Here is a 72,089-nt window from a genome sequence, read left to right as displayed (position 1 = left end):
TTTATAATTTATTATATGATGGATCATCCTAGGTCAGTCATAGATGATGGATTATAGTTGTGACCTGTCACTTATTACGACTCATAAGTAACGGGTTATTCTAACCAGTCATTAGTGACGGGTCACAACTTCACCCGTCATCAATGAATAACTCATCAGTAACGGGTTATTCTAACCAGTCATTAGTGGCAGGTCAAGTTGTGATCCGTCATCAATGACTTGATCAATATATAGAGCTATCATTTCATGTTATACTTAGGTTTATACCATATGTGTGTATATATGTATAGTAGTACAAACATATACTCATATATATATATATATATATGTATTCTATGTTATTTTTCTCTATCAAGGGTGTATATATATAATATACAACCTTGGGAATATATATGTATATGATGCTAAAAATTTTTATTTTTCTTTTATTTTTCTCATATCGGCAGCTCTAGAAAAGGAATTATTGTACAATTTTGCTCAAGTTTGATGTAAGAGGTGGCAGCTATGTACACAAATGTGCGTTTCGAAAATAGTGCAGAAACTTCAAGGGCGAGAACTCAATCTTCCAAGCCATTTTTCGCCTCTAAAAATTCTTTGAACCCAATGAAGTGGGGGAGAAATAGATGTAACTTTTTCTGTAGATATCCGTAGAGTAAAAAAAAACGTCGAAATTGGAATCCGTATGCAAAAATTATGTCCTTTTTACTAAAAGCACTCTGGGTCAACATTTCGAAAATAACGTTATCGGTGATAGGTCATGGTTATGATCTGTCACCTATGACTTTCAACAACGTGATTGTTGAGCTGGTAAGGGAGTCACGCACGAGTCTCTAGGTGCGGGTTCGAGTCCCACGAAATGCAAAGACTAAAATATGTTTGAAAATGATGTGGATTGTGCATATGCGATGGGTCCTGTATTAGGTGGATCTTAGGTGAAATTTGCTTTTTATACTTTTTTGTGTCTAAAAATACGAAACACGTTCATCAGACATAAATGATAGGCCACTGTTAGAACCTGTCACTTATATTCAGTTATAGGTGACGGGTCAAAGAGATGACCCATCATATATAATATTCATTGGTGATGAATTAAGTTACAATCCGTCACCTATAATCATATTGGTGATGGATCTATACCCATCACCTATGATGACTCATAGTGACATGTTCGGTGATAGATACAGAGCCCATCACCTATAAAGATTATCACCCGTCACATATGTCCTTTTTTCATAGTGAATGTAACTCCCACTAACACGGTGTGCTTACCGTGATAATGTTGTTAAAACCTTATTCTATTGCATTCGCAAGGAAATCACACGCTTGAATACGAAAATAAAGCAAACAAGTAGACAAAAGTTGAATGCTCAAATTTAAATATAAAAGTTTTGAGCCACCAACTGGCTGCTGCAGATCCTACAACCGACACTAAGGTTTCTCCATTTCTTAGATATTTATTAGGTGTCTAGCTAGGCGCTGATGTGATAAGTAAGTTAAAGATGAGAGAGAAATATAAAAAAACTAACTCTTTGAATAATCGACGATTGTGAGAATTGCTATAGAAGATCTCAACGGAAACTAGTGGCACACATGCATGTTTGAAAGAGTTTTTCAAAAGCAATTTTTTACTCTCTCTTTGCTCCTAGACATCTAAAAAAAAATAAAGCATTACGAGTGGCATTAATCAATCTAATAACTCAATGAATTAGTATGCTTTCTGGACAGTAATTTAGGTTTAGATCACATGTTTATCCTTCTACATGCTCGTCTGCAGAATGCACATCTCAATTCGGCCAGAAAATCTGAATATTTTTATATATTCAGATATGCCTCGGTGTAGTTGTACAACCTCATTTTTTTAATAGCACATGATGTAAATGTCTTGATTAGCGTTGTTTTATGAGATTTGACGGGTCTCAAAGCATATATCTTCATCAATTATAAGAGAAATTATTGAGCAGTGACGAGGCAACAAGTGATTGGGAAGGAAACTAATTAGACGAATCATTCGTTGAGTAGGCCATCTGAATAGCATTCCTGGCAATAGTTTACTTTACATCCGCAGGTGCGAATTATTATTATTATTATTATTGAGTTAGAGATGGTTCTATATGAAAATTGATATTGGACCAGTCACAATGAAATGATATGCAGCAATGTTGACTCTCTGAATGTGATATGCGAGTATTTTCAAACTATAGTATTAACGGCAACTTGTCAATACAGTTTCTTCAAACCCTAGGAAACATAGTTCTATCACAGTGATTAAGGGTGTGTTTAGTTATCTATATGAGTTTTTTAAGCTGCAGCGTATATTCTAGATGAGTAGGAGCAAGCTGAGCGGATACAATAACTTTGAAAAGAATAGCGTTTGGTTGTGCATGAGCAGATACAATGACCTTGCACTTGAAACTAACGAGTGAGACCGTTGCAGCACTGTAGAAGATGCAATACATCCACCGGGCCAGGCTCCATAGAAGCTCGATTCGATATTAATAAAAACCGTATGTGATGTGTAAAACACAGATAGATATTAACAAAAACTGTATGTTAAGAAAAATCATTTGTGATATGTCGTAAGACACAAACGGGTATTAATAAAAATAGTATGTGATGTGTAAAATATAGATAAACATTAACAAAAACCGTTTGTGATGTGTTATAAGACATAGACCAACATTAACAAAAATCGTCTGTATGTAGCTATGTTACAGACAGAGTCTTACTCGTATGTGATAAGCTCGATATAACATAAACTTTTGTAGAGACGAAAATCAAACCCATCTGTGATAGGCTTAACAACCGTCTATGATAGCCCATTATGAGGTAGTGAAAGAAAATTAATTTTTTTCTTCTATTTATTAGACTTGATTGTTTGCAATATGAGAAACTTGAGTATGTGAGAATAATATATCAATTCACAATGTTTGTGTCACCCACGACATCAAAATAGGTCATCCGCGCTGGTCATCTGTGCCGGCTAGGACAAAATCAGCACTGATGAAGTATCAGTGCCGATTCATAACATCCCACGCTCGATGAATGATTGAGCCAGGTTGAACCAGCACTGATACACAATATTAGTGTCAACTCATAGTTACTAGTTGGCACTGAAGTATTAGTGTCGGTTTGTGCTAAGAGCCGGCTCGTGTTACATGCCGGTACTAATAAATGTACAATATATAAGAGATGTCTTCTTCTCCCCCAAGCTCGAATAGAACAGAGAGGAGCTTTGTTCTGCTCGGCTCCCGCCATTTGTGCCCAACCTTGCGCTTAGAGATTAAAAAATTTGGAGGACTCTACGTGCCCAAGGTGCTCCAAGGCTAGTAAGATGATCTACATTTGATTTTTACTTAGATTTACTTGCTAGATTGCTCTAGGTTTGAAAGTATATGATTGCTCCATGATGATGAATTTTGGTAGGAGCTAGAGCTCCAATTGAGCTCTAATTGAGTAAAAATTACAATTTTCTCATTATATGGCACATAGAGATGATCTACATTTTATTTATGGTTAGATTTATTTGCTTGATTACTCTAGATTTGAAAGTATGTGATTATGCATTTAAGAAAAAATAGGGTTAAAATCACCTCTAAATAGATTAAAACCTAGCTCCAATTTTCTAGTAGTGAATTAGAAAAAAGATTAAAATCACCTCTAAATAGATCAACATATTGAATTTGAATATTGTGTTGTAGATATGGCACGTGCACCCGCTAGTCGCAAGTGGATGTGGCAGCATTTAGAGGGTGTGTACTCTGACCCAGGGCAAGTACCGGAAGGTGATGGGTCATCTAACATGGAGCTATCAAGATACGAGGTAATTCAATAAATTAGATTGTGCATTTTGAAATATTGCATGGTTATCAGTTCAATGATTTTTTAATGATTGCTAAAATGTAATGATAAAAATAAATTTGCAAATAGATCGAACATGGATGTACAAGGCTGACCGTCATGGTCCAGAGTTTTTTCATGGTGTGGAGGTATTTTTGAGGGCTACCGCGGCGTACGGGAAGCAAAAAACAAGCGTGATGATCACTATATATGTTGTCTATGCGTTGATTGCAAGAATGAGAAGCAGTTCTTAGGCATGGAGTAGATCCGTGCACACTTGTTTCGTAGGGGTTTCAAGTCTGGCTATATCTATTACACTGAGCACAATGAACATGAGGAGGTTGTGCATGAAGAGCAACCCACAGTTAAAGAAGACGGAGGTAACGATATGACTGCTGACAAAGACATCAACATGTTGGTGTTCAAAGATACCTTTTTCGGCAATGATGATAATAACCTAGACAAAATGTTGCGCAATGCAGAGGGAGACTTCACTAATGGTAGGCAACATGAAAAGTTCTAGCGCATGGTAGAGGACTATAAAACACCGCATTCCCGAGCTATAAGAAAGAGCACAACAAGTTGCATATTGTGCTAACATTGCTGCAAATGAAGTTTAGCAATGGTTGGTCTGATAAGGGCTTTAACGAGTTGTTACGATTCTTGAGGGACGTGCTTTCAGAGGGTAATGAGTTGCCTAAAAACATGTACCATGCCAAGCAGATTGTCCGCCTATTGGCATTGGAAGTAGAGAAAATATATGCATGTCGAAATGACTACATGCTATATCACAACAGGCATGCAGACTTGAAAGTGTGTTGCGTTTGTGGTGCATCATAGTACAAGCGCAATGTTGACAATATCAATAGCGATGAAGTAAGGGAGACGAGTAAGGATAAAAGATCCCTGCTAAGATGGTTTGGTATTTCCCTATAATCTCCTATTTGAAGTGATTGCTTGCTAATAGAGTGAATGCCGAGTTGATCCGATGGCACACCGAAGGGTACAAGAAAGACAGAATGCTTAGATACCCTGTTGATGGAATGCAATGGAGGAACTTTGATACAAAATACAAGAAAGATTGTTGGTGTTGAGGATGTCGTCGACGAGGAAGACTACAATCAATTCGACAACCTGCCTCCTTTCAGAGAGAATCTCGACCTACCTCTCATTGATGACACTGAGGAATCTACCTATATACACCGCGATCATAAAGAAGATATAATCATTAAATGAAAGCAACTTTGATGTAATAATTAATTCATAATTCTCTATAATTTGTACTAAGGACATGTATTAAGTAAGAATATACTTTAATTTGTATTAAGTAAAAAATTCACAGCTATCATTTATGCTTTAATTAGTATAAAGAATATGCCTTAATTTCTATTAAGTAAAAAGCTTTAATTTTTATAAAACATATACATTGCCTTATGTAACGAAGATGTACTACAGAAATTATAAACCTAATATATAACAAATTACTTAATATACAATAAATTACAAACCTACATATATAATAAAATAATTCTTGCAAAAAAATAATGATTAAGTACTATACATATTATAGATCTAATATAAACCCTAATATACAACAAAATGTTTTGTAAAAAAAAGGGAAAACAATATCAATGTCGGCTCAAGGAACAAGGAGCACTGATAGTCCAACAATCACTACCGGTTGGGTTATAATTAGTGCCGGTTGTAAACCACATCCAGCACTGATGCTCTTTCCCTATATATTTGAGGACTTAGTTGTAGCCTCCTCCATTCATCTCCCAATGCCGCCGCCACCACCCCTCCCATCTTCTTGGTGCCTCTCCACCATGCTGATGCCACCATTGCCCCTCGCATCTCCCTGATGCCCCCCCCCAGCCGCGGGCCTCCTCGACACCCTCCCCAACCGTGGGCCTCCTCGATGCCCTCCCTCACCGTCGGCCTCCTCGACACCCTCCCCAGCCACTGGCCACCTCGACACCCTCCCCTGTTGTTGGCCTCCTCAACCCCCTCCCTAACCGTGGACCTCCTGAATGCCACGTTGCGTCGAGGGACGCCGCTGATTGCCAAGTCGATCCCTGTTGCCTCGTAGTCCAAGATCCGCTGGCCGTCCTCCTCAACAGCCGACTCCTCGATGCCCTAGCTCCACGAGGTGCGCCGATCTCGTCCACCCATAGCCCCGGCTCCTCGATGCCCCACCTTCCCGACAACCAGGCTGCATCTCTCATGACACCAACACCTCGACTACCCCTCTCATGACAACGATGCCCCGTTGCCTCTCCTGCAACACCGATGATCCATGGTGTGCCCCTGTCCCTGCTCCTCTTCTATGAACTTAGCTAAGATTGTGTGGTCTAGTCTAGTTAGCTGCGATGCGACAGTTGATGTGGTAGCTCTAATCGGACATCTGTAAATAATGAGCCTGATATGTTGAAATTTTGTAGCGATCTTAATATGTTCAAGACATCTGTAAATAATGAGCCTGATATGTTGAAATTTTGTAGCAATCTTAAGGTAATATGCGCCCTTAAGGTACAAATTCACTTTTCTTTAATCATAATATGTTCCGGACAATGTACAAATTTATCGAATTAGATTACTTATGTAAAAAGGCACAGTGGTTCTACTGATGCTGCAACCTACTTGAAAACAATCATCCTCTGAACAATGCAGAAAAGGCTACATAACACTTCAATTTTTATTGAAGCTTACGTTGTCTATTACAACCAAGTAACAATGGATTCAGTTTGTGGTTGTTGTTATCATGCATGTGTTTGTGCTGCATATTCTAATTGGTTATATGATTGTCTATTACAACCAAGTAACTCCAAAGACATTGTGGTGTACAACTCCAAAGAAAAATGATTTCACCAAACTGCACTATCCGAAGAAAGAAAAGAAAAGGATTGTTTTGAAAGGTCACCACAACATCAAACAGAGACTTAAGTAAAGATTTTATGAGGTATTTCATGTCCTACTTTAACACTAGTATGTTTCAAAGAAAACCAAACCCCGATAATCTTTTTTACGACAAATAAGCGCCTTGGAAAACTCTTCGGGTGTGTTTAGACCCTCACAATTGTGAATTGAATTCGTATATCTTATTCTTCTCATCATGCAATCTTTCAAATCTGAGTTCTACTCTTTTTGGTTCAAATCATCATTCTATTCTCAGCTAGCCATTCAGTAACCTTGGTTATCTATCAACATTATCAAGGTAGATGTAACAAATATTGCATTATATATGTCCCCCTCGGCCCTTTTTCCTTTCTACTAAATATAATATCTGCATCTTTACTCATATCTACTCCTCATAGGTATATTTTACATGAACTATAAAGAAACTCAACCACACCCGGCCATGAATAATCTATGTTGTCCAACATGTACATCACAACAAAATTTAAGAAAGAGTGAGTAATTAATATTATATTACAAGTTCTTAAGCATGCAACAAGTTATCATAATTTATAGCAAAATAGAGCTAGGAGGAGACTAAAACCTGCTTAACTCCTAACCAGCAAAAGAACTAAGCAGTGAAAGACTAAAAGCTATACAACAAAAAGGGGATGGAGCCATATGCCCTTAGGCTCCATCACAAAAGCACGACCACCCAGAGTAGGATGCACTACTCTTGCCCACCACCTGCATCAGCGGGCATAAAGTAGCCAAACACCGTTTCTTCCTTACAGACCTGTGAACCTGCATCAACTTAAGGGTAGCACCCTGAGTACGAAGGTACTCGCAAGTCTTACACAATATAGAGCATATATACATAGCTCGACTCCAAGGATCATGCATTAGGTAGTAGCAAGGATTAAACATGCGGTTAAGTTAATTAAGCGGTAAGCATCCTAGACGTAGGTGTGAGCAACTAACTTAACCAACTTATATGAAACTAACCTGTCATAACTAACAACTGAGCATATGTGAATGTAACAACAAGTATATCAATGTAAACAAGTGCCAACTCGAACCACCAACCACCAACCACCATACCCAGACCATAATCACATGCCCAACCATCAACCTCATGCCATCATCCACAAACCACAACGAGAACTCTATGACCGGGTGCAGATGAAATAATAGCATGCTCATGACTGAGAGAGCGGCAGTTCAAACTGTTTATACACCCTGTAGGGGGATACTCCTGGACCCACACGACACGAGGACCATTCGGCTTGTGCCACCGGCCAAAGTGCACACAAGGGGGTACTCGTGACAACATTTCCCAACCAGCCCCAACCATGTGGGGCATGCATCGCTCAGCGCGGCGATACTAGAACTACTTCTGGAGCAAACTAGTACCGCTTACAAGCCCACCCGCTCATACCATCGATGTTCACGCCCACAAAGCCACAACTGTGAAGGTATTCGGCTCGCCTTACCATTAGATCGGCATGTGGTGAGTAAGGTAAGTGCTAAAGCCAACAACCCCGATGATCGGCCTTAAACGATGCAAGCGGTCTATGGTGCTCGGGTTTCCTCTCCCGACCTACCCCCTGGACTTTCTACCGAGGCAGACGACACCCCTAACACTACCCACATCTCGTCTCATACTCACCACTCACCAACCATCTCTCCATCAGCATGTATTTGTAATCGATAGTAATCCATATACTCGCGAACATCGGGACCTCTGGGATCGGTGGATCGGCGTTCTCTAAAAAGAATAACGCGTGCAATGCCATGAGTATGGATGAAATGCAACAATGCATGCCATAAGATGTGCAAAACATGCTAAAAGTGCAAACATGCGAGCTAGAACAAAATTGGGACTCAAACCAATTTGAAAAGTTACCGAATGTGCGGAACCTCTAGAGAATTCTCCGGAACATCCGGACATATACGGACTATCCGCAAAATTATATAGAACATCCTGATATTGCGCAACTCAAGCAAACTCCGGACTATCCGGAGAATTCTCTGGATACTCTGGACATATGCGGACCCTCCGGACTTCTGTTCGGACACTCCAGACCTGGCTGAAAATGTGTTTTTCAACAATTCGTCGATCGATTTAACTCCAAACCTAAATCTATGCTACATACACCTGCACATATACCATACCAAGGGTTCTAGACTAACTTTGTAGCTTAACCCTTAAGAAAATCTTGAATATAACTCAATTTCCATTTTCCCAGAAAGTGCGGACCCTCCGCACTTTGATGCGGAACCTCCGCATTTGTGCGGACTATCCGCACTTTTATGCGGATACTCCGCACTGCCCTGAACTTATCTGATTTTGGGGAAAATTTTGGCAAATCGAATTGCTATCTTTTCCAACTAAAGAGGAACATGTTTGAGATGGTTTATGGAGTCTATAATTCACTCATCAACCTAACAACTCGATTTCTAACTCAAATATCATCTAAATCCTCATTTTGGTCCAAAACCTCAAAAACTCATGAACTTTGTTAAAACTCGAAATCGATCAACCAAATCACGAATTCTTGCCATGGGGAGCCTAAGAGACTTACTCAAGATTCTTGTGGAGTTGGGTGACCGTCGGGAAGTGGAGGAAATGGAGGGAAATCGAAGAACTCCGGTGTTCCTTGTGCTTCAACCAAGAACACCAAAAGACATCAAATCTGGTTCAAATCTTTCGAGAAAATGAAAATGAATTGGATTGATGAGTAGCTTATGAGCTCCAGAATGCAATGGTACCACATGCATACCTCCAATCCTTCACTTGAGCTCGGATTTTGGAAGAAAATGGAAACAGGGAGTGAGAGCTTGAGTGGGAGGGGGAGCTGCAGCTCCTACTGCACGTGTGGGAGTGCGGGAGGAGCGAGAGGGAGCAGGTGAGCTGCTTCCCACTTGAGAGAGGAAGTGGGTGAGGAGTGGGGCCACATGTGGGGCCCACATGTTAGAGAGAATAGGCATTTCTACTGCATTTTCCATTATTTTCTCCCCCAACTTTCTCTCTTATTTAAATGATTACTAATGAAGTGCATTAGCGCTTCGGATTACCATTACGCAAAATTTAAGCATAATGCTTAAAAAGAATAATTTTGCTTAAATACATGATTAAGAAATTGGGACGTGACAACTTCGCTCTGTTTAGTGACACTTACAAAAAAGGCTTGGCATTGGAAAAATTAGTCGAGCGATGCATAGTGGCCAGATGCAGGCATGGTATCATTTACTTACAAACTCGCACATATTGGGATACAATTTGATCAAACGGATTATATCATTGAAATTCTGTCTATTGAAATGGTGGTGGTGGATCTACTTAAGCAAGGCACAGTAAGAATAGAAAGATGCTGCTATGTTTATGAGTCATGTCTCGTCTGGTCACTTTTTCTGCAAAGCTTTATTTTTTTAATTGCTTATGCTGTTTGGTACAAAACATGTGCATTTTATTTATCCAGGACAAAATAAATGCATTTTCCTACTGCTAGTAAAAATTTGTTCAATCATGACAATTTGTTAATTGACTTTGTAAATGACAATATGTTAATGTTATCTTTAATTCATCTATTGTATCTGCAGGGAAACAAACCAACCTAATTGTTTCTCTTAATTCAAATATATAGAAGTGCTGTCAAACATTATATGTTATAGTTGTTGGATATCAGTAGTATTATGTTAGTTCCTACAAGAAATTTGAATAGATGGAATTTTTATGTAGAAATGGCATGTATAAAATTAAGTCACGGCCCACGGATGTGCCCCCCGATACAAGGCCCCTTCTCTAACCCGGATCCAACCTCGAATGATACTCTGGAGCAAAGCGGTAGCCCAAGTGTATACCTCAACTTGATTCAACCTGACTATGATGCTTTGGAGTGAAGCGGTAGCCCGACCGTTGATGCTGCATCGGTGGGTCAGTCGTCCAAAGAACTGAGGTGTGGCCGAGGTCCCAGCAAGATGCCTAAGGGACGTTTTGTCATCATAGAGGTTGATTCAGCCGGAGAGCCCATAAAACCTTTAGATGTACTCGAACCATTCAAGACAGCATGCGGTTGTCTCATAAGGGACCACGTCTGGGTCTAGTTGGGAGTCATCGGACCCACCCAGAAGATCTTCACCTCGTTTGTCGTTGCCTCCATAGCAACCCAGAAGATCTCCACCTCCTTTGTCATCGCCTCCACAGCCACCAAGAAGATCCCCAACCCCTTTGCCGCCACCGCCTATCCCGCTTTAGAAACCGATAGCACCTGCACAATCTCAGAAGTCGATGCCATCTCAAAAATCGACTTCGTCACATCATCGAGCACCATCTAAGAAGCGGCAGACAACATCTAAGAAGCAAACATCTCCTTTGTCTTATGATAAAACTAATGAGGAAATTAGAAGGGAAGTGAACGCCAGCGTCACTGCACATCTCAAATGTACTGAGCCTGAGAAGAGTGTTATCGATCAAGCAATGGCCGCCAAGTTCCTGGTGAGACTTGTGGACCCACCGTCGAAATCTAACTATGTGCACGTCATAGGTAAAAAATAGTTGAGGGTAGCATCGTGAGAGAAGGTAAAAAAACAAAGAGCACTAGAACCACAGGAAGAATTAGAAAGAAACATTCTTCATGATGCCAGAATCATAAAAGAAGCACTTGATAACAAGTCCAAGGTTGAAAAAGCAAAAACTAGATGACAATTTAAGCTTGGCGAACCACTAGTCGAGTGCCTGTCGGAGCTAACAACCCATATGCAGAGATCCCATGCGTGGTACATGAAACAGTCGAAGGCTGGTAGAGAAATGTTCGTGTCCAAATACAATCATAGTGATTTCTTCCACGATGACGGTGAAGTCTGGATTCATTTAAATGAAATGTGTCAAATGTACCAACAAGACGCCATCAGCGTTCAATTCATAAGTTTATGGACTCTGTAAGTATCTTATATGTATAATCCACAGTATATATTCTTGTACCACTAGACTGAATATTTTAACTTCTTGTGTATGTAGAATGGAGATATATACATGCTGTCAAAAGGGCATCACTGAAGTAGGATTCCTCGACCAACTGAAGTAGGACTATGCAATTGATTTTATTCTTACCTACCAATTAAAGAGATACATACTTTTACATTATAACTTTGGGTATATGTTTCCCTCTATGTTTGTTCTACTTTTTTTAAGCATCACGACGTTAGGACTTAGGACTAATTACCTATGGTAACATATGTGTAGTTTTCGCTGGACCCTCTTTGTCATTCAGACTGATCTTAATAGTATTGTTGTCTTCGATGTGAGAAAAAATCCAGTATACGAATACCAATCCATCATAGACTTGCTATAAAGATAAACTAATCGTTTTATTAATGCTTTAGGAAACTTCGAATTGATTGAATCTAAGTCTAGTTACGGTCAATAATCACACATGTATAAGGTGTATGTGCGCTACGTCAAGAGAAATAGACGCCACTTTCCGTACCGGAAGGAATGAAAAGTCGTAACTAATTTTTCTTGTAGGATTCAGATCAGGGCAACAATGAATCCAGACTTAGGGTCTGGTTTGTGCTTGTTGTTCGTCAAGTCGTGTTCTTGTTCATTCACCATAGCAGTTTGTTGTCTCCCTGGTTGTGTAAGTTTGTGTTCCAATCCCGAGTTGATTGTTGCAGTCGTGAGTTTCCCATCTGGTCGGAGGGAGTTGTCAGTTTTATTTTGTTCTGCGCTGAGTTTACCTACAGATTGGATTAGGCACCGAGGAACGAAATAGAGCTAGGCAACCGAGTCTGTTGTGTGGCCTGCACTTGTTTTCAGGATCGTTCCTCCTTTTCCGCAGCCAGAGAAAGAAATCAAGTCGGTTGATCCTTTTGCCATTAGAGAGTCCGTTTTAGAAGAATGCAATCTTTTTAAAATTTAGTGAGATTCTATCTATAATTGGCCCGCTTTGTTTCCTTGTGCGCCAAGAAGAATATCTACTGCAGCTTGTCCCACAAAAACAAATCTAATCCTTGTTATAGGCAGGATTATCTTGCACCTGCACTGTGCTTTGCGCCATAAAAATTTAGGCTGAATCCTATGAAGCTGCATCGATATCTTCCTGGCCAAGCATAATTCTTGCAGTACGTGCTTTTTCCATCATTGACCCAGTTCAGCTTTTCCGTATTGTGCCAGTGTACTGATCCCCGCACAATCATTGCGCAGGATTTGTTCCAAGTCTTAGCGATTTGTCTATTTTGCTAGTTTGGACCAGAAGCTTCGCTGTGCAGCTGAGAGAGCAGTGTTTTTAACCAGAATAGTAAACCTTGTGATCTTGATCTTGTAATCACCTTTTTGCGGCACTTCTGAGATAAAAAAAAAAGAAAGGAGAAAGAAAAAGGCAAAGAGGTGCAAAAATAGGAATAAAAAGCCGCACCTAATAAAAAAAAAGCAAGGAAAAGAAAGAACAACAGAAAATTCAGAAGTGCTTGCATCCTTTGTCCTTTGTTGAGTCATTTTGCTTGCTTGCTTAAACTAGATTCGAGACAAGTTTAGACCGACGATATATGGACTAACTTGGGACTCCTTTTCAGTCTTGCAATTTCTGAATTGAACTATTGTTATTTCTTGCTACTATATATTACCTTCCGAGCTCCACATACTTCTAACTAGTTTAGAATCCACCTTGCATTGCTCATGCTCGTCATGGTATCATGAACCAATCACCGGTTGTACCACCCACTATTTGTAAGAATGCTTATAAGAGCGTGGTAAGACACTTGAGAGTGTGTGACTTTATTCCTTGACCACATCCTAGTCGATGATAGAGAAATATACACTTGTGTGTTTTCTTGTTTGCTACTAACAATGGCAAGATGCACCACTCATGGCAATGACACAAAGAAGTCGCATGAAAGTCACACCACCATTGTTGCATCTCCTCTCATAGGTCGTAATATCCTTTAGTCCCCTCCTTCTTATGATGGATTTCGTGCTGATAAGTACATTGATTGGGAACTAGTGATAAATCAAGTTTTTACACAATGTTGTATGTGTGAAAACCGAGAGATTAGGAATGCCGCTAGTGTTTTAACTAATTGTACATTAATTTAGTAGAAGGATTTATGTGTATCTAATGAGATACCTTGAACTTGGAAAGACATGAAAACACTTATGCGAGAAAGATTTGTTACTCAATCTCATGCATCTATTTCTAAAGAATAAGTGCATCCTTTGGAGGAGCAACCCCTCATTGTACCTCCACCTATGCCTAACGTTTTACAAGAAAATAGAGATGGAAAATTAGAAGAAGAGCAAGTGAAAGAGGAGAATGTTGTTGGCCCTTGCATGTTTCAAGAATGTACCGATAGTAATGCTCCTATATTAAATAAAAAAGAGAACAAAGTAATGAAAAAGGTGCTACACTCACGCAAGGTGAGAATTATATTTTTGATGTGCTGAAATTGGCCACCACTCATGCTATTGTAAAGAAACAATTAGTGAAACATATTATTGATTTACTTTTATCACAAGATGATTTTCTTGATGTTCCTTATGATAAAGAAGAGTTGTGTGATAATGCTTCACTTATATCTATACTACAACTAGTGAATGAATATGAGCATGTTACTTTTATTTTGGAACCAAATACTTGTGCTGAAAATAGACATGTTCTTTATATTTCTAGTGAAAAAGATAAGCGAAAATTATTGTCTTCTTTAAATACTTTGGGTTATATTGAATTTGATGTTTTTTCTGATCTCACTAGTTTAGAGGAGGCAATTTTTGCCCGTTCTGACTTGCCATGGTTAACTAGAAATACTTTACATATTATAGGCAAACATAATGATAAAGGAGAGTATATGGTTCATCAAGTATATATTTGTTTCAATCTGAAACCTCACTTTATTGTGCAACAATGTGATCAAGTAGAGGGATGCAATAGAACTAATTATGTCATGTCAAGTTCCCCTAGTTTGGTTTTAAAGCAACATGATCAGTCACAGGAAGATGAGTATTGTTGGTTATCATCGTACACTAAAACCGTTCCATGTGTCTTGAAAAAGAATATCAAATTGCCATCTTATAAATATCGGTTCAAATCGAGGATAGTTTGATGTAAAGAAGGGGAGGATGATGAGATCATATTCATCATGGATGCAACCATAGCTGGGTAATCCAAACAACCCATGCAGCAGATATATTTTTTGTGTGCATGATTTTTCAGGTTTCTATGACAACAAGCTTATTGCAAGGATGAACAATAGCACACCACTACTTCCCCTACTTCATGGTGATCATGATATGGTGCTCCACGGCCACAACTATGACTACTCCAACATGTACAACTACTTCCACTACATGGCACCTATACTTCCCCTACATCGATATGACTACAACCAGTTCGGGACAGACTGAGCATCGCCTTCTGAATGTCATAATTATTTCATTCGGAGTCCTATGGAAGTGTATGAGTACTTGATGGAAAGATTATTTCCTTACCTTTCCAATAGATCTAGTCCCACATCGAAATTCATAAAGGAAGGCCTTCAAAACACCACAACAAGTCATTGTTGTTTCTGTTGGGTGTTGTATCACCTTTTATCGGGCCTTGGGCCTTGTAATTTCATTTGGGACCTAAGCCCAAGTTGGCATGTGCCCCCACCACCAGGAGCATGCCCAAGGGGAGCTCTAGGACGTCCACCCCATCGGCTGCCTCCTCCATGGCTTTTACCACCCATTTCCTTATATAGTTTGTTGCCGCCACCTTATACTTGGGTTTTGCTTACATTACATGGACACACATTGCTTGTGAGATATTCACTTCTGTACTAGACCGACTAGGCCACTACATTGGTTTGTGGAGCCCCACTTGATTATGTGTTTAATATTATTTGCAATTTTAGATTGCATCTTCTACGTTCTTACTTGTGTTCTTGATTCGCTTCCAGGGATTAGCCTTATTGGCAAGGTCAGCTGTGTTTGTGCGTGATTGATAACCGACAGAGTTGTGGTGTAGCGATTGCGAGGGTTGCGTTCAGTTCTGATCGGAAGCCTTGGATCGTCAATGTCAAGTCTCTATAAATCGACTTATCATTACTTGTCGAAAGATAGGGACAAATCCTCTAACACCTATATCGGTGTCTACCCGAGGGCCTATTGGCACATGCCATGTAGGATGTCGGTACACGGAGTGTCGACAGATCCCTAGTTCGTACTCCGTATGCCGACATGTACCTATTCTTGCAATTTCGTGAATTTTACTATTATTTTTATAATTTTCCTATAAAATAATATTGTTAAAAAATTTCTGATAGTCTGAGTATTAGTGCCAGTTCATTGTTATGGAACGGCACTGATACTCGTTATCAATGTCAGTTCATAAACCGGCACTGAAAGTCACGGACTATCAATATCGAGTAATCAATGTCGGTTCAAAAACCATCATTGATAGTGTTTTTTAGCCGCCACTAATGACACTTTTTTAGTAGTGACCAAATAATAAAACGTGGCATATGTGATAAGGAGTAAAGCCAAATTGGGCATTAGGCCATTGGTGCATAAATTAAATATAATTGTCGTCATTTGTCAAATGGAACATGACATATACGTAACATGTGGCTTAAAAGGACAAGGACAAAAAGACTAATTGTGTGCACAAACTTGATCATTTTGAACAATTTATTTATTTTTCAAATGCCTATGGAAAATGGTGGGAATAACCTAAATATTGAAACATAGATGAAATATAATGGATATTTTGACTTCAAATATGATATGATCATGATTTTTGTAGCTTTCGTTTCTGTGGTGTGGCATGAGAGAAGGAAGATTTGGTGCAAGGAAGAAGAGGAAGGAAGGGAACTGTTGAGCTGGGCATTACCGTTTGCAGTGATGTGATATGATAAAAAAGGGAGGAACCATGAGAAGGAGGCAGCAATTTGGGAAAGGGCAACCGGTTGGGGTCAGTGTTCCTCGCTAAGTTTTTATGAGCATTTGGTCACTACATTGATACTAGTAACTGCATACATTTTGGTTGTTCGTAGCAATGCTATAAGGAGGATCAAGATGGTAACCAATATGTGACAACTATTCTCGCATAGTACCTTGGTATAAAGATAGCGTGACGGAGGCTACCTCCATGGTAGATGGTGGTGGAGGTGACGTGTGGGTGGCGACACACCCTCTATAGAAACCCGGCAATGTAGGCGAAGTGCGGGAGGTGGCGCATCCTCTAGAGAAACCCAACACTGTAGGCGAAGTGTGGAGGTGGCACACCCTCTGGAGAAACCCGATGGTGAATGTATGGAAGGCAAATATTAGACATCTAGATATGGAAGTCAAATAATGGGAGATTAAATGTATTTTTCAAATGTATGGATGCAAATATTGGACGTCTAGGTATGGAAGACAAAATTGAAGATCGAATGTATTTTTGAAAGGAGAAATAGGGTCCAATTTTGCATAGTGACTGTTTCATCAGCTCAGATGGATGGTGGAGATCAATTGGATCTGTCACAACTCATGTATTTTATAGGAGTATAGATATTGCAAAGAGGCAGTTAAAAGTGGATGATATTCTTGCATTGTTGTTTGCTCATGATCAAAGGAGGAAGAACAATGCAGGTGAGGGTTCATCAAGAGATGCTTTGATGGTCAAGGCTGATCGAGGCAGAGAGGCTGACAAGAAAAAGGAAGAAGACAGGGCCACAATGCTATAAGTGCAAACATTGGGGAAATGTAAGGAAAGATTATCCAGAACTGAAGAATAGTGTGGAAAATATTGTGGTTTCCAAGATAAATGACTCGGAGAGTGATAGTGATATTCTTGTATTATCGAGTGATAAGTCTTATGTGAAGCATGGCTGTTAGATTCTGTAAGTTCACATTATGCAACATCTAAGAATTAGAGGTTCTCTTCGTACACTAAGGGTGATCTGGGTCTTGCTCACTTAGGAGATGACACGAGGTACCATGTCATAGGAGTTGGTAGAATTAGGTTGAAGATGTATGGTGGAAAGGAGGTGCTACTCGAGGGTGTGTGTCATGTGCTGGGACTTAGGAGGAATATTATCTTGCTTAGAATTTTGCATGAAGAAGGTTGATTGTATCAAGCGTTGCTAGATAAGAAGATGTTGAAGGTAATGCAGGATGGCAAGACTATGATGATAGACAAGAAGAAGGGAGCTGATCAGTACAAACTAAAAGATGAAGTCGTGAAGGAGGGAGCTGCAAACTTTGTGGTATTCAGTCCTGATGGCGAGGCATCCTTGCTGAGCTGTTCGAGGTGAGCAATAAAGCTGGATGACTTAAGTCTGCGTACACGAAGGTTCGTATATGACAGCTTCAAGGTGGTAGCATATTCGCCAAGGTGAATTTTGTTGGAATATATGTCGAATATGTGTGCTTAGGTTACGTATTGGACTTGAGTTGTATTAGCTAGTTAGGGATAAAGTTCGTGTTGGACTTGTATTCATGGATCTATAAATATTAAGCACCACCGTTGTAACTGTTGGGAGACGACAGATAACATTGGGGAGGAACGTCCATAGTCATACCATGAGGATATAGACAGATGACTGAACCTCATTAAAAAAACATTGTGTCTTGATGTCGTTGATCTTGCGTTTGGCTTTGCGATTTTGTTTGGCTTTGAGGTATTAGAGCCATGTTAGCAAATTCGAAACATCTATAGGATCACAAGGTTACAGGTGAGCCCAAAACATCTCCAGGGTCACACATGTTGTGAGTGACGAGGGAGATTGTTGGGACCCGATGCGTTATGGGGGAGATTATTGGATTTAGCTCACATCAGAAATAGATGACGGAGGAGCACGACTTAAAAAGGTGGAGGGTCCCTCACCTATTTGGCTAGTCTTTTGAGTTGAGTTGGCCTAGTACCTTGGTTGTGGCTTCGATTGGGCTTGTGCGTGTAGCAGGCCTATTGATACTCAGGTTGGAGGCGTCAGCTCTTGGGTATAGTGAACTGGGCCAAACTACTGCATACTCTAACAAGGTTTATATTTTTGACGCAGTGTTGATTCTCGTATTCTTGGGGTCAATTTATTTAAAATGATTGTAGTACCCTTACAATATCTTAGGCTTGTTGTGAGAACCTTTCAAATTGCATTCAAAATAATCAAATCAGCAATTCGTCCAATAAGATGAGAGCTAGCACTTGTCTATCTCTCGACCGTGCCACGTGCTAACCCACACCTCAAAGCCATAATCGCAGAATGATTAAAGCGAATACAACCCCGATAGTCTCGGTATGTGTTTTATGTCCAAGATCAGAACACATACCTTTACAACAAGCTTCATCATAACAAGACATAAGAAAGAGCGAGTAATTTAAACATATTACACATTTTTAGAATAAATACAAGTTCCATAATTTAAAGTACTACATGCTACATGTTCCTAGGACAATGCCAGCGCGAGCTTTTCCACTCCAAGTACAATCCGAACATCCGACGCTCAAGTGAGATAACTGAAGCCATCTTTATATTTTAAATTACGTAAGTATTATTGCTAGTAAAGTTGCATCATGTTGCTAAATAGAATTGCTGCAAATTTTTCGATATTTTCTATGCTATTGTTCAAATTTTACTGAATTTAAACGCTTAACAGGTAATTTAAACAGTAAAAATAACATAGAAATAAATATTGCATAATTGCAAAACAGATGCAGAGTTTTACAAAACCTCCGGCAAAAATGGAGAGTTTTACCAAGCCTCCGCCAAAACGGAGAGACTTCCAAAAACCCCCGCAAATGGGGATGTTTTCCGAAAACTCCGCCGGGCGGAAAGGTCCTGAAAGGACCTAACGGGAAGAGTACCCTGGCATCTTGAAGGCAAAAGCCTCCGTGTCGAAGGGGTATGAAACCCGCTAGTCTCCAAAAGGCACAGCAAACAGATCAAAGGGGTATTAAAATTCCCCTCCCTACAGAGAAAGGTATGACCCGCGTGAATCAAACATGCATGGTAAAGGGTAAAATCATTACCCTACCATCTCCTTTAAAGACACATTTCATACGTCATTTTGTGAAAATTATACTGACATTTAATAAAAGCCCACGCTGTGTGGCACAGGAAATAGAGTGGAACCCTCGACTGTCCATTGCCGAGGCCGCGAATTCATTACAGCGGCTAAGGGCCGAGGGGGTCAAGGACCACCTCTCCCGCCTGGCCCTCGGCTTCGCCTCTAACATGCCGTCGCCAGGCACCGGACGGAGTACCTTCGAAGCCGGGCAGTGGCTAAGGGTCGAGGGGGTCGCGGACCACCTCTCCTGAATGGCCCTTGGCTTTGCCTCCGACACGCTGTCGCCAGGCTCCGGACAGAGTACCTCTGGAGCCAGCAGCGGCTAAGGGCTGAGGGTGTCACGGACCACCTCTCCTATCTAGCCTTCGGCTTCGCCTCCAACAACGCTATTGCCATGCTTTAAACAGATCGCCTCCAAAGCCGGACAGTGGCTAAGGACCCGAAGGGTTGACAACGACCTCCGGAGCTTGTCTCTGAAGGTTCCAGATGGACTTCACTGGGTCGGAAATTTGGAAGAAGGCCCTACCAGTGCCGAGCCCGAGGAGTACGCAATAACTAGGAACGACGAGGTCGCCACTGCTTCACCCGACCCTCCTTAGTTACCCTACATATCTACCACCACCAGATTCCCGAGGCCACCTCTCCCCAGAAGGAATAAAACCAGCGATGATCTATGTGAAGGCTCGGTACCTCAGTCATCCGAAAAACTAGCCATCGCCTACAAAGGGGATGAAGAAGTACGGCTCGAAGGCACAAAGGCACACATACATACGGTCACCCATTCAAAAGATCCCCTTGCACTTCGATACAGAAAGAGACACGACCGTCCCCGAAGGTCCAAATTATATTATTAAACCACTAGTACATCCGGAGGACACATACAAAGAGCGAGAGTACAAAGATTGCTACGAAGGAGGTAGACCCCGACAGAGCAAACCAGGGGGACAAAGAGTACAAGGTGACTAGGTCAAGCCATGGGCCCGCAGTAAGGCCAAAGTCGACCATGAGACACGAATGTCTCACGACTTCACCAAGAGCTCCCTCCAGAAGACCGCCTTCACCTCCTACGGGTCCCAGCAAAAGCAACGCATGGGGCGGCGTACGCGCCTCATCTGCGGCTTGCCGCTGCGGAGGCCGATACAGTAGCTGGCTCCCGAGCTGTCGGAGGACGAAGAAAAGTCCGAGGAGGTCACCAGCGGAGCCATCTCTCTCACCTTCCAAGCCTCCTCCTTCGCCTTCAAAGTCGCCATCGTCTCCGCAGACATCTGCTTCTCCTCATCGCTCTCCCCCCCGCAGGAGATCCTAGTCAGTCTCCTCATCATCGTCGAAGATATCAATGATCCCGACGGGCGTGGTCGCCTGAGCCAAGGGTCAGGTCTGAGCGGCAGGCAGCCACCTCCCTTGCAGAGATGGAAGCAGCATGGCCACCGGTGCCTCTACTAACGATCGAAATGGTCTGGCTCCCGAAGAAGCTGTCGAGATCATCGACATCTCCGAAGAGGATAAGGAGGAAGACAATGCCATACTCAAGTCAAGGTTAACTACTCACTCGTAGGGCTGTGGAGAATCCAGCCGAGTGACCCCAGCTTTATACCCAGGCCAAACAACCACGTAAGTTCGGAAGATGAAGCGGAACCAAAGCGGTGTCCCCCATTGAATGCTTGAGGGGACCATGGCCATACCCCGGTCGTTTCGCCAACACGTGGCAGCGTTCCATGACGAACTCCTCGTTTTCTCGCATGGACGTTCCGTCACATTAATAACCCAGACTCCTTTCGACGCGTGACAGGGTCGTGGGGACAAGACCCTAAATGACCACTCGCATTGTCCAGTCAGAACGTGGTAGTAGCACGTCTCATCCTACCAGGCAAGTGCATGGGGTCCCCCAATCCTACACGTAATCTATACTTTGGCGACCTCAAAAGGAATAAAGAACCATTATTGAAGAAATCCAGATAGCCTGTGTCGGCCTCGGCACGGACCTCGGAGTCCACCACCTCCATTGACACCCCTTTGGCCCGGGGTCCCAACACCGTGCATGCCAGGTCCAACAGGCTCTGGAGCATATTACCACCGCCAGTACACCATCAGCCTTGGGCCTCGCCATTGATGCCAACGATTCCCGACGAAAAAACTTCTTAAGGACAGGGAATTGCCATCGGGCATCCTTGATACTATACCAGGCTGGAGTTGGTTTTCCTCTACATCCTCTCCCCCCTCTGAAACATCGGAGCCTAAGAATGAGGGGGTACTGTTGGGGGAAAATAAACCAGCCTGAGGATAATGGTCGAAGATTACTATCCAAGTTCCTCCGGAGCCTTGACCTGCGGACCCTCAACTAAAAGCTCAACCTCTGAAGGCATCGGGCTCCTTCGTGCCACCTCTTCATACCTACGAAGCCTTTCCACGAGTCGAAACTAGTCCGGCCTCCCGAAGCCTGGCTCCCCGAAGCCTCAGTCCCCAGAAGCCTCGGCCTCCCAAAGTCCCGGCCTTCCGGAGTCTAGCCTCTCGAAGCCTTCACCTCCTAGAGCCATGCCTCCCGAGGCCCTCGTCTCCAGCTACTCGGGCTGGCTTCTCGGAGGCTACAGGGTGAGTTATCGAGCCTCAGGAAAGATCTACCAGAAGGGGAGCACCGGTCATACTTCACCTGCAAGGAAGTGACTGACATTAAATGCCTAGGCTGGTGGATGCCGCTCTGACACCCTGGTGTAATGGAGGCTATCCTGACACCCCTGACAGTGCGGCACTGAGCCGCAATTGGCGACCGACTCCCAGATAGGGTAGAAAGTAGTTATCCGGGATAAGGCTCAGTACTTCGGTCAGATCCCAGATATTTGTACATTGTGATAACTTGTACGCCAAGCTACACACGACCCTATAACTAGGAGCCATGGTCGCCTGGGCTAGGGTAGGCAAGACGGCAGAAAGACACAGAGGTGGAAAAACACCAAGTCACGCTCTGATACTCCCCCCAGATCGACCCATTTTTTCTACCATCAATATATTCGTGGTGTTCCTTCCTCTTAAACTTCGTCTCCAAGCTTGAGTCTCCTCCTTAGAAGAAACTCTCATTGTACTTGCTGGGGCAAGACGAACTCTTGCTCCAACACTCATACAAACCAAACTTGGTTTTAAATGCATTTTTTCATTCATCTCCAAGTTTCATCCTAATATTGTAGTATTCACTTCGCAAGTCAATTTTAGTGAAAATTATAGAATCACTCAACTCATCAAGCATATCATCTAGCCTAGGAATTGGATGATGATATCTTGTAGTAATATTATTGATGTCTCTACAATCAACACACATACGCCAACTACCATCTTTCGTGGGAACCAAAAGAATGGGAACAACATAAGGACTAAGCCTTTCTCGTACGTACCCGCAATCCAAAAGGTCTTGGACTTGTCACTGAATTTCCTTAGTTGCTTCTGGGTTGGTCCTATATGCAGCATGGTTTGGCAAAGTTGATCCCAGAATCAAATTAATATGATGTTCTATCCCTTGAATATGTGGTAATCCCGGGGGTACCTCATTTGGAAATACATCCACAAACTCCTGTAAAAGGTTAGCAATAGTAGGAAGCAAAGAGCTAGGTATATCCTCAAGTGAAACTAAAGCCTATTTGCATATCTAGGCATAGCATGGCAGCTCATTAGCATAAATTTCAGCCAGATCTGATTTAGTAGCAAGCGTAACATACCCTTTCAACTTAATTCCATTGGACTTAGAATGTGTCTTTGCTTTATCCTTTTTTAGGTGGGTAAACATGTTTTACTACTTGCTGATTTTCATATTCATGTTCACACTCTTTTCTCTTATTTTCAGCTATCTCTTTTTCACATTTAATAATTTCAGCAGGGGTTAAAGGTAGAAAAGTTATTTTCTTTCCTTTATGCATAAGTGTGTAGTTATTATTTCTACCATGATGTGTTGCATCAGTATCAAATGCTCATGGTCGACCTAACAAAAGTGAGCATGCTAGCATGGGCACTACATCAAAATCAGCACAATCATGGTATGAACCAATAGAAAAATGCACCCTAGTTGTTTACATTACCTTCACCTTACCGTTATTATTGAACTACTGAAAGTGGTATGGGTGACGATGTGTTCTTGTCTGCAAATCAAGCTTCTTGATCAAATCTGAACCTACCAAGTTATTGCAGCTCCCTCCATCAATAATAACACGAACATAATAATCCTTGACTATGAGGAATATCTAAAATAAATCATGGTGTTGTAACTATTCTGCTTGCTCTATTTGAGTGCTTAACACACGTTGCACAATGAGGGTCCTATAGTCCTCCGTGGCAGTGGCACCCAATTCTTCCCCATGTTTGCTATCCGTCTCATGCTCATCCTCATCACTAGCATGGTTAGCTGCAAGAGCATAATCATCCTCAACATCACTAGTACTTACATAGCCACCGTCTTCTGCTGCAATGTACATTCGCTGACTTAGGCAATCCTTCATGACATGGGCTATTCCCTTGCAACGACAGCATACAACCCCCGTTGTATTACCCGTAGAAACTAATGAAGAAGAACTCTTTGTCACACCCGATTTTACAAGGCCAAACCGAATGTAAGCTACATGTATGCCAGGATCAATTTCATCATACATGCAGTGACGTCATCAATGATAGACAGTACTATATCGAATAAAAATAACTTTATTGAAATAAATACCAGAGTTTTAAACAACAGCAGAAGAACAAGAGGAAACTCCAACAAAACTTCAGGGCACACCACAGGCAATCGACTGGAGGCAACGCGACCTCGGACGCTCCATCTTCATTTTAGCCTTCAGCTTCCTTGATCTCCACGTAGTCTTTTCCAACTGAGCCACATGTATGATTGAAAATAGCAAGTGTGAGTACATAATGTACTCCGCAAGTATAGGAAAGCATGACATGGGGCTTAAGTCAAGAAAAAGTTAGACACTGATTTACTGCATTAAGCAACTTAACCTATAACTCCAACAACAGGCATCCTAATTACTAAGTGTGAAGATACCACTTAAACAAGAAGAATAGCTCATCGGATTCCATCCGACTACCAAAACTCATCTGGTAATCCCATTACCTGGCTATTCGACCAACCATACCAAAATCCTGATCCGACTAATCAAGAAGAAGTCCAAGCCGCTCTTAACTGTGAGCATGGCTGATCAATCAGTTTTATACTCTGCAGAGTTTGCCCATCTTTCCCCACGGGTCATGATTTCATCACCCGCATTACCAGGTGACAGTCTCCATGTTGTTGTGCTGATCAGGCACTTACACACTTCCTATGGTGTGTTGCTAGGAGATCACTACAAGGCCTTTACAAAGCTCCCACCAACTCATAAGCACCCACTATGGTTTCACTGTTAACAGTGATTCTATCACTGCATAAGCCCCCTCTTGTGCCACTCAACCGTCCACTGGTGCTCATAGAATCGGAGGGGTGGCTAATTAATTGGCCAGGCTGTACGCATATAGGCCCCGTGGATGGCTGCAGTTTAGCTTAGTTACAGGCTTCAAGAACTGGTCCTTAGGATCCCACATAGGAACAGACATATTTCCACTGTGCAGCACAACACATGCGCCTTCTTGCACCATCCTCAAACCAACCATCCTATTAGGATACCTATACCATGTTGCTACAAAAGATTACCATTCCCGGTTTATGTTGCATAACCATTAGTCAAGTTTAACTCATAACCCAACCATGACAGCGACTAGCATATCTACCCTTCATTTCCCATGACTCATTCAATGGCAACAAGGATAATCATACAAATGCTAGTAAACCCTAATCATAGGTTCCAATTTAGACAAGCATGCATGAAGGATAAACAACTAACATATAAATTCTAAAATAGGTGCAAGATGTTCAAGGACACTTGCCTTCATCGAAGGGTTGCTCAAAATCTTCGAATTCTTGGTCCTGCAGATTCCCGCACTGCTCTTCAGCTAATCAAACAAACACCAGAAAAGCACACAAAGAAAACTACAAAGAACAATACATCAAATAGAGGCATCACATCATAAAAACTCTATGGTTGGATAGGTCAAGAGATTAGATTAACAATGAGTGCTGCTTGGATTTTAATGAAATTCATTGAACAAGGTTTGAAAATATGAATTCTATTTGAATTATTAGGGCTGGAATAGAATTAACTATAGAAGGCAGGAGCTAACGTGTAAACATCCTAAACAGGAAAGTAAAGATAGAAATAAAGGATCTTTGGAGGGGTTATTTGGGATTCTCACCAAGAGAGAGAGATCAGAGAGCAGAGCAGGGGAGTTTGGCAAGGAGGAGTCGACCAACGGTGGGCTCTTGGCGTCGCCGGTGAGGGAAAGGCCTGGGGTTAATGGAGATGGAGCAGACGAGGTCGCTACACAGCCATGAACTCGTGGAGGGCTCAGCTTGACCTGGGGTACAGAAGGACACGCACATGGGCGAGCTGAAGATGGTGAAGTGCACGATTAGATGGCGATGGCGATGACGATCACTGATGTTGACATTGGGCAGCAATTGTGTTTCAACAAATCAAGGAGAGCACGGTGTAGAACACGGGAAGACAAGCTCAATTTTATGGTTTGTCTTGTCAGAGAAGTTCCGAGGTAGCGGCAAAACAGAGATGAACATTCTTAGCTTTGATGGTGGCCGCACACAGATGTAGCAAAGAAGACGTGCGTGTTCCTGGAGATTGGTTGCGAACTTTGAGAAAACAAATAAATAGAAATGCTCACATTTCTTGGGAACACAATGATATCACACAGATTTGGACAGAACATCTCCTGAGAAGGAGATCGGTCAGTGGAGATGAGATAGATGATGGATGCGGCATGTTGCGGTTAGCAACCATGTTTTGGCTGCCTTGCTGCACGAATGGAGAAGTGGCCCTAGGCTAGATAGGGGGATTTATGGGACACACCATAACATGGTTGGTGCACCTATACGGTCAATAGATCAACGGGGAGCGCGGACTAAACCCGCAGTGCACGCGCAAAACTCATCGAGATAGGGGTAGTGGCAACGCCAACGAGGACTCTGGTGGCGTCGGGGCTCTAATAGACGATCTGGTTAGTGAGGGCATGGGAAACATCTTGGGACACATGCTGGTCAAAGGGCATGGCGATCCGACCTCTGATTGATCGGGGAACGCCGATGCCATTCTCGACGGTGCACCTATCCGCGTCGGCGAAGACTGAGATGGCGCGACGATGGATCCGTGGGGATGAGGGTTTGGCTAGGGATCACATGGGATGACAACACAGGGGAAAGGAGGAGGGAAGGGGCTGGTCCTCACCTTGCTGCGATGGTCGGGGAGGTGGTCGTCGAGGTGCCGAACGGCAGCATCGACGGCAACTGCAGTGTTGGAGGTCCAGCTCGTGTTCCCATTGCATCGCTTCCAATTCGAACGAGCCATCCTATGGTTGCATAGAATAGATGATGGGACACACCGTGACGTGGGTGGCATGGCTGGATCTTTGATGAATCATTAGGAATGCTGATGGATTCTTTGGTTCGCGCTTTAGATGCGAGCAGACAGAGAGCAGGAGAGACGACGACGTAGATCCTGGCGTCATCTGTCCTCCTATGGACAAACTGTCTTGGGACATGGTGGGGGACAACCTGGGGTGCATCTTGGCAAAAGATCAAGGTATTTGGCTGGACGGATCACCGGGAACGCGGGTGCCAACCGGCGATGACATGGCTGCCCGTGACGACGAACAGCGCCCAACAGGTCAGCAACGGCCACTAATGTGCAGAGGAGCATGAAAATGAGGTAGGGAGGGTGTGCTGGTCCTTTTATAGGGCTAGGGGTGGTTGGCCACGAAGTGAGGAGAGGAAATGGCCGGAGTTGGAAGACGAAACAAACAACTCAGGTTCGAGGATGATATCTTCACTGTCTGGACTCCAAATTGGACGTTGTTTGACTCTATCTTGTAGTACTCGAAAAGATCTACAACATTTGTATTCATTGGAACTTCTGAAAATGCCATCTTAATTTATAAAAATGCGTTACAATATAAATTATTTGAATTCTACCTTATCTGCGCAACACTGATCTCGGGGTCAACTCCTAGAGCCATTATCCAAATGCGGAGTTCAACAGGTGCAAGTCAAAGCTCTCGACAAGACCTACAACTTTGGTGTTGTCAGGATTTGCATTTGAGGCCATCTTGAACACCGATAATGTGTGGGAAGATGAGGCTGAGAGATGGCACCGATTGGGCACTGCTAACTGCGCTGACACATAAGCTAAATGGGTGATGTGGCGGCCACGTGGAGAGAGAGAGAGAGAGGAGAAGGGAATTGGCACTGATGGCTCGGGTTCATGGCAGGGCATCTTGGAAGGAGAAGGCAGGCATGGCTTTAGAGCGGCGGTTTCCACTCTGAATTGCTGGAAATTGAAAGAGTATGGAGTAGCCACCAGTTTTGCTTACTTGATGGATGTCAAAGTGTTTTGATTGTGCACTTACTCAAGCTTAGTTGGCCGGCCAAATGTGATCAAAAAGAATAGAGAGGAATTGGAGCCACAGGCTAGAGAGAAAAATAATGAGGAAAGGCAGTGCACGTTGGGTTGGATCAAAAGGACGTGAGATGAGATTGTCCATGGAGGATTTTTTTTGGATGATACAGAGAAAAAGGAACAAGGATTTATCCAACCTTGAAATTCCTTAACCTATTCTAATATTTAATAAATACATTTTTCAACAAGGTTATTTTATTGTTTTAAAATGCTCACAACCCAAAATCAAAATTTGCTTACCTTGGGTGCTTTTCATAGCGTCAGAGGTGCTGTTGAACGCGCCCAACTCAATTAAGGGGCAACAAACTGTGTAGCGGAAGGCGGGTCTATTTTAACTTGTCTTGGTGTTGATCTTGATGTAGTTGTGCTTCCAAAATTATTCCTTGGTTTCTGTTATCGCCCCTGTAATTCTTCTTCTGCCAAACATACAAGTTGGAACAATCTACGAACACTATTATATTCTTTATAATCAACTATGTCCTGAACTTCATGTCTTAACCCTCCATAAAATCGTATCATTGCAGGCTCTTCGTCCTCAATAATATCACAACGCAAGATACTAATTTGTAGCTCCTGATAATACTCTTCTACATATCTATTACCTTAGTTTAAGCGCTGCAATTTCTTATGCAAATCCCATTTAAAAGTGGGTGGAACAAATCTGTTACATATAGCAACCTTCAAAGCATCCAACATAGTAGGCGCTAACCCATCGTTGCATACCCTATTCCACCAGATGATGGTAAAATCTTTTAATCCACTAGTAGCTTTCTTAACTCGATGCACCTGAGGAACTAAGTGAGCATTAAATTTCTATTCTACCATCATCTCCCAATCTAAATACATTTCAGCATCATAAACACTCGCAAAAGATGGTATGGTAAACTTAACTTTAGCAAATGGATCATCATTAACACGTGCATTATGTTGCTGAAAATTATTACCTCTCATACCTTGACGGTTGAAGTTCAATCGGTTCCGCTGTTGTGCATCAAAGGCGTCGTGTTCTTGCCTCAAAATGTCAGCATTTGCGACGGACTCCTCATGTTCATGGGCTGCACCGTGAGGATCCACTTGACCATTGTTTTGTGGCTGATTGACCAACCGATCAAAGCATGTATTGAGCATTGCAATACTATCGTTAAGTCATTGCAATGCAATATTTGTTTCCGCAAGATTCTTATCAAGGTCGTCATTAATGGCTTGTCAGTGCTCATCCAACACCATTATGAGTTCTTTCCTCAAAACACACTCTTTCGTATCCAATGTTTCACTTGCCATGGTTAGTAACAAACAAGAGACAACAAAAACTTATTATACCTATCGACTATTAGGTGGAGGAGATTGAAGTCGATTCACACACTCCCAAGCATCTTACCACGCTCTTGCAAGTGTTCTTACAAATCACAATAGGTGGCACAATAGGTGATACCTTATCGAGTGCGAGTGAGGCGGTTGCAAGGGAAGAACCGGTTTTGATCAAGAAAAGATGGAGCTTAGACATGCAAAATTTAGTAGCAAGGAATAACAATGATGAAATTAGATTAGCAAAGCTGAATAAAAATCCATAGTTCTCATCACAATTACTAGCCCAAATGTGTTCCTAGAACTAGCTCAAGCAAGACGAAAAAATAGGATAGATATAAGCACAATGGAACAAAATTCACAATGCAAACTGAATTTTCTTTCTTCTTCCTTTTCTAATTTTTTTACTCTCTTTTTTTTGGCACTCTTTGCTTCCTCTTTTTTGGGCACTCTTTGCTTCTTGCTTTCTTTTCTCCTCTTTTTTTTCTGCAAATGTGACACAAACTCAAAACTCTTCTACTACCTTTTCTAGGTCCAATAAGGTGTGTCAGACACAAACTTTTTCTGGAGAGCATGCGTATAAAGGTAATAAAAAGATACTCTCTCTCTAAACTTTGGCTTGCTCTATTTTGGCTACGGAATTGCTACTCGAACTTGGTCGGACAATGCTCGATATGAAGGGTGTGTGGGGATGTCCGAGAGCAACCAGAAACAGAAAAACTCTGACTAGATTGGCGAAACCGAGTGGGTGGTCGAATCTGACTAGGTGGTCGAACCCGAGTAGGTGGTCGAAGCAACTAGTTTCGAACCCAAGTTGGTGGTCGAAGCGACTAGTGTTTGAACCCGAGTTAGTGGTCGAAACAACTAGTGTCCAAACCTGAGTTGATGGTCGAATCGACTAGTGTTCAAACCCGAGTTGATGGTCGAATTCGAGTAGGAGTCGAATCCGAGTAGGTGGTTGAATTCGAGTAGGTGGTCGTGGGTGGCTATGGACTCAATCTCGGCTGTTGGAGATGAAACCCTAGTTGCAATGGAGATAGCCAAGGGTAAGCCAAGATACACGATAACTAAATCAGCAAAGACTTGATGCTAGAAACTAGAACATGATGACTCGACCAGCAACAAAGACATCAACCATGGACTCGAACTCAACAACGCGAAAATTGAAAACAAAATTGCAAAAGGCACAAAGTGGTTTGGACAGCGAAAAAACTAAGATCTAAATTTTTTTTGTGGGGCAATTTTTTGGACTCTAGGTAATGGAACACAACCAAACAAAGAGGATGACTGAAATTACCTAACGGGCAACCGAAGCTCTAATACCACTTGATGGGAGTATGCCCAATCTTTTGAAGGTAATATGATAAGTCGATTAGTAGAGTTTCGATGTTGATGACCCAAAGGCTCTGACCAGAACAAATCAAGAACCCTCGCAAACACTACAGCACTACTCCGTGGTTCCATCGTGCCAAGATGTTGCTGACCTCCGAAAGAATACTTTTCCTACAAACGAATTGAGAACATAAGAAAGATCACGTAGATGCAATCTGAATATTGCTAATTACCAATGAAGTGCTCGAGTTGGGGTTCCACAAACCGATATACGACAAAATTATATAAAACAGAATAATCTAAGCAACACCCGAGTCTAAACTACGACAACTATTGTATATATATAAAGGGGATGTGAGGAGGTTGACCTAAGGTTGTGTGGACCTGGGAAGATGCGTACACAACCTGGACTCTGATCCCGATACGCTTACAAGACCCGATAAGGCCCAAAACGGTGACGCATCACATTATTTCATGACCATGATGTAGAGATTAGTGACATCCTAAGAGGGGGTGAATTAAGACATCTAAAACTAATAGGATAGAAAATCTTCACAAGATAAACCTATATCAATTTCTATCTAAATGTGGTCTAGACTTATCTAGTGTGTTAACTCTACTGTTCAAAAAAGTTTTACAACCTATAGCCAATCCTAGCAAACTAATCTAAGAAGGTAAATTGTAAGTATGTATATGCGGAAATGTAAATAAGGTAGAGAGAGAAAACTCAGCACAAAGGATTTGTATCACGTGGTATCGATGGCATAAACGTCAACCCTAGTCCACGTTAGAGCTCCACCAAGGATATGCTCCCGATCACCAAGACTCTTTCGGTCATGGCTCTTGAGCCACCAAGGCCTCAAGCAAGATGAGCCACCGATCCACCAAGGCAAGACCTCACCACAAGCCTCCCTTCTTGTCACTTATCGCCATCTTCACTTCAGAGCTTGAGCCACCAAGGCAAGGGTCTCCGTGTCTCCATACAAGCGTCTTGCCGCCGCTCGACACCAAGTCTGAGGGTCAACAAGCTTGAGCCACCAAGGTCCAATGTGCTGGTGAGTCACCAAGAATCTAAGATGGTGGCATACCTCTTGGTATAAGGTAGGATCACTTCTTGGTCCACTCTATAGGCAGCAACACCTAGCAACAACTCTCTCTAGGCCTATTAGTACTAATCTCTCACTAATCTTATGTTTAATTGCCTTGGATGATAACTTTAAGCACTTTGGTGGCTTGGATGTCTTCTCAAGTGTCTATGAGCTTCCCTGGACAACCACACCTTCAAATGACCAAGTGGAGGGGTATTTATAGCCTTAACCCCGTAGACTAGCCGTTGCCCCAACGGCTCAATATTTCTATATACGCCAGATGATCCGGTGTAAACAAATTGTACTCACCGGACCATCCGGCGTGTACATCTTCCACAAACTAACCATTAGAACCCCACTCAAAACGAATCTAAACACCGGATATTTCAGTGTGTTCACCAGCTTCATCGCAGGACCATCCGGCGTGTACACTCGAGCCAAACCGCCCCACTTCTCTTTGTGCAAAATACTCTAGCGTAGCCAATTTGCATCACTGGATCATTCGGCGTGTTCAACCATGCCAAACAAGCCGTTGACACCTTCTCTGGAACAAATGCTCCAGAGCAACAATCTGGCATGTTCAAGTCCGAACACCGGACGTTCCGGTGTGTACCATCTTCGATTCCTTCCTCAGGAAATGCTCCGGCGTGCACCATCTTCAAGCATCGGACCATCCGGCGTGTACAAGTTCCATGAGATGAAAAGCTCTGGCGTGTACAACACCTCTTTCATCAAACCATCCGGCATGTATATATTTTCCTAGAACTTCTCCAATTCGATCAATCTTTGTTCCGACTGCGGTGGCTTCTTCATGTATTGCATGCAGGAGACCTACTAAGGCATATACTTGATAAACATGTTAGTCCCATTGACTATATTATCATTAATCACCAAAATCACATATATGCCCTAATTAGTCGCTACAATCCCCCCAAGGGCATGTTTGCTACAATCTTCTCCTTTTTTGTGATTGATGACAACACAACTAAAGCAAGTGGCAATAAATGCTACCAAATATAAAATGCACAAAGCGTTACCACTTTGCTTGGATGCATGATAAGAACAACCAATTGTGAGGGAAAGATCCCATCTCTATCATACCTTATTCTTACCTTCACTCTATCTCTTGTCCCCGTTATTGTTGTGGCTGCCATGGAGATAATTTTCCCCCTTTCTTTATCGCCACTTTCCCCCTTGATTGACCCATGCAAGAGTTTCTTCTTCTCCTCCTTTGTCAACTTTGGCATCCCTAGACATCTTGTTTCCTTGCTTGTTCTCCCCTAGTCATGCCATCTTGCAACTTGCATCTTGTATCTTAGTTTGGTCATCAAAATTCTCCCCCTTTGTCAAGAATCTTCAGAAAGACTACAAACACATGTTGAACTTAAGGGAAAACGTTAGAGCACATAGGAGAGACCTTCATGAACCATGAACCAATAAGATGATACCAATTGTAGGAATCCAATTCAAATGGTTATGTGGATATCAATTGAAATGAAAAGAGCATGGATCACAATTCATGAAAATCACGTAATATAGTCTAAACTCCCCCTATATGTGTGCATACACATGATGAGACCTATTTGTGATGAACCACTTGTAGATATGTAACAATATATGCACAATTAGATAATTTTAGAGATAGGAAGTTTATGCATAGAGGTAGCTTAAATGATCAAATGAATTAATAATAATATAATATACCTCTGGGGATTTATAGATTACTCCATGAGACTACAAAAGATATCACTTAAAACACATGTTAGTCTCAAAATCACAACCCATAGGATATGCTCTCCGTAAATATGTGCATACAAGTGTTGAATACTTGTGAGAGACATCCACTTGTCATTGATAACAATGGGGAGGATACCCTATAGATTGGACTCATGGCACATAAAGTATAACTATTGAAGAAATATGTCATGTAAAGAACCCACAACTAATAAACCATATAGGTTGCTCATGGGTTAGGGAGAAACACAAGCAACCTACCATATGATAAACCTACACTAGGCAATGAAATAGATTGATATATGCACATGCAATCCTAGACAAGGCAAAGGTACTAGATGCAAAACAAAATGTATGAACATAAATCTAGCTACCATTACCTCTTTTGACCTTTGGATGGGGATTTTGATATATGATGATCATAATCTTCATCAATATGCCCAATCTTGTATACTTGTCTTCTTTGCTTGAACCTTCATTCATTTTGTTCACCAAGTCTCCAAATCCCCAACGACCCGTGGACTTCAAGTCTTCTTTGGAACCCAAACCGATTGGGGCCCCTTTATGTCGGTGATAACTTCCTTAGGCACCCAAATGGGTTGGTTTTACATCCGATCCTTTCTCCCAACCATGTGTGCAACCACTTTGCCATTGTCCTTCTTCTTGAGTTTGTAGTGGTTGCTCTTTATCTTGATCTTGTAGTTGGGCTTGGTGTAAGTGTAACGGTGGACCCCCTCTGCAAGCATGTAACAGTGGACCCCCTCTGCAAGCATGTTCACCATATTATCATAGTTATCTTGAGGACATTGGACATGACTCTTGCCCTTTAACCTTGCCAAGTCCTTTTTGAGTTTTTCCACTTCTTACTTGAGCTCATCATTTTTTTGTGTAATGAGTTCATTAGATGGTTCTACAACAACATTCTCAATTCATGTCTCATTGCAAATGGGTGAGCTAGATAAGTCAATTAAATCATCACAAGAAGTGGAAGCATCTACCTTAGGATTGAAATTAAAGAGAGAGGTAGATTGTTTCAAAGGGGCCTTAGGTTGAGATTCAATGCACTCAAATTTTGCCTTAAGCTCTTCATGCTCCTTGTTTAGAAATTTGAATTTGCTCAATAATTATTTATAATTAGAAACAAAGGTAGTATGAATATTATTAAGGGCATCACATTTCTTTAGTTCTTTGGATTGTTTCTTTAAGGCCCTTTGTTGCATATTGATCAAATCAAGGAGTTCTTCTTGAGAGGATGAATCCTCATCCGATTCATTATCATCTACATCTCTTTCCATACCTTTGGCCATAAAGCACTTGTATGATGATGACTTGCGTGATAATGACTTTGAGTAAGAGCTTTTTTCGGAGGAGTCGGTAGTGAAGCTGTCATCACTTGAGCTTGAATCTTTATCTTCACTCACCCCTCTTTCTACGCTTGCAAATGCATTGCTTCTTCCTTTTGTCTCCCTCTTCTTGATCTTGGTCTTCTTCTCCTTCTTGATATGATTAGTTGTGTTGATCAAGTTCTTCATAGAGATTGGATGATCAATCTTGGCATTGATCCTCTTGAGGTTCTTCTCCACTTGTGAGATGAGCTTTGCAATCTTGGAATCCATCTCTTTGTCACTTGAGATGCTTTCCTCATCTTCTTCATTGCTCTCTTTATCTTTATCATCATCATCTTCACTTGAGCTTGACTCTTGCTCTTGCCTTCATGTGTGGGCAATGACCTTTCTTGCTTGTGAGGGAAAAGCCCTTGGCGTTGGATGAGGAAGGAGCTTTAACCCTCATGTTCATGGTCATCTCATGGGTGGTGATCTTGCCGAACACATGACTTGGAGTTATCTTCTTGATGCCATTGTTTCCGTAGATGATGGAGACTATTAATTTGTACTTTGGAAGGAGAGCTTGAAGTATTCTTCTCACCACTTGATCGTCTCCAATTGGTGTCAAACCTAGCCCATCGACCTCATTAACAAGAATATTCAAACGTGAGTATATGTCATTAGCACTTTCATGGGCAAGTTATTTAATGCTATTGAGCTTAGAGACTAGCACATGATATTTCTCATTGTGCACATTCATTGTGCCTTTATGTATTTCAATGAGGTTAGTCCAAATATAATGTACATTGGTGAGAGAATATACACGATTGAAAGATTCAGTGCATAGAGATGATAAAAGGATACTCTTCGCCATAGCATCGCATTGCCTCTCTTTGTTTGTGAGGCGTTGCCTCATTCCTTCATCGGTAACTCTCCAAACATCCAAACCTTTGGCTTGCAAGAAACAAGTCATTAAAATTTTCTAACAGGGGAAGTTTGTGCCATCAAAGTGTGGAGCACTACCGGTATTCATCCCGTCCCTGGACATCATAACTCACTAGGCGGTGAAGTCTAACCGATCAAAATGAGACTACAGCTCAAATGTCACTTGAATTGGCAAAACCTTGTGAAAGGTGTGAGGCCCTAACAAAATTGTAGAGCCGAAATGAGCCCTAGCTCTGATAACACTTATAGGGAACAATGACGTCCTAAGAGGGGGGGGGGTGAAATAGGACATCTAAAACTAATAGGCTCCAAAAACTTCACACGATAAACCTATATCAATTTCTATCTAATATGCTCTAGGCTTATCTAGTGTGTCTACTCTACTGTTCAAAAGAGTTTTGTAACCTATAGCCAATTACTAATCTATGAAGGTAAATTTCAAGTATGTAAATAGGAAAATATAAATAAGGTAGAGAGAGCAAACTCGGCACAAATGATTTTTATCCCGTGGTATCGATGGTATAAACGCCACCCCTAGTCCACGTTGAAGCTCTACCATGGATATGCTCCCGGTCGCCAAGACTCTTCCGGTCACGGCTCTTGAGCCACCAAGGCCTCAAGCAAGATGAGCCACCGAGCCGGGGGGTTATTTATAGCCTCAACCCCGCGGACTACCCGTTGCCCCAATGGCTCAACTTTTCTATATACGCCGGATGATCCAGTGTAAACAAATCATACTCACCGGACTATCCGACGTGTACATCCTCCACAAACTAGCCATTGGAACCCCACTTAAAACGAATATAAACACTGGATATTCTTGTGTGTTCACCAGCTTCATCACCGAACCATCCGGCATGTACACTAGAGCCAAACCGCGCCACTTCTTTTTGTGCAAAATACTCCAGCATAGCCAATCTGCATCGTCGGACCATCCGACGTTTTCAACCATGCCAAACAAGCTGTTAACACCTTCTCTGGAACAAATACTCCGGTGCAACAATCCAGTGTGTTCAACTCTGAACACTGGACCTTCACTTGAGCGTGTAGCATCTTCGATTCCTTCCTCTGGAAATGCTCCAGCGCACACCATCTTCAAGCGCTGGACCATCCGGCGTGTACAAGTGCCATGAGCTGAAAAGCTCTGGTGTGTACAACACCTCTATCACCGGACCATCCGGCGTGTATATTTTTCCTATGACTTCTCCAATTCAATCAATCTTTATCCCAGTTGTGGTGGCTTCTTCATGTATTGCATCCATGAGACCTACTAAGGCATATACTTGATAAACATGTTAGTCCCATTGATTATATTGTCATTAATCACCAAAATCACATACATGCCCTAAAATAGTCTCTGCAATCTCCCCAAGGGCATGTTTACTACACCTGACTAAGTTATAAGGAATATTTGGTTGAGACCAAATCCATTGGAAAGGGCTCATTATAAGCTTTTCAGGAAGTCCAAGATCAACTCAATTGGATTTCGTATGCGAGAGTTATGCCTGCTTTACTGACGTGCTATCTTGAGATTTTGAATAAACTTTGGAGTTCGACTAGAACTCAACTTTTAATCTGAGTAGACTTGGCACTCAAGTGATGATGTCCATGTAAGCTTGTGATGCTTCTCCCATATTCCTAAGCAACAAAACAACACAAGAATTTAGTAGTAACTCATCCACAAAAGAATGAACAGCAAGGAGCGAGTTGACCTAGTTGTTTAATTATCGCGCACGTGCTCTTATGATTGGTCCTTGTATCTCTTGAGTAGTGTTGTACATATCCGAAGGAGTGATGTCCTCATCACCAAATCCCTAGGTGTATGAACAAAATATCTAAAAATTCTCTTAACAGTCACAAAGTGACACTCCTTCGGAGCGGCTTGAAATCTTCGGAGCGGCTTGAAAGCATAATACCGGGCCTAGATGCAAAAAGACAAAGCAATTAGCCTATCATGGAATGGTATACCTTTTGATCAACAGATTTACCGTCATTGTTGAGGTCGAGATAACCATTGGCTTGCATGGGAGTGCGAATGGGCTTGATGTTCTCCATCTCAAATCTCTTGAGCATATTCTTGATATACTTTGTTTGACATATGAACGTCCCTTCCTTGAGTTGCTTGATTTGAAACCCTAGAAAGAACTTCAACTCCTTCATCATTGACATCTCGAACCTCTTTGTCATCATTTTACTAAACTCTTCACTAAAAGATTTGTTAGTAGAACCAAATATAATATCATCGACATATATTTGGCATACAAATAAATCATTATCAAGTTTCTTAGTAAAAGAGAGTAGTATTGACTTTCTTAATTTTAAAACCATTCTTGACTAGAAAAATCCTTAAGGCACTCATACCACGCTCTAGGAGCTTGTTTAAGCTCATAGAGTGCCTTATGGAGTTTATAGACATGAGATGGGAATTTGGGATCTTTAAAACTGGGAGGTTGTTCAACATATACCAATTCCGTGATGGGTCCATTTAGGAATGCGCTCTTCATGTCTATTTGATAAAGCTTGAAATCATGGTGAGTAGCAAAAGCGACTAATATACGAATAGACTCTAATCTAGCAACGGGGGCATAAGTCTCACCAAATTCCAAACTTTCAATTTGTGTGAAGCCTTGTGCAACTAGCCTTGCCTTTTTCCTCGTCACTATCCCATTCTCATCTCGCTTGTTGCGGAAAACCCATTTGGTGACAATCACATTTTGATTGGGCCTTTCTACTAATGACCATATCTTGTTTCGGGTGAAGTTGTTTAACTCTTCTTGCATTGCCATCATCCAATTGGATCTTTGGGTGCTTCGTCTACCTTTAAAGGTTCCAAAGAAGATATAAAAGAGTAATATTTACAAAAAATAACAACTCAAGATCCAGTAGAGAACCCCCTATTTATGTCACTAAGTATGTTGTCAGCGGGGTGATTTCTTTGCACACTTTGATAGATTCTTGGGTGTAGCACTTGTTATTGAGGTTCAACTTCATCTTTTCTATCTTGATTAAGGAATGTGTTAGAGTCTTCTTGAACTTGACTTGAGGTTGGAGGCTCCACTTGAGTTGATGAAGATGATTGATTTAAATCTTCTTGAGGTTCTTCTGGTATTATCTCACCAATCGCTATCCTCTTGATTGCTTCGCTTGGAATTTCTTCATCACCTAGTGCATTAGCATCAACTTACTCTACTTGAGAGCCGTTAGTCTCATCAAATGTTACATCACACGCGATCTCAACAACACCAGTGGTTTTGTTGAAAATGCGGTATGCATAAGCATTTGATCCATAATCAAGCAAGAAACCTTCATCTAATTTAGATGCAAATTTAGAGGATTTTGCCCTTTTGTTGAGAATGAAAAACTTACTCCCGAAAATATGAAAATATGAGACATTTGGTTTATTACCGGTAAGAAGCTCATATGATGTTTTCTTCAAGAGCCGATGAAGATACAACCAGTTTGTCGCATGACAAGCGGTGTTGATGGCCTCCGCTCAAAAATGATCGGAGATCTTGTACTCATCAAGCATGGTCTTGCCATCTCAGGAAGCGTACGATTCTTTCTCTGGACTACCCCATTTTGTTGAGGGGACTAGGGTACCGAAAACCCATGCTTGATTCCTTCCTCATCAAGAAATTCTTCAATCTGAGTGTTCTTAAATTCACTCTCGTTGTCACTTCTAATTTTCTTGGTCCTCAAGTTGAACTTATTTTTCATTCTTCTTGCAAATTTCTTGAATGCATGTAACGTTGCTAAATACTAATTGGATGTGGTGGCATATGTGCAGTTTTCACTAGATCCTCCTAGTTATCCACCAAAGTATTAGCAAGCTACTGGTCATGGACCCTCATATGCTTGAAAGAAAACAATATCAACCTATCATAGACTTGCTACAAAAGTAAGTCTAATAATTTTGTTTTGGCTTTCGTAATCTTCCATTCGATTGATCTAACTTACTATTGGTAATTAAAAAAATATTAGGCTCGATGATCACATACGCACAATAGACATTCTTGCCACCTTGGCACACCAAGGGGGATGTTTGTCCAGCAATCCATGTTTGGGAGTCGTCTCTTGTTGGCGCTCATTACCGACTGACTTTAGTGCCTAGTTCTCTTAATATGTTATTGATAAATCATCATTTATATTGGTTATTGCTGCTAACATTGACCATATTTATACATAGTGTCATTTTGTGTCTATGTTGCTAAATCAGGTTTAAATATGACAATATTGGACAAACTTGGACTTCCGCATAAAAGAGCCAAAATCCCACGTTCAGGGAATATGCAAAAGGAATAAAAAAGGAATCTGGAAGACTTCAGGGCTAAGGAAACCTTCTGAGCTTATCCAGAGGCGATCTAATATGATTCAAAGTAATCCAGGGATACAGGAGTATCCACAACTACATAAAAAACTTTCCACGCGAAAAAAATGAGAGTCAGGACACGCAGGCAGCCCCTATGTCACGTGGCAAAGGTGGGCCTAGCCCCACCAGCACGTCACCGACTCTCAGGCCTATAAATATCGACCCCCAGCACACCTTCGCACATCCAGACTCTACGAGTCAATAGCCAAACTCAGCAAAGCCCTACCGAAATCCCCGCTCAGTTGTCTAGACTAGTTTAGGCTAGTTGAGTTGGTCCAAGCCAAATCACATAGTTCTGATCTGACCGAGGTTAAAGGATTAGATCCTCTCACTGTCAAGGTATGCCTATGATGGTGAATTATATCAGTTACCCTATGTAAAGTACATCTTTGCCTTATCATTACATGATTGCTATCTGTTGGTATCTCAGTTTCCCGTGTATTATGAGTATGCTTATTCAATCCTCTAGGTAGCTCATAGTTGATTAGTTTATCGGATATAATCATCGTGATTAGATCTAGTGAACCAGAACTCTCATATTACGTAGGTATAGACACGTGGTGCGAATCATTATTCTATATTCAGTGAAAAGCGAGAACCGGATTAGCCGCCCTCGTGACAGGAGACTACCGAGTGAAAAGTCAGCATTCAATAGCTGATGAGGTGTGATACTAGAACCATATTTACAGCTTGCATCTGATTTGGCATTACTACTTGTTTATCTAAACCCCAGCTATAGCAACAGAGTTAGAACCTCATTTCATATATCTGGTTAAGACTCATATGCTTGAGTTACCCCTTACATTCTATTCAACCACACACCTTCAACCAACGCTTAAATTCCATGCTAGGCAATTGCTTTGATTGACTAGACCTGTTCATTAGAATAAGACAGATAAAACCCCTATAGTTCACTTGTTGATCCTTGTGGATACAATAAAACTCTGAATACTCTGAGTAAAATGCTACATTCACCCGTGCGCTTGCGGTATTACAATATTGTGCGCGTATAGACATTAATATCTCCTATGTCTGGGCTTCACTATTTTATAGATAGAAGCACATAGTCCATTGACTCCCCCTGTTTATGTGTCATTACATCTGAGAAGGCAGGTGTGTGCAATAGAGTAATTGATTCATCTGAAAAGCCTACTCGCTACCTCCACTTAATTACTGAACGTCCCATATTTGATCTGTCATTTTATCTAAAAAGCTTGGTGGTAGGGACCACATGACCCCAACAGGGAATCCAATGTGTGGTACACATGCCACAACAGAGTTATTGCTTCTGAAAAGGCCATTCACTCCTTGTTTGAACCACATGAGCCCAACAGAGAATCCACTGCGTGGTACACAGGCCACCTCCCCTCCCCCCTTAAACTAGTTGAAAATGTTAGTACCCAAGTGCCTCATGCATCACCTGGACTGTATGTTCGATCACCAGGCCGGAACACCACGCACAACAAAGCCATGCTGCATATCCAAAATTGCCTTCAACAACCCTGCATGACAATCATGTATAACACATACATTAGGGTGGCCTTGCACTACTCCAAGCTTCACACACGTTTATGCATGGTCCAAATGCAAAGAATGCACGCGAAAGTATTAGCTTTCCCGGCTTCTTTGGGTTCGGCATGTCTATTATGTCATAGAAAGTTCCAATGTCTGTCTGATGGTACCTAGCTAGCGTGGGAGATTCTCATAAGATGCCTAGTACGAACCAAATCTCTTCTCAAAAACCTTTTGTTTCGCCCTCCAAGCCTTTGCATAGCTTATGGTGTACCACCCTGCTCTGTCCACCTTGCTCATCGTCATCCCCATGCACCACTCTCTCTTCGGTGCTAGGAACAACTTCGTCTTCCACAGCTGCTATCTCAATCACCTCCCTATTCTATGCCTGAGCAAGCAACATAAGAGGCCACCCCGTTCGGTGTCCACATACTTTCAGGTTGATGTTCCGCTGAGCGGAACTAACTCCCAGAAATCCCTTGCAAGGCTCACCACACCCATCAGCTTATCTATGATGTTTGGCATCAAGCTGAAACAACCGCATCAACCAGTTGTGCACCCTACCAATTGTCCTCTCATTTGCTCTTGCTATCCCCCTACAGATTATCCCATTTTGAATCCTGAATAATCTCCTCTTCTGCATATAAAATCTAAAACACTATTTTTTATGGCATACCTACTCAAAATGACATGCAATTATATTTATTTTCATAAAGATGTAAAACTTACGATTTAATGAGACACAAATGAAGACCGACCCTAACATATAACTAATTCTTTTTAAGATCAAGAAGAAAAATACTAAACTATAATTAGCAAAATATTTATAGTACATTGCACTATTGTACCAACCATTAATGCTACTATAGATCTAAACTAGCCTAATTTATAGCTACTCAATTCTATATATGTCATGTTGCTAACCTACAAGGTTTTCACAAATACACATGATTTCAAAAACTTACCATAAAATGGCGCGTCACGACGATACGTTGCCTCCCTTCTCCTCTCCCTCTCTTCTCTTCTCCTCCTCTCTTTTTTTTTCAATATATTGTGACAAAATCAGCATTTTTCGACCATTTATGGGGGAATCCAATCGCTCGGCGGATCAACGACAACCGTCGTGTGCGGTCCTTGTCACCTATGTTGCAGGAGGTTACGTCCTTATCACTCGCCCGTTGGGCGACTAGGCCCACAGCGCGCACGCCGATGGCCTGTTGCCCAACGGTCGAGAGATTAGGTTTTAAATGCCTGGCGCGCGGGCGACTGACAACACTGGCTAGAGTTCAGCAACGTCCGTTACATGTGGCAATCCTTATCGCTCATCCAACATCCAATCACCTATATGCGGGGAGATAAGGTCCAATCGCCCTCTTGTAGAGCGAATATAAGACTACTTTTGTAAATTTTTGCAGGTGACGTCTATTTTTATTTTATTAATAAAAAATTGATTATTAAAGAAAGTTTCCCCTACAGAGAGCATTTGTGGACCGTGGACCACGCTATACCCAAACTCGGTGTAGCACGGCCTGCATAGGTAGTCTCCAGAAACACCACTATTCTAAGGGTCTGTTTGGCAGAGCTCCTAGAGCAACTTTTCGGCTAGAATCAAAAGGAGCTCTGCCAAATAGCAACTTTCAGCTTTTAGCTTCTTGAGTGAAATCCGTGGAAGTAATTCTCTAAAATGAACTAAAAAGTCAGGGAGCTGGAAAAACAGCTTCCCCTGATTTAATTCCCGCAGAGAATCACTTCATCTATATATTTTATTTTAAAAAATTATTAAAGAATCACTTTCAGTCGCAAAATCATTCTTCGGAATCAGAAAATTTGAATCAGCGATTCCGTAAAATCCCTACGCCGCCGCAAGACCCCGCAGTCCCCAATCCTCCTCCGGCGACGCGGCGACCCGACCTTGCTCCTCCTCCTCATCCTCCTCTGCCTATGGGGCGAGGACGCGAGATTTCTCTTGCTCCCCATCCTCCTCCGGCGACGGGGCGAGGACGCGAGATTTCTCTTGCTCCCCATCCTCCTCCGGCGATGGGGCGAGGACCTGCAAATCATCCGGCTCGTAGCATCCAATCTATAGGTGAGCCACTTCCCGCCGGGATCCTCTGTCGATCTCACCCACGTCGGCAGGGTAAACTTTAGTAGCTACTGAGGATGACAAAGGAAACCCTTAAGCGGAGCCTTAAACTTGTTGTTGCACATACATGCCGTGGGAAAAACCGAGAGATGTGGCGAGGCGATTTTCGCGTTCACGAACCCAATTTTGATATGATCCCACAGATTCGGACACTGCTCCTTCCCCTCCATCAGCGGGTTAGGGTTCGGGGATTGGGTTGGAGGCAGGCTTAGAGGGAGGGTGGTGGGCGGTGTCCGCGCTGGCGATCCGCGGATCGGCGCGAGTGCGGTTACGATGGTGCAGGTAACGGGTTGTTTTACTGGGGCGGCGGATCAGGCGGAGCCGAGGGCCTTCAGCGTCGGATCCAGGGCTGGCTTCACGCTTGATATCTGAATGGGCCATTGGTCAACGTACGTTTTTTCTTGGTAATCCTGCTTGCTACAGTTTTGCTTGACTTCTGTGTTCACAGCTGCCGAATTGGGGAATCTTCGGTTGTTCTTGCTGCTGTTGGAGACGCCCTCTGGCTTCGCAATTTTCTCTTTTCCTGGGGTCCTTCTCTACTTACCAGATGCCATAGAGGTACTTTGTTCTTCCTTTGTTACTGTTGTGTTGCTCGTCAGTGACCTAATTTTTCTTTTTTATCCGTGTCCTCCAGAGTATCTGGGCATACTTTTCCGAGGATTATAAGGCGAGAAAAGTTAGTGCCCCCTTCTTTTCAGATTGTTATTTCCTTCTCTTCAGATTATTATTTCCTTACGTTGCTTGTCGTCAAGTTAATCCAAGTGAGGATCTTGTATCATTTATTATTGTCATCTTTATTTATTGGGAAACCATTGTTTACGGCGTTCACACTTTGTCTGTGGTGTTGTGTGCTTGCCAAAGGCTTAATAGATGCATGTGCATATGTTAGTGCAATCCATTTTTTGTTATTTCATTGACCGAGGAATATAAACACAAATTCATTGTTCATTAGTTCTTTATGCTAATTAAGAGGCTCAAAACGCATTTTTCCCCATAAATCTTTTTGTAAAGCATGTAGCATAATGCTTTTACGCGAATGCATGCATGCCCAAAAATAGTTTTGCTGAAAGGTTCCCATGGTTGCAAGGAGATTTCGGCTCAGGCTTCCACTGACAGGTGTATTGCTACATACATTAGTTTCTAACTTGTAACTGCAGCTAGGAATGATTTGACCCTTGACTTGGTGCTACTTTCTACACTTGTCTGTTTGCAAAATGCATCGGATTACCTTAGCACATGGACTTATTCTGCAAGGATTTGATAAACTAGGACTTGAACTAGGGGTATATCGTTACAATTGAGATACACCTACTGAATTGGGCCCCTCTCCTGATTGAGAGACACCTCATGATATTTGATTAATTATTTCTTTTTGCCCCAGAACGTGCTCATCCTTGTTTATCTCTTTATCAGATCCTCTTGCTGAAAGAATTTCGAACTTTTGATGACAAGTCCAGTGCCATTAACCTTTGTACTGGTGTTAACAAAAAGCTTACTAAGATGATCTTGAAGTGGCGACGCCCTGGGCAGAAATTGGCTGTTGGAAAGCCTGAATATAAAACAATCATTGAAACAAGCTTGGTGAGTATAAGCTCCTTATTTGTTTATATTTGTGAACAACTTTGAGCGTCATTTTTGCTGTGATTTCTTTCAGAAAATACCCTGCCTGTGTGATGAAGCTGTAATGGAGGTAACGTGGGGCGTGAAGAATCTCATGCGCCGTTTAGTGCCTAAAGAAAAATCAGGGCTGACTAAGGAGGACTGCCTCCCTATGAGTGAAGGACTAAAAAAGGTCCTGAGTCGTTATGGCTTTGATGATGTCAAACCAGAGATGGTGAGTTCACTAGTTGCCATGCTTTCTGCTTTATAGCTTCCTGTCATTTAGCGTTACACTTTATGATAGCTTTTGTGTACATACATAGAATCCTTCTTTTTCAGGGATCAATGATTTGGATTCAATTTTTTTATAGTAAATTTTGCCTCTGCCTCTTTCTTTGTGTCCAGATCAATGAGCGGATTATTGTGACGGCATGCGCATTGTTTGATTGTGATTCTACTGAGAAGAAACATTCTGCATGCTTGTGCTGTTTTGGTGGCCTCATTAAGGGTGTGTCTGGCATCGACTGTGAGGATTGGGGCTTACTGAAACTTGCAACTGCTCTGAAGGTGATATTTTGCCCTGAAGAAGTTGGTGATTATCATGAGGTAAATCATACTTTTTTGCAAATGTGTTCTCAGCGAGTCCATTTCATGGAGACTCGTGACTCATGTAATGGACCGAATCGTGTCTTTCAGATGTTGTCAAAAGATGAGCTGTCAAAGTTGGTGGATGATGCACATAAATATACATGTAACATTGGTAAGGTCCTGGGCGTGATGGTCTACAAAGAAATGGTCTCTGCCCATGAAGTTAGGACTAAGGAAAAAATACTGTTGGGGCACTTGGTTATGGAGGCTAAGGAAGCATATGAAAATGGTAAAGGCAAATGAGCTCAGGAACTGTTACTCTGGATGGAGTTGCAGTAATTAGCCTGGTGTAGGCGGGCAACCCTCGGTGCTGCGGTTTAAAAAGTATCTTTTCATTTCCTGCTTTCTTTTAGTTATCTTAGTAGTTGAACTCCTTTGTTTTTGTTTGGCTTAAACTGGACTGAACAAATTTGCTGTAATTTCGCTACCTAGCAAGTAATGAAATTCTAGGGGAGACCCTGTTCTGGAAAAAAAGATAGCTGAAACTCCGCAGCTAACTAATTTGTTCAAAAGGTAACGCAAGTAGGTTTGTAGGATATTACTATGAAACATATGCAGATTGTACGTAGTGTGCAGGCTTATGATTTCGGTTGGCTTGGAACATTATGCATCTTTCGTAAGCTAGGCTCTGGTCTTTAACATGGTCACGGTATTGCATGGTTTGGTTGTCAAGAAAAAGTGACGTGCTGGCCAATTGACAAGTACTGATTCAGTTTGGGCAAACCTGTTCGGTCGGCACTCATTAACTGGTGAAATATGTGGCTTGTTTTGCTGATTATAAAATATATCCCGATAATCTAGGACTAGGAGTTAATGTCATTCGTGGCAAGTCATCACAATTCTTGGTCCTGATCACTACTGAGAGATTGGGGACGTCTTACAGGTCCGGTCGTGTGGTTGGTGGCATATCGATCTGTAATGGCTGGTACCAGGCACCATCCCATCCTACCTGCTGGATGAAAACTGGAAGGAACCATCGGAAAAACTTCTAGCTATTTTCACTTTTACATTTTCTTAGCTGGATGAAAATGAAAATAGAAAAGCTGAAAGCAAAAACATCGGGACATAAATCGGTTAGTCAAAAATGAATCAGTCCGAACGGGAATACGTTGATATCGGTTGGATATCGGTAATGCAGAATGTGAACACTGAACCACAGAAGCTAACACCATAGCTTCGATCGATCTACTATATCATGAGTTGATAATCACTCAAACACTAAATTACTCACAATTTATTGAATGTCATCCAATATAAATTTTTGAACAATATGATCTCATGTCATATAATTTTTTGATTGAAAAAACATATTTTTATCAATCTTGACAAAGAAGTAAAAAAAACTGCTAAGCAAAAGGAATGGAAAAGGAAAGGAAATACCGGAAGGCATGCTAATCCACATGTTGGCAACGAAAAGAAAGAACCCGTCGGCCACTCAATGAGCGTGAGCCATGCATAAGCTATTGTACGAACATGACCCTATTAGAGTATATATATATATCATTTTATTGATTAATGCTAATATAGTTAATGGGACTAACATATTAAAGTATTTGTTCCAGAGAAGATGTCAACAGCGTGCTTGGCGTGGGTGAACACGCCGGATGGTTTGACGATGAAGATTGACAATGTCATAGTATTTTGCACAGAGAGAAGTGGCACGGTTTGGCCCAAGTGTACACGCCGGTTGGTCTAGTGATGAAGCTAGTGAACACACTGGAATATCTGGTGTTTAAATGAGTTTGAGTGAGGTTTCAATGGCTAGTTTGTGGATGATGTACACACGGATGGTCCGGTGAGTACGATGTTGTTTACACCAGATCATCCGGCGTATACAATAAAGTTGAGTCGCTTGGGCAACGGCTAGTCCTCGGGGTTGAGGCTATAAATATCCCTCCACTTAGTCACACCGATCCCTAGATTCTCTACAGTTAAATAAATACTCCCTTCGGTCACAAATAAGTATCATTTCAGACATTGACACGGTCATCAATATAACATTTTAACTACTAATTACTAGTATGTAATTTATATAAAACATAGCAAAGTTGTAATGTTCCAAAAATACTATTCGAGCCGAATCTAGTAATACTATTTTCAAAAGTTCAATAGGAATATTCAAAGAGATATTGAAGGTCAAATTTTAGTTGTGTTGACTGTACATAACTTAAAATGACACTTATTTGTGACAGGAGGAAAAGTAGATGGGAGGATGGACATGCGTATATAGTGGCGAAGCTTTATTGTGGCTAAACTGGGCCATGGTCCTCCTTCTACAAAGTTCTTAAGGAACCATTTGCACACTAAGAAAAATACTAATCCTAGCATGTTTTCTATAGCTTGGCCCCTTCTGTGTTGCTCTTCAAGCTCCGCCACTGTTAGTAACGGGCAAATTTGCAAAATAAGGGTGCTTGATTTCATATCAGATATGTTACTCTTTGTTCAATATGATTGAAGAGTTGGAACGTTCAGAAATATTATCTCAGATGTTCTCTTCAAATTTGTAGGCATCAAAGCGCATGTGTCAATCGCTGAGCAATTCAGATGTCCATAGTACCAGTTTTCCACTGACATTTCGGCATAAATTATGCATCGAAATTCAAGACATAGGTGGTGTGATCACATTGCGCTAATTTTTAGCATTGTGATACCCACAGATAACTAAAATGCCCCTGAACATTTATGACAACCCTAACATATGTGATTAAATATCATCTTCAAAATTTCAGAAACCAATATGTGCACTTGTAAGGACAAATCAGACTATAAGAATGAAATACACAGAAGTCTGTGTCAAGAAATATAGATTATATGAAGTGCAAACCAATGGAAATATGAGTAACTCCCATAGATACAACATCAAGGTAATGTTTGAAACTGGTGGTCTGCCAACTTTAATAGTGCATAAAAGCGAATTTAAGATATATAATCAAATAGAGTTTACCAAGTTTGGGCACAGCTGAAATAATGTTCATTGGAAATGCACATATGGGGGGAGGGGGGATACTTTCACCAGCAGTTCATAAACACGAATCGCAAATCAAGTGCAAATAAATTAAGAACTAGAAACATATGTATTTACATGTGTCTCATGAACATCAGACAAACACATGCTCCAGAATTCAATGAACTTAAGTTGCTGGTTACAAAAGCATCATAACTTGTTCACTTTGCTTGTCCTTTGGGCCTGTATCTCTCGAGATCACATTTCTTCTTCGTCTAATTGAAGTGGTGCTATAGCATGTAAACTGCATCTCAGGTGCAACACATCTTCTACTGTGTGACGCTGGACTGGACACTGATTGTGGCTTGGCAATGGCATATCCATATGCGCCAGCAGCTGTCCAACAGTATATAGGCCGATGCGGAAGGTTTGTTGATACAGGGGCGCCCGATCTTGCGATGACAACGAAAGACAACGAACACCGATAACTAGAAGGCAACAACACAATCTGAAACTAAGTCAGTCTTGTGTCGAGCACATGACCACAACTGTAGCAATCGAACCACAATCCTCGCTGAAGAACCAATCCACACAATCGACACGAAGGCGGAAGCACGAACTGGGCAATCCCGGCAATCTCGGAGAAACTGCAAGAACAAAGGAAAGAGAGAGCTCTCAAGTTCTTATCCTAACAGTAGCACTTTGTCTAATACATTCAATTTGAGAAAATAATATCGTAGTCTGATCACAGAGGGGAGCACAATCTAACCTTTATAAACGACATTAACCCAAGGTTCAAACTCGACTCGTACACGATCGATCCCATGGACTCCGACTCGTAACCCACGTTGGACCTTAATGCATGGCCCTGCTAATAACCGATTAAACATGTTGACCAACAAACAATAGGAGATGTATTCCTGGTCTTGTACGTGGCAGCATTGCAGCGGGTCCAACCTGGAGATGTGCAGCACCCAATTAACAGGCCCTATACATCGGTCTATTATTCCAAACAAGTTTCTTGATTCTCCATACGCCAGTGCAATGGTAGTTCTTTTGGCACATCTTGCACCTCAGCTATACACGACAAACAAAGACAAGTTTGCCGTGTGCTACCATCTTCAGAAATCAGCTCATCTTGCTTTGGTTCCAGTGTTCTCCTTGCTGTCCAATCCAAACTCTCCTTCGCCCAACACCTGCAAATCATCAAAAACAGCACTAGAAGATAAATTGTTAGTTTCCTCACAGCTATCTTCTACTTCTCTCTCTTCTTGCAAGCTCATTCCTATAACAGATTTGGCTGTGGGGTTCTCTCTCTCTTTTCTTTTTGTAGCTCTCTCTCATTTTCATTATATTTTCAGAAGTACAAATATCATTTACATCCTTTAATTTGGAGACATAGTAAGTAGAGTGTATTTTTTGCCCCGATGATTGCATGTACTGATTTATCATCCCTTCATGCATTGAGTCACAATCATATTGTCTCGGTCATCCAAGCAACGCATGACATTCTTTCATAGGTATCACATCACATATCACCTCATCCTTATATTCATCAATAACAAACGGTACCAGAACAACATGTGTAACTTTGAGAATGCCACAATCATGCAACCAATTAATCGGATATGACTTAGGCATCTGAAATGTGGTCGATCTCTATTCTTTCACCATGTCAAGACTAGCAAGGTTTTGGAAACTACCGCCATGGATAATAAATGTTCATACCTTGCTCTTGACATTTCCTTGAATGTGGAAGCTGGTGTTTACCCAAGGTATGTTCATCCTCCTTGTGCACTTGCTGAACAGAAGTGCTTCACCTTTCTCAGCATCACAATAAACCCTATTACCATCTTGCTAAACATCTTCCTTTTCAGATTCAACATCTTCTTCTTCGCTAGCAGCTTCATATTATCCGCCATCATTTACTGTCACAGTTCTCTTATTTGGACACTCACTCATCTTGTGTTCTTTACCACCATACTATTGACATGCAGATGTTTCACGCGCCGAACACACGAGCATCTCGCATGCAACTTGCAGCAACACGTGTAGGACGCCCAACTACAGGGGATAACGCCAACGAAACGTGCTCCTTGGAGGGACCCGTCAGGGCGAGCGTTCAGTTGTTGCCCTAGGTTAGCCGGTGAAGCCTAGGACGTCCTCTCATGCTGTAGAGATGAGAGACGAATAGTAGATGAGGTTGGAAAAGGATTGGGACTACAAGAACTAGGGCAAAAGGTATGGTAGAAAAAGATATATGTAAATAAGTTTTTGATCGATTGTGTGATGTGCTGCAATCGGCTATACGACCCTACCTTTTATAGGGTGGCAGGTCTCCTGCCCTTGGAAACCAAACGATTTCGATGTAGACTCAATCATGTACGGTATCCATATACGGAAACTCCAAACCAAACAATCTATATATTATTCGGCTTCACATTCCCTTCCAACGGCTACTAAGGTAATCCAACTAAATTGGTTAATTTCGGTCTATAAGTAAACACAAAAATCTATATTGTCCTCCCTCATTGAATAGCATCTAAATCTGGAAAATAATTCCAAAATGATTGGCTAGTAAAAGCACTCCTTGGCTCAAGCCGTTATTATCACAATCATCCGCCGAAGAGAACACCTGCTGCCTGCAGCATACATGAATCCGGCCAGCAACTAATAATGATTACAATCATAATCCATCAATACTCTGGCCAGAGCTAATTAAAACAGGTATCTCTCCGCCTTCTCTCTCCTTTTCTTTATTCACAGCTGAACCTAATTAACCATCAGCCGATTATACTCAACATATTTTATTGGGCTCACAATTCAACAACCGTGCGAATCAGTTAATAGATAAGAAAACACTCTATTTATTCGGCCAATCGCCCAGTTAATTAACAAAAAATTGGCTAATCAATTGCTCAATAACCTAATGGGTCTAAGCCGTGATAAGCCATTTTTGACTATCAACAGATACTTGTAACAAGTAATTCTACTAGTTCTCCCTATAGATGCAATAGGATTGCTAGTAGAACCAGCAGGCTTTACATCAAATTTTGGAGCCACCCGGGAAGCAGTAGGTGCACTAGCCGGCTTGGTGGGATGAGCAGCCGACTTTGCAGCAGCATTTGATGCACCTCGCTGATTAGAATGCCATGAGGTCGTATGTGATGCACCACAGGGTAGTCTACCATCTTCTTGTAATTGGCGAACAAATACCTTGCCATGGTGGCCTCCTCTGGCTCGTACAAACCAGCACAGATCATCGCCTTCTCCATCTCTTCATAGTAGTCCTCCATGTCTTATCTCCTTGAGTTAGACCTTGGATTTTATTGAATTGATCACGCTTGTAGTGCTCCGGAACAAAGCGCTTTTTCATCTCATTCCAACTCGAGATTTGATAGAACCCTCGCCTTTCCCTTCCATGACGCAATTTACTCCACCATATTAGTGCATAATCTGAAAACTCAAGAGAAGCTACCTAAACTATCTGTGGCTCGGTGTATTTCCCAATCAAGGTAATCATCAGGATCAGAACTCTCCGAAAAGGACAGGATGGACAGTTTTAGCCTGCCCATGGCACCCTCTTGCTGTACCCTATGACGTGTACTTTCAAACCGTTGGGAAGGGTGAAAATCAGCATCCGCGTCATATAATTCATCTTCTTGGAAGGGATCAACACGGTGGTACCCTCCAAAAGCTTGTCTCCTCTCACCACCCAAAACTGTACCATGTGGCCTTTGTTGCTGAAGTGTTGGCTGCTGTCCACGAGCAGCTTGTTGAGCAGCCAACAACACTTGTTCAGCACGCTCAGCCTCAAGCTGTTATTGTCGGGCGTGTGGACTTTCAACAACTCCATCTCCATTGTTCGCAATCGATTGATCATCGCCAACTTGAGTAGCAGCTGTAAAACAAGATGGTGATTGTCGCAAGGATCCCTCAGGAGGACTGCATTACTATTTATAGTCAGATTACAACAGAGATCATGCCTGAATTGGATCAGATCAACCAAAACAGAAAAACGAATCCTAACAGCGACAACAGCCGGATAACCTACAGTACTGGCAATAGCCAATCTTTACACGGCTATGTTTGAACAACAGCTAAAATCTATCTGTTATTCTAACATCCCCCCACAATCTTGACCGAGAGATTTGAGGTTAAGATTGTGATCAATGCGCTGAAAGGGTTGTTGCCCTAAAGCCTTAGTGAAGATGTCAGCAAATTGGTCAACTGTCAGACTCCCAATTTGGGATCTAATGTGCATCTTGTTTCAGTCCCTGGATCGGTAGCTGATACGCACAATATCCAACAGAATAATATCAAAACATACTTTAGATAAATAGATTACCTCAAATATAAACTTCACTGGCGTCATGGCTTCGGATTCATCTCATCCAATACCATCTAGATAGCTAGAGAAGAAGACAAGATCAGAAACTCGTTATGCCCAATGCCACATGCAACTTGGGTGCGGACATAGTCCTAAACTTCTAGCTTCATCTTCATTCCCGAAGTGATGCTCTTTACTGAAATAAGCAGCAAGATTGAGTACGAAAGGTACTTGGCAAATCTTAACACTACTTCGAGGGATTATAGATGCATATGTGGCTTTATCAAGGCTTAGGCAATAGGGCTTAGTTTTGCATAAAGCAATTTTTTGATGCAAGGTTTCATTTTAGAAAGTAGTTGAAATACTTTTTGGAATAGAGTTTTCTTTCAGTATTATTTTAGAAAGCAGTTCAAAACCATGATGTCGTTTATAAAGACTACCATGAACTTATACAAATACTCCATAATTACTTTGTTCATGAGGTACATGAAGTAAGCGGGTTCCCTTTATCTGGTTGAGAGTACACCCTTTAGTGGATGGTGAGGTTGCAACGAACTCAACCTTGGTACCTTCTCAATTTGTAAATTGAATAGCTCTACGGCCACACTCTATTATTCCATAAAACTTGACTAACCAATCCATACCCAAGATGATATCTATTTCACTGGATTCCAGAACTATTAAGTTGACCTTAGGGCATACATGATAGGCTCTTAGGGCATACATGATAGGCCCTTAATTCTCCTCCAAGGGAGCTAACTAACATGGTATGCTTCATGGATGCTATTGGTAGGTTATACTTGGCAGCAAAACTTGATGATACGAATGAATGTGATGCTCCAGAATCGAACAAGATTGTTGCAAGGTTTGAGTTTGCTAGGAACATACCGAATACCACGTCTTGAGCCTGTTGTGCATCCTCTGCAGATTTTTACTGGTTTTGTCTTCTTGACTTCACTTTACTTTTCGGAAAAGAAGACTGTAAGACATACTTCCGGCCCCGAAAGGCCTCATTAAAGGAAGGCTTTCTTATAAAACAATAGGAAAAATTTCCATTCCGTTCGCTTTGGGAAACAACCATTCTAGACATGATTGACATTGCCACGAACAAAGTTTTGCTATCCACGGTTGCCTGGAGGTGGAGCCTGGTTGCCATTACGCATGGGATTCTACCTTGGAGTGTTGTTAGGGGTTGGTGCTGCTTGCTTATTGAGGCATCTATTGGCAAAATGTTCCTCTTCACCAAAGTGAAAATAGGGTCTGGCCTTATAGTTACCTTGGGCATTCCCCTTGTTAGAATTTTGCTACATAGTCTGGGTGCCTGACAAGGTGCCTGCTGGTTGGAATGCTACTCTTGGTACTTGGGATGCGGCTGCTAAGGAGGGGCTCTATACTGCATGCGAGCTCAATACAGTGGGCTCAGCTGCTGCGCCAACCGGGGGCGAGTGTTGCCACCAAATGACTGCCCTTGGAACGACATCTTCCTCTTGCCATTCATATCATTGCACTTGTTTTCCAACACAAGTGCCTTGTCCACCAGCTTTTGGAAGATGGTGTAGTCCTTGTTCAGCAGTTGGTATTGAATGTCATCATTTAACCCTTCCAAGAACAGCTCCTGCTTCTTTGCATCGCTGTTGACATCTTCAAGGGCATACCAGAAGAGTTGGGTGAACCAGGTGAGGTACTCACTGACAGACATGGAACCCTACTCTAGCTTCTCAAACTCCTTTTTTTTAGGCGAATGATGCCATTAGGGACGCAATAAGAACAAAAGCTATCTTTGAACTCATTGCAGGTAATAGCCTCTGCATCTGCATGGGCATTACAATAGGCGTCCCACCAGTCTGTTGCAAGGCCAAAGAGCTAGTGTGCTACAAAGAGGACCTTCTCCCTATCGCTACACTTTTCTATCAGCAGCTTCTTTTCTACATACTTAAGCCAATCGTCAGCTTCCAGGAGATCCTTAGAATGAGAGAAGGTGGAAGGTCGGGTCCTCAGGAATTCCCCTAACTTGAACTGGTTCTGAGGAGATGCTGAGTTAAGATTCTGCACGAGCTGGTTCTACTGGCTAGTGTTCTGCTGGATGGTAGCTATCATCTGAGCCATGGTCTGCAAGACTTGAGTTTGCATGGCCACTAGCTGTTTGATGGAGAGAGGTTGAGGGTTGGTATTGTTGGCATTGGAGTTGGTGTTGTTGGCGTTGGCACCAGCGGACCTCCTTGTGCCAACCATCTACTTGAAGTTCAAGAGAGAGAGTTGGAAGAATATATAATATAGAATAGGATATAAAGAAACAAGGAAGAACCTAACTATAGGCATCAAAGTATGATAGATTAAACAATATATATCTAATTAAAGATGCGATTGTGGACAATGTGCCAAAGGGACCTACAGCTCACATCAGCACACTAAAGCATTAAGCAAACATTAAACCAAGCAAATAAGTTCATTACATCACACCAATCAAGAAGCAAAATCAAATGATACTAAATGTCTTTATTATAGTGGTCACCGCCATGGTGAGGTCCGCCTGCTCCATCATGTGGGCGGTGGTCGGGCCATCTAAAAGGGGTGCCCGGCGGTACGAACAACTGCCACTCCTCCTCCTAGGGAACTAACGGTACCGGGAGCCCATCAACTTGTCCTGGTAGAGGTCGTAGATAGCTATCAGGGCCTGGAATGTGGAGTTGTTGATCCCCTCATGAAAAGAGGACCTCCTGGCGATGGCCCTATGAGACTTGGCCACCTGGTGTGAGCTGCCTGGTTGTACCTATGCATAAATGCACATAGCCACCATCCACTCCTTGTGGCCTCCAGGGAAGGGAATCATGGTGGCAGAGTAGATGGGCATCCGAGGGTATCCAAGGTCTCGGAGCACCTAGCAAAGTAGCAGTGGGAACTCTCTAGCGTCGACTCTGGGGGAATGGTACACCTTGATCACGCGCTCCTCGGGATCCTCCTCCTACACCTCAACTTGGTGCTGCTTTGGGACCTCCTCCTGCATGGCCATCTCGTGCTGCTCCGGTTTCTCCTCCGGCTTAGGGAGAGGTGGCTAAGGGGCAATGGGAGGCAGATTAGCGTGCTCCGGTGTACATGGCAGGAAAGGGTGTGGCCACTAGTCCTCTTGCGGGCAATCTCGCGAGCCATCTACAATTTGGAACAAAAGAGTATCAGCAAAATAGTTTAAAACAAATTAAGGAAGATAAAACAATATGAAAGCAAAAAACACAATATGAAAGCTAGAAATAAATAGAAAATAGTTTATATAGTGTATATATCCTTAGTAACATCCGTTCTATCTAGGATTGCATCCTACGGTTGATATGGCTCTGATGCCACTTCTGTTACACCTGGTTTTATGACCAAACCGGATGTAGTTGTATGTATGCCTAGGATCAAGTTACACACACATTGAAGTTATAAGTGAATAAATAGACTATTTAACCATACCACATTATCACCATGTAAATTTATTACAAAAGGACCCGTAGGTCTAAAAGAAGATTACATTCAAGCAGCAACTTTAAAACTAAAGTGTAAGCGCCCGAAGACTCCACATGTGTTGGCTGAGAACACAACACACCTAGAACTTCGCTCCATCATCTTCGAAGTCCCCGTTGTTGCTCCATACTCTATTTTAAACTGAACAATAATGAATGGTGGAAAGCAAGCGTGAGTACATGCAGTACTCAGCAAGTGTGGGAAAAAGATGATATGTGGGCTCAAGACAAGAAAGGCTAAAGTTGGTTTATTTACAGAACTGCCACTTCATTTCTAAATTGTTTTTTAAAAGCAACCTAACTTACTATGTGAACTCCTCCAATGGCCAAGGTTCCAACCACCTTACCAAAACTCAGGGTTCTAACCACCCCGACATCACAATAGGTTGTTGCCACCCAAACATAACCATGGGTTCCAACCATCCAATCAAAGTTCCCACCACTGTGACTCCCCCAACTAAGCCATCCACCCAACTAATCATGTGAGGGTCCATGCCACTCATGACCATGAGCATGGTTGTTATAATAGTTTTCACTCTACAAAAGTTCTACACTTTTTCCACAAGATGTGATCAATTCATTCCGCTAGTACCCGTTGATACCTTGCACACTTCCTAAGGTGTACACTGAGAGATCATTGCAAGGCTATTACAAAGTCTCCTCTAGCTTGTGTTTTGCCCGTTGAGGTTTCACCGCCGTGAGGTCTACGAAAGCACCCCCGCTAGAGGCCCCCTCTTGCACCGTATCCATGTTGCCACCACCGTTGCTCTCCCGCCGTGCACCGTTCGCCGTTGCGGATAGTAGCATCATCGCCGGATGGCATTGGCATTCCCGGTGATCCATCCTATAAAATACCACGATATTTCACCAGTATGTGCCCCTTGTCACCCCCCACCATATCTCAAATCCGCTTGGACAGAGGAGCACTGACGCCACCGTGCCCACTACCCCTCATCTGGGCATGTCCAGCGCATGCTCCGGGAATATCATTCGCGTTCCCATCTATCCAGAAAGCTTTTTTGCTGTGCCAACCATGTTGCGATGTGTTCCAGGAAGGATCCTATTCTACCACATAAGATATTGGTCAGATCTATAATGACATGACTGGAACACTGTCGCCAAGCACGATGTCAGCCACGTCAAGCTGCGAGACCCTCCATTGCCATCCGCGTTCCCGGAGATCTAGTGCTCCAACTGCCACGCCCATTCACCAGTAAGTGTTCCATGTCTTCCTCCACAAATACCCAGAATAGTTTGTCGCCACCCATGGGGTCGCCGTGCACTGCTTCAAGTCTATCCGTGTCCAGCACGTGAACCAAAGAATTTGTTGGCGTTCCCAATGATCTATGCAATATCATGATGCACCTCTGGTTCACCATGTAGAATGTCAAGGGTACTACAGGAAAAACAAAGAGCTCAACTAGGTCATCATCGAGGCAACGGGGAACACGAGGCCAAGTTCAGCACTACCGTCGGTTTCAATCTTAGATCCTGTCATTGCCGGTGAGTTTCTGCATCTCCGACCACCACCATCATGTTTTCCTCGCTAAGTTCTACAATCCTAGTATGATGCCTCTTGATGAAACAAAGAGTAACTTGATGTTCCCCTGTCCATGCCTTTTCACCCATGCCTAGTGCTGTCCGACAGCTTGTAGAGAGCGAACCAGCGTTCATAGCCACATTCCCGCTGCTGGGAATATACTTTTAAGGAGCCATCTGCTCCTAATTGTAGAACGTCACATCCTCTACTAGAATACGATGTTTTGCCTCGCGGGTAGAATACAACATTTCCAGAAACTGATGATTTGCATTCAACTGAGCAACATCTAGGCAAGTGCCCTTGAATATCCTGAACACATGTTTTTAATTATGTCTTTTATAAATATACATGCTTTTTTTAATATTGTTTATCATATGTGTCTTTATTTAGCTATTCCATATTATTCCTTGTCACCTTAGTTTGGTAATGGTGGAATGGGATGGGTAGATGTTGCTTAGCTTTGCTACATGGGAATGATTTAGGTATAGTTGTGTCATTAATCTTGTCTACTTCAACTTAATAATGAGATGGTAATGTTTTAGCAACATGGAGCTTAGGGGATCCAAGCAGCAGGATGATATGATGATGGTGTGGGTATGCACAAGTGTGGGTTACACACTATTGGTTTGTTGGTAGTAGTTGCTTTGGATACTAAGGACCGGTTCGTGGAACACGTAACCATGAAAATAGCATAGCCATAGGCTATGGATAGGGCAAGATCGGACCATACTCCGTTAATGCCCAATACAGGAGCTCCCTTTCACTATGGAAAACAACCTACAATCAAATTCGAATTGGGATGGTTAATTCGAGATGGTTTCCATGAGATGATTGCTAATATTTGGCACAAAGAACATCGGGGAAACAATGCCATTGAAGTATGGCATAATAAAATTAGATCCCTCAAACAATACTTGAGGGGTTGGACCAAACATATTGCTGAGATCTTAAAGAAAGAAAAGAAACAACTGGCCAATAAAATAGATGAGCGTGATAAGATGGTGGAAAAATTTTCCTTATCACCAAATTAGGTGGCTTTAAACATTATCTCAATGAGAGGCTCGCACATCTGCCGAGAGAAGAAGAGCTCAAATGGTACCAGCGTGCCAAAGTAAAAGAGCCATGTACTTCCAACTTGTAGCTACAGGTAAGCATTGGAAACAACGGATATACAAATTAGAAGATGAGAATGGCTCCTATATCAGGGAAGCTGAACTCAAAAATTATATCACCAAATATTACAAGGGGTTATTTGGCAAGCCATAGCATAATAATTTTGCAATGGATGAGTCAATTACAAACGACATACCCCAAGTGAGTGAGCAAGAAAATGCAATCCTCACTACATCTTTTATTGAAGATGAGGTGCAACAAGCAATTTTCCAGACGGAGCATAACAAGGCTCCTGGCTCATATGGCTTCTCGACTGAATTTTATCAAGTCTTCAGGGAAGTGATCAAGGGTGATCTCATGGATTTGTTCTCTGATTTCCATCAAGGGAGATTGACTATATACATCCTTAATTTTGGTATCATAACACTTATCCTGAAAAAAGGGAAGCACTAAAAATTCAAGAGAACCATCCTATTAGTCTGCTAAATGTCAGGTTTAAGATATTCACCAAAGTTGGCACTAACATAATAGATATTGTGGTGGAAAAAGTAATAAGGCCCACACAAAACACTTTTATGCCAGGTCAAAATATAATGGAGGGAGTAATAATTTTACATGAAACCATACATGAATTGCATACGAAGAAGCAAAATGGCATAATCTTGAAAATTGACTTCGAGAAAGCCTATAAAAAGGTTAAATGGTCCTTCATACAATAATCTTTATGAATGAAGGGTTCCTCGACACAATGGTATGGGTGGATCCAAAGCTTTGTTTCCGGAGGTCATGTAGGAATTAAGATAAATGATGAGGTTGGCCCCTACTTCTAAACAAACAAAGGACTGAGACAAGGAGACCACTTTCCCCTATTCTTTTTAATATTTGTTCTGATATGCTAGCAATATTAGTATCAAGAGCCAAAAGTGACAGCCAAATAACAGGAGTGGTTCCACATTTGGTAGATGATGGACTGTCAATACTGCAATACGCTGATGACACTATCATATTTATGGACCATAACATAGAACATGCAAAGAATATGAAACTCCTTCTATGTGTTTTCGAACAGCTCTCGGGGTTGAAAATAAACTTCCATAAATGTGAGTTGTTTTGTTATGGAGAAGCAAAGGAATGTGGAGAACAATATGCATAGTTATTTGGGTGTGACATTGGTATACATCCATTCAAATATCTTGGCATTCCAATGCATTATAGAAAACTACAAAATAGCTATTGGAAGGGGGTTGAGGAAAGATTTGAGTGCAAGTTGAGCAGTTGGAAAGGGAAGATGATGTCAGCAGGGGGCAAATTAGTCCTCCTAAACTCTTTCTTAAGCAGCCTTCCCATGTTTATAATGCCATTTTTTGAAATCCCTTGTGGTGTCCTAAAGAGATTGTATTATCTACGGTCTAGATTCTTTTGGCAAGGTGGTAATCACAAGAAAAAATACAGATTAGCACGATGGGATATTCTTTGCCAACCAAAGAACCAGGGTGGATTGGGTATTACTAACCTCTCAGTAAAGAATATATGCCTCCTCAGTAAATGACTTTTCAAGCTGATTAATGAGGACGGGGTTTGGCAACAACTGCTCAGAAACTAGTATCTAGGTTCCAATGCACTCGCACAAGCACAAAGCAAACCATATGATTCACATTTCTAGTCTAGCCTTATGAAGATCAAAAAAGAATTCCTAAAATGGGGTTATTTTCAGGTACAGGATGGGAGCCAGACTCGATTCTAGAATGATATTTGGTTGGGCAATAGTCCATTAAGAACACAATTCCCATCTCTGTATAATGTTGCAAGGAACAAGCAGACCACAGTCGCGGAAGTAATGAGAAGTATACCTCTTAATTTATCTTTCCAGTGACCAATTTTTGGGTGATAAACTAATTGAATGACAAAATTTAACTTTGCAATTAGTTCACACAAATCTCTAATGAGAGAGATACGTTCAAGTGGGCTCTAAAGTGAAATGGATTATTTTCAGTCCAATCCATGTATAAGCAAATGATGAATCAACCCATTACGAATTCCCACAAGTGGCTATGGCAACTGAAACTCCTTTTAGAGATAAAGATATTCCTATGGTATATAGGCCCTAGGGTTATTTTGACTAAAGATAATTTAGCCAAAAGAAATTGGGATGGTAGTCTAAAGTGTTGCTTTTGCAATCACAATGAAAGCATACATCTTCTCTTTTTTTAATGTTCCCTAGCCAAGACCATATGGCATATTGTCAGAATAGCTTTGGGTATTAATAGACCTAGGAATATAGCTCATATGGTGGGCAATTTGTTACGGGAGGTGGGAACAAAGAGAAATAAAAGAACCTTGGTTGGGCTAGCCGCCATTTTTTGGGCTACCTGGCTTTGTCGTAATAATATTGTGTTTAATACAAAAAAATATGTCATTTATGCAGGAAAGTTTTAGGGGAACTTATTGGCTAAGGTTCTGGAGACTACTACAAAAGGAGGATCAAAGGAAAGATGTATTGAAGGTGTGCCACAATCTGGAGATGGTGGCAATGGACATCTTCGCAAAGCATGGGTGGCAATTTAGTTACATAATATATGCTTCATGATGCTTAATACCATGCTTTATCTCATTATTGTTGCTGGCTTTTAGCCAAAACTTTGTAATAATGATGGTGGTTGTATGCATCTCAGATGCAAAAAGGCTGGAATGTTATCCATTTTCTAAAAGATAGGGCTTATAATGGGTACGTCCTGGCTACATATTTAGTCTTTCTCCCAGTTATGTAAGCATCTTGGCATAGGGATGGAAGGGTTACTTCGAGAGCTAGGTGATGGAGGGTTGGCACAAGCGGAGGCAACTAGGGTGAAGGATTACTTCACTTATGTATGGGGGTGAAACCTTAGTTGGTGTTTACATGCTGGGAGACACTATTGACAAGCCTTGTAGTGTGACCCCGGTCATCTACCTTGGTAGTGGAATGGCTCTACAGGAATCATGACCTGTGAGTAAAGTTGTGCAACCTCTGTAGTGTGCAAAACTGTTATAACAGCCGTGCTCACAGTCAAGAGTGGCATGGACCTTTCACATGATTAGTGGGTTTGGTGTGGTTTGGTTGAATCTGGTGTGGAACTAGATTTCGGTGGATGGAACCCAAGAGGTTGCTACAGGTGGATGGAACCTGTAGTAACATTTTCAGGTAGTTAGCCTGTAGTGGTGTAACTTGTTGGCTTATACACTATAGTAATGTAGGTCTGCTTTTATAAATGTATCTTATGTCTATATGGCATTTATGCAAATAAACCATGTTGTAGCCTTATTCTCAAGTATGTCTTTCATGTCATTACTTTACCACACTTGCTGAGTACTAGATGTACTCATGCTTGCTATAATCATTGTTACTCAGTTGTGAAAGAACTTTTGAAGACTACGTTGAAGATGGTGATTCTAGGTTGCGTACCCCTAGTCGATTGCCTGTGGGTTATGTCTAGAGGACTTCGTTGGAGACCCTTTTGTTCTTCTGCTGTCACCTTTATAAAAACTCTAGCATTCCCTTGTTTTTTAATAAAGTTTGTTTTATTCATGATATGTGTACTATTTTATCACTAATGAAGTCCTATGTGCATGAAAACTTAATCCTGGGCATGCATACAGCTGCATTCGGTTTTATCCTTAAAACCGGGTGTGACAACAACTTAATTAAATAAATGCTAAACCTTAATAATACTATGTCCCAGAATAGGTCCCATTCTTCAACCCTTTCCGGGTAGTCGATGGCTATTCACAGATGGTAAGGTTCTTCGCTTTGCATTGAATTAAACCACATGCTCCACTGCTTGTGCGGGCCCCCGTCAATTCCTTTGAGTTTCATTCTTGCGAACGTAAATTTGGAAAATTTTAATAATTGCAAAAAGTAGGGTGTTACAAACCTACCCACTTAAAAGGAATCTCGCCCTCGAGATTCGGATGGATTGGGGAAGAGATGCGAAAAGTCTGCCTTCGAATCCTCTTCATGCTCCCATGTAACTTCATCCTCCGAGTGATGACTCCATTGTACTTTGCACATCCCGATCACCTTGCTTCTGGTGACTCTCTCTGCTGTTTCAAGGATTTTGATAGGGTGTTCTGTGTACATGAGATCTTCCCGAAGGTCTACATCTTCCATTGGTAGTTGTTCTTCTAGAACTCTCAAGCATTTCTTTAATTGTGAAACATGGAACACATCGTGAACATCCGAGAGATGAGGTGGTAGTTCCAGTTTATATGCAACTTCTCCTCTTCTATCCAGCACCTTGAAAGATCCAATATATCTAGGTGCTAATTTCCCCTTGACCTTGAATCGTCGAAGACCTTTGATGGGTGATACTTTTAGATAAACAAAGTCTTCAACTTCGAAGGTCAAATCTTTGCGTTTGTTGTGAGCATAACTCTTCTACCTTGATTGGGTAACCTTCATGCTCTCTCGGATGATTTGAACTTGTCTTTCTGCTTCTCTCAAGATATCAGGTCCGAAAACCTAACTTTCTCCCATCTCATTCCCAAAAAGTGGTGTCCTACACCTTCTACCATATAATGCTTCGAAGGGTGACATCTTGAGACTTTCTTGATAACTATTATTATAAGAAAACTCTGCATTAGGAAGACTCTTGTCCTAACTCTTGCCATATTTTAAAGCACAATCCCTTAGCATATCTTCTAGGATCTAGTTAGTTCTTTCAGTTTGTCCATCTGTTTGAGAATGATAGGCAGAACTGAAGTTCAGCTTAGTGTCCATAGATTCATGCAGCTTTTCCCAAAACTTTGATATGAACTAAGTGCCTCTATCAGATACTATCTTCTTAGGAACTCCATGTAGATAAACAATTCTTGACATGTACAGCTCTGCAAGCTTCGCATTGGTATAGGTGGTCTTGACTGGGATGAAGTGTGCAACCTTGGTTAACCAATCTACTATGATCCAGATAGAATCATAACCTGACTGGGTACGAGATAAGCCGACTATGAAATCCATACCAATTTCTTCCCACTTCTATTTTGGAATCTTCAACAGTTGTAATAATCCAATGGGTCTTTGGTGTTCCACTTTTACCCTCTGGAAGGTATCACACAAGGCGACATATTCTGTAATATCTCTCTTCATACCATACCACCAGTAGCTACTCTTTAAGTCTTGGTACATCTTGGTGCTGCTAGGGTGGATAGGGTATGCAAAATCATGGGCTTCTCTCAAAATCATGTCTCAGAGATGCTTTTGATTTGGTACGCAAATCCGTTTACCAAACCATACAGTGCTTTGGTCATCTTCTGAGAATCTAGTCACCTTACTATCCTTGATGAAGCTGCTTGATTTCCTTGATCTTCTCATCTTCTAGCTGATCTTTACGGATTTCCTGCTCCAAGGTGGGTTCTATCCCCATGGAAACTACTTCTAGCTCATTGATGAAATTCATATTGAGCTTATTGAACTCTTCACATAGTTTGGATCGTAACTCTCGAGTGGTGATCATGTTGCAGTATGTCTTCTGACCTAGAGCATCTGGTACAACATTTGCTTTTCCTAGATGGTAATCGATTCCCACATCATATTCCTTGATTAGTTCAAACCAACGATGTTGCCTAAGGTTGAGATCTGTCTGAGTGAACCTATACTTGATACTCTTTTGATCGGTGTATATCTCATGCCTGTGCCCAAGAATGTAGTGCCTTCAAATCTTCAGGGCATGTACCACTACAGCAAGTTCTAGGCATGAGTATGGTAGTTCTCCTCATGTTTCCTCAGCTACCTAGATGTGTAAGCTATGACTTGTCCTGACTATATAAGCACACATCCTAGGCTTTGATTGGAAGCATCACAATATATGTCGAAGCTTTTGGTGATATCAGGAAATATCAAGACAGGAGCTGATGTTAGTCTTCTCTTTAATTCCTCAAAGCTTTCCTGGCATTCTGGGGATCATTTGAAGTCCTCGTTTTTCCCTAGCAACTCTGTCATGGGCTTTGCTATCTTCGAGAAATTCTTTATGAACCAACGGTAATATCCCACCATCCCAAGAAACTTCTAATCTCTGTCACATTTTGGGGTGGTTGCCAATCTAAAACATCCTTCACCTTACCTGGATCTACTACTACTCCTCCGGCTGAAATGACATGACCGAGGAAAGATACTTTGGTCAACCAGAATACGCATTTGCTAAGCTTGGTGTACAGTTTGTTCTGCCTGAGCTTCTCCAAAACTAGCCTTAGATGTTCTTCATGTTGTTCTTCATTCTTGGAGAAAACCATGATGTTGTTTATAAATACTACCACCAACTTATCCAAGTACTCCATAAATACTTTGTTCATGAGGTACATGAAGTAAGACGGGTGCCCTTTATCTGGTTGAGAGCAAACCCTTTGGTAGATGGTGAGGTTGCAACGAACTCAACCTTGGTACCTGTAACAACCCAAGATTTCATATGTCAATCTTGCCTCTACGTTTCCTCAAGTGCAAAAAATTTTATCCAAAATTCTAAGAAATTCAAATCTTGGCTTGTTACTTGCTTAAATTTCTACAATAAATATTGGTGTTCGCATTTGCCAAAGAATTCCTTCTATGAAGTTCCTACATCACCAAAGCGAGCAAACCTAATTGAATGGCAGTGAATCCAAAATTTAATCCATAGTAGATCCTTTAGATCCAATATCTATCAAAAATCTTCTTCCCCAAAAATTTAAATATTCAAATCGATCCCTATCGAAAACATCCAAAGCAAACTCAACATTTAAACTAAGGAACTTATGCATCAATCTAACTTGTTTCACCAACTGAGACTTTACATCGTAATGCAAATGAATGAAAGTTCAAGCCCAAATTTATATAAGTTAAGAATCTTTTTTCCCTACTCTGAGAGTTCAAATCATAAAATTCAAGTCAAAATCAAATTGGCGAACTCAAACAAAATAAAAAAAACCCTATCCACTTTTCTCTATCAAGCCAAAGCCCAATTTCGATCCCCTCTCATTTCCTGTTTTGGTCCAAACCAACTGAAGGCCTAGCCCAAAACCAACCGTGCCACATCACAATTCTTCTCATCTTGTCAAACCCAAAACAACCGAGCCAGCCCTTTTTCCTTTTCCTTGTGCAGCAGCCTGGTTAAAGCCCAGAGTTGACCAGTTAGCTAGAGCCCATCTTCCTATGCCCAACTCAGTAGTGAATCAAGGCCGCCTAGCTCTTCCCTAGAGCCCAAGCTATCTAAAGGGCGAAGCCCACCCGAAAGCTTAATTACTAGCCCATTTATTCCGTGAAATTCAACCCAGGTGTAGAGATCGGTGACATCCTAAGAGGAGAGTGAATTAGGACACTTAAAAACCTATTCGGCTCCAAATACTTCACAAGATAAACCTATATCAATTTTTATCTAAATATGCTCTAAGTTTATCTAGTGTGTCTATTCTACCGTTCAGAAGGATTGCAACCTTTCTAGGAAGGTAAATTGCAAGTATGTAAATGCGAAAACGTAAATAAGGTAGAGAGAGCAAACTCGGCACAAGTGATTTTTATCCCGTGGTATCGATGGCACAAAAGGCACCCCTAGTCCATCTTGGAGCTCCATAAATGATATGCTCCCGGTCGCCAAGACTCTTCCGGTTATAGCTCTTGAACTACCAAGCCACCAAGGTAAGACCTCAAGCACGATGAGCAACCAAGCCATCAAGGTAGGGTCTCACCACTAACCTCTCTTCCGGTAACTTGTACGTCGTCTTTACTTTGGAGCTTTAGCCACCAAGGCAAGAGCCTTCATATCCCTCTACACTCTTCTTATCGCTGCTCTACACCAAGTCGGAGGGTAAATGAGCTTGAGCCACCAAGGCCTAAGGTGCCGACGAGTCACCAAGACTCCAAGACTCGGTGTACCTCTTGGTACGAGGTTTGGATCACTCCTTGATTCACTCTCTAGGTTGCAGCACCTAGCAACACTTCTCTCTAGGCCTCTAAGCACTAATCACTCTCTAATCTTGTGCTTAATTACATTGGATGATCACTTTTAGCACTTTAATAGCTTGGATGTCTTCTCAGGTGTATATGGGCTTGTCTGGAATCCAGCACCTTCAAATGACTGAGTGGAGGGTTATTTATAGCCTCAACCCCATGGACTAGCCGTTGCCACAACGGCTCAACTTTACTATATACGCCGGATGATCCGGTGTAAACAACATTGTACTCACCAGACCATCTGGCGTGTATATCCTTCAAAAACTAGTCATTGGAACCCCAATCAAATCCTATATGAACACCGAATGTTCTGGCGTGTTCACTAGCTTCATCGCTGAACCATCCGGCATGTACACTGCTTCTGCCAACCAAGCCACTTTCTTCTCTACACAAAATACTCCGACGTATATATCATTAGTGCGCCAGACCATTCAGCTTGTTGATTCATGTTGATCTTCACTCTTTAACACTTGCAACCTTCTGTGCAAGAAATACTCCGGTCTATTCAACTCCATATCGCCGGACCATCCAATGTGCTTTAGCTTTTCTCTCAATTCTCAAAAATACTCCAGCGTGTACTGGCTTCATACACCAGATCTTCCAGCGTGTACAGTTGCCATGAGCTGAAATGCTCTGGTGTGTATAATCTCCTCTGTACTGGACCTTCCGGTGTGTATACTTTCTTTGGGACTTCTCTAATTTGATCAATCTTTGTCCCAGGTTTGGTGGCTTCTTCATGTATTGCATCCATGAGACCTACTAAATAATATAATTGATAAACATGTTAGTACTATGGACTATGTTGTCATTAATCACCAAAATTACATACATGCCCTAAATATGGTCACTACAATCTTCTCAAGGGTATGTTTATTACAATCTTCCTCTTTTTGGTGATTGACGATAACACAACCAAAGAAGTGGCAAAAAAATAATACCAATTGTAAATGGCATAATTAATGAATAGCAGCACTTGCACAGTGCCTTACCACTTTGCTTGGATGCATGTTCTTACCACTTTATCCCCCTTTGTTGTGGCTCTCCCTTTCACTATCGCCACTATCACCCTCGATTGACCTATGCAAGAGCTCCTTCTCCTTTGTCAACCTTGGCACCATATCATGCTTCTTGCACTTGCTTTGGTCGTCAAACTTCTCCCTCTTTGTCAACAATTTTAAAAAGGCGATAAACACATATTGAACTCAAACGAAAAATTTAGAGTACATGGGAGAGAGCTTCATGAACAATGATCTAATTAAAATAATACCAATTGTAGGGATTCAATTAAAAAATATGGTACCAATTGAAATAAAAAACACATGAATCAGAATACATGAAAAACACATAACATAGTCTAAACTCCCCCTATATGTGTGCATACATATGATGAAAGAGAAACATATGCACCATTAGACAATATGTAGTGATAGGAAGTTTAGGCCATATTATGCATGAAGGTAGCTTAAATATATGAATGGATCGACAATGATACTAATTGAAGCCTTTAAGCATTGCATACCTCTGGGGACTTGTAGATTACTCCATGAAACTACAGAAGATATTACTTGCAATACATGTTAGTATCAAAATCACAATCCATAGGATATGCTCCCCCTAAAAGTGTGCATACAAGTGTCATGGCACATAAAGGATACCAATTGTAGAAATATACCATGTAAAGAACCTATAGATATATTAGTTGTAGGTTCTTAATAAACCATGTAGGTTGCTCATGGGTTAGAAAGAAGCACAAGCAACCTACCATAAGGAAAACCTACACTACGCATTGCAATAAATTGAAATATGCACAAGCAATCCTAGACAAGGTAAAAGTACTTACCAATTGAAAGGATTTTGCATCTAGTACCATTACCTCTTTTACCTTTGGACAGGAATTTGGGTATATGATGATCATGCTCTTGATCAATGCACCTAATCTTGTACACTTGGTTTCTTTACTTGAACCTTCACTTCATCTTCTGAGCCAAGTCTCCAAATCCCTGAGTCCACCCGTGGACTTCAAGTCTTCTTTAGAACCCACATCAATTGGGGCCCCTTCATGTTGATGATGATTTCCTTAGGCACCCAAATGGGCTGGTTCCACCCCCGGTCCTTTCTCCCAACCATGTGTGCAACCAATTTGCCATTTCCTTCTTCTTGAGCTTGTAATAGTTGCTCTTGGTCTTATTCTTATAGTTGGGCTTGGTGTAGATGTTGGAGGTCTTGTTGGAGAGATGCATCGCCTTCTTCTTCTCCTTAGTCTCCTTTTCACTTGTTTGCATTGGAAGGACTTGTGGCTCAATTGATGACATTTGAAGCCTGTCACGGTTGACCCATTTGCAAGCTTGTTCACCATGGTATCACAGTTATCTTGAGAAGGTTGGACATATTCTTTGCCCTCTAATGTCCCTGTGTGCACTCTGATGTCATGGACTATGTTGTTCGTGCACTGTTGCTTAGTGTTGTATGCGAACGAGCATGCTTTCTTGCCAGTGTAGCACACGAGCGCGGCGCGGCATGCGAGCGCAGCACTCATCAACGAGCATGCTTTCTTTTCTTTTTTGCATTTCGCATGACTGGATCGGAGATTTTGGGTTTTTGCATCTAGCGTGACGAGCATGTGATTTTGGGTTTGTTGCTTGCTTTGAATGATTGTTCCTTTTGTCATATTATTGCCAAATTCTCCTTTACTTACTCCTCCCCAATCCATTCAATTTGTCCAGCACTAGGTGGGAAGAAGGCCCACACTGCGGGCATGCGACCAAGTGTGTGTGGTGGAGCAGCTGCGGACTTGTGACGGCGGGCGTGCGACACTTGAGTGGACGGCCATGATGTGGCGGTGGCCTCCGAGCGGCGTGTGATCTCCCCCTTTTCTTTCCATTCAATTTTGTTGTGTTTAGTTAGTGCGAGCGGCTACAACAGCGTAGTGTTCTTGTGTTCGTATATGGATGAGATGAGTATATGGATGTGAGATGAGTCAATTTGATTGTGTTCTTGTGTTTGAGATGAGTCAAGCACGGCGATGGAGAGCGCGGCCAGCGGTGCGGTTAGAGCTAGCGTGGCGGCGGAGAGCGCCGGCGGTATTGGCAGCCGAGCCGGCTCAATTTTGAGCGGCTCGTTTCTTTTCTTTTTGGCTCCCGATCCACCTATCACTGCCGGTTCGTGGTTCGAACCAGCAATGATGGTGAGTTACTGTGCCGGTTTCAGAACCGGCACTGATAGTCACTGATTATCAGTGCCGAGTAAAGAGTGCCGGTTGAAAAACCGGCACTGAACCCATTTTTCGACCAGCACTCTTATACCCTTTTGCAGTAGTATGGACTTTACGAATTCATACGAGCTTGAGCTTGCCCTTTCTTTTGACATTCTGTGGACTGTTTGGAAGGACAAGCTTTCACGGGGAATCGGAGTGTGATCAACCTCCGTCCATAAAATTACTCTCGGCCTAGATATGATAGTTTTTGCTCGTGGCCCCGATATATCTCATAGTTGCCGATCTATGGTGACTCAACTCTGCACTTTCTTGTGTCAAAAAAGGAAACTGCACTTTCTTGCGGCATATGGTAAAGCAGAGTCGGAGTGGCGCCTATGGCAGAGCAGGGGCCGCTCTCCTAGCTACCCTTCTCTATCAAGGTTGTCAATGAGCCAAGCTTTGAGCCTAAGTTGTCAACCGAGCGTAAAGATAAGCACAAGGTCGGTTTGATTGAAGCTCGACTTGGCTTGAGCTTGACTTGTTTAGCCAAAATTTATGAATTTTCTTCTCTATTTGTAATCAAGCGCATAAATTATCAACTTTGAGCCAGGCTCAAGCTCAGCTCAAATCTAAAACAGGTAATCTCCAACCGATCTTTTAGCGAGTCAAGTTCAAACAACTTCTTGAGCTTTTTTAACAGCCTTCCCTACGGCGTCCCACACACCATGAAAAGGGCGTCTGCGACTCATTTCTGGGAGTCCAACGATGGGAGGAAGGAGCCCAAGAGATACGGGCCATGTGGATCTAGAGATGGTCCAATTGCCTATTCAAGCCCCAATTGCAACAGCCTTTTCCATTTTCTGAATCATGCATTATCTGTCCTCTACTTCAGCCTCTCACGTACGGCATCACGACCAGCGGGTACAGTCAACGGGGCGGCCACCAAACCCTAGCGAGTAGTGACGGCGGCACGGGAGGCGGATCCCCCTGGTAGCCCAGATCCAGCTCCCAATATGTTGCGCCTTCCAATTCCATGGAGATGGAGGGAGAGGGAGAAGAGCACGCGCCGGCGCTGCTGCAGGGCGCAGCCAAAGCTGCGGTTGCATGCGGTGCCGGCCGAAGTCGGCATCGGACGAGGCCGCGACCGGAGTTCAGCGACGGGTGCTGTGCCGGCCGGAGTCGGCGTCGAACGAGGCTGCAGCCGCGGTTTAGCGACAGTGCTGGCAGGCATGGC

The 72,089-nt window shown here is 42.0% G+C and overlaps 1 protein-coding gene across 1 annotated transcript; it reads left to right on the top strand.

The window, feature by feature from the left end:
• The first annotated feature begins 43,702 nt into the window (after positions 1–43,702).
• On the top strand, positions 43,703–46,827 carry LOC133902925 (uncharacterized). The gene is made up of 7 exons (XM_062344251.1): positions 43,703–43,980; positions 44,486–44,595; positions 44,672–44,713; positions 45,451–45,618; positions 45,692–45,871; positions 46,042–46,242; positions 46,333–46,827. Exons 1-7 carry the CDS (start codon positions 43,836–43,838, stop codon positions 46,525–46,527), a joined length of 1,041 nt encoding a protein of 346 aa, XP_062200235.1. The 5' UTR covers positions 43,703–43,835; the 3' UTR covers positions 46,528–46,827.
• The last annotated feature ends 25,262 nt before the right edge of the window (positions 46,828–72,089 follow it).

The sequence above is a fragment of the Phragmites australis genome, chromosome 21 (assembly GCF_958298935.1).
Source record: "Phragmites australis chromosome 21, lpPhrAust1.1, whole genome shotgun sequence".
Lineage (NCBI taxonomy): Eukaryota > Viridiplantae > Streptophyta > Magnoliopsida > Poales > Poaceae > Phragmites > Phragmites australis.
This window is presented reverse-complemented; position numbering and strand designations above follow the sequence as displayed.

Bases quoted from the DNA above. Each gene is read 5' to 3' on its own strand.
- LOC133902925 (XM_062344251.1), top strand. From the start codon at position 43,836: ATGGGGCGAGGACGCGAGATTTCTCTTGCTCCCCATCCTCCTCCGGCG. The intron at 43,981-44,485 runs GTGAGCCACTTC...CTGTGTTCACAG, and splicing joins TCGTAGCATCCAATCTATAG to CTGCCGAATTGGGGAATCTT. The intron at 44,596-44,671 runs GTACTTTGTTCT...CGTGTCCTCCAG, and splicing joins ACTTACCAGATGCCATAGAG to AGTATCTGGGCATACTTTTC.